Genomic DNA, 72,089 nt, shown 5'->3' on the forward strand with positions numbered 1-72,089 from the left:
CCACTCTTTTTTTTTTTTTTTTTTTTTTTGGTCATTGCCAGATGGTCTATAAATGGAATCATGCAATAAGCAAAATTTCAAGACTGGACTCTTTCAGTTAGTTTAGAGTATTTAAGATGTATCAATATTGATGTATGTATGTAGCAATAGTCCATTCCTTTCATTGCTAAGTTGTATTTCAATATATTAAGGTGCCACACTTTAACTATGCACCCACTGGAGTAAATTTCGGTTATTTCTATTTTGTTGTGATTATGAACAACGATGGTGGAAATATTCACATACAAGATTAGGTATGAATATAAACTTTTATACCTGGGAATGGGATCTCTATATTCTATCGTTAAGTGTATGTTAACATTATAAAAAAGCTGCCAAACTATTGTTTTGTACTGTGTATGTCCCAGTTTGCCTGTACAGAGTTTGAATGCACACTAGCAAGGAATTAGAGTTTCTAATTATAATGTATCTTTGTCATCATTTCGTATTATCAGATTTTATTATTTTTGCCAATTACACTAAGTGTGTAGTGCTATCTCTTTGTGGTTTTGACTTTCATTTCCCTAACAGCTAACAATATTTACTGTCTTTTCATTTGATTATTTTTCCTTCTGAATAGCTTCTTTGATGAAGTGTGTATTCAGATTTTCTAAGTAGATTCTTTATTTTCTTATTGTTGAGTTTTAAGAACTTTTTTAAAAAATGTATTCTGTATATAAGCTCTTGGCTGAATATATGATTTGCACATATTTTCTCCTAGTCTGTGAGTGGGTTGGATTCTTTTAATAGTATCGTTAGCAAAGCAAAAGCATTTAAATTTTGATGAAATCAAATTTCTTTTTTTTTCTTTGTGTGGATGTAGGTATTGTTTTTAATGAGTTTTTTTCCTGTCTCTTAGTTCAGGAAAAAGTTTTCTTTTTGTGCTTCTTTTGTAGATTTATTTGGATTTGCTGCATGGACAACCAAGTTTTAAAATTTTTAGCGAGATGTTGAACAGATGTTGACAAGTAATTGATGCACTTTTTGATTTGAAAAATTTACATACTCACCAAACTTTGTTGATGTGTCCCTCCTGTCTTCTTTTTTGTTCTTCTAAAATTTCTGTTATGTGTATCTTAAATATCTTATTTTGATTCTTTCTTAAATTTTACAACATAATAGTCATCTTTGTGTTGCCTCTGTTTTTTTGAAGTAATTTGTTGGATTAATTGCATATAAATATTATATAACTTATTACCATTTTCATTATTATCCAGTCTGGTTTTGAAAATTTTCTACAATTGTGCATTTTTTATATTACTAAAGTACTCTTTCTTTTTACTGTTTTTTAATAGCAGCTTAGCACTTTTATATTTTGTAACTTTTTCTAAGTCCAGTTACTACAATTTAATTTGCATAGAAAGCTGCATCCCTTAAAAGTATATAGTTTGATAAGTAGCCATCCTCAATCTCAAGATTAGAACATCTCCATCACTTAAAAACTCTCTTCCTATCTCTTTGTAGTGAAGGTCTTCCCTTTAGCCCCAGGGCTTGGACAATGAATGATCTGAGTTTTCTCCCTCTAGTATGGGTGCTATACTTTGGATCCTGATGTGTCCCAAAGGTCCATGAGTTAAAAGGCCTGGCATTCAGGGTGACAGTATTGGGAATTAGTAGAAATTTGAGAGGTGGGGCCTCAGTGGAGGTCTTTAAATCACCAGAGGCATGACTTCAAAGGGCATTGTGGGATCCTGGCCCTCCTTGCTCTTTGCTCCCTTGCTTCTGATGTAAGCAATTTTGTCCCTCCATGTGCTCCTATCACTATGTGCTACCTCACCAAAGATCCACAGTAACCAGGCCAAGTCATCATGAACTAGAACCTTCAAACTGTGAGTCAGTTTTTCTCTATAAACTTTTCCTCTTTATAAGTTGATCACCTCAGTTAATGCATTATAGTGACTGGACGCTGACTACACAGTGAGGTTGCCAGAATGTCATATAAAATGACTCATTGAGTATGTGGCTTTTCTCATTTTACAAGCTTCTTTCACTTTGTACAGAGCTTCAAAGATTTATCCAGAGTAGTTGCATGTTTCAGAGGTTCAACCCATTTATTGCTGAGTAGTGTTAAAACACAATTTTCCATCCATTCATAGGTTCCTGGACATCTTTCCACATCCCCTTTAGGTTTTGACTATTATGAATAAAACTACAAGAAACATTCACAAACTGATTATTCTGTAGATAAACATTTTCGTGTATCTTGGCTAAATCATTAGAGAAAGATTGCAGGGTTATGCAGCAAGTGTATATAATTAATGATATAAGAAACATTGCCATCACATTTTGCATCCTACTAGCAATATAAGTGATTTCCAATTGTTTTGCATATTTATCAGCACTTTGGATTATAACTTTTTTATCCATTTTATCCATTGCAGTGGTTGGTTACTGATATCCTATTGTGAAATCGGGATGTGACTTTCAAAATTTATTCTTTTAGAAAATGTTTGAAAAACTATTTTAAGACTTTTACATTTTAGATATACAATTTAGAAGGAAATTTCTACCCAAAGTCTCTTGCACATACTTTGTTACATTGATTCCAAAGTATTTTTCATGATGCTGTTAAAATATCATTACTATTTAAAGTTTTATTGCCAATTAACCACTGCTAAGATAGAAATATAATTTACTTTTGCAGATGGAACGTGTACCCTGTGAATTTACTAAGTTCCCTTATTATTTCTGGTAGTTGTTTTGTAGACTCTCTGAAATGGTCTACATAAACAATCCTGTTATCCATGAATAAAAACACCCATATTTCTTCTTTTCAAATCATATGGCTTTTATTCATTCATTCATTGGTTTCTCATTACTAGCTATGATTTCCAACAATATTGAATGGAATTATTGAAATCAGATACCCTTGCTGTGTGACTTAAGGGGAAAGAACTCAGTCTTTCCCCATTATGATAGGAACTATATAGATTTCAAAGATTTCTTTCTTTCAGATAGAAGAAATTCTCAGAATTTGTAATTCTGAATGAAGTTAAATTGTCTCAAATGGTTTTTTATGCATTTTTTAATAGTACATCATAACCAAGCAGTCTCAGAAAGGCAAAGTTGCCTCAACTAAAAAAAAAATCAATCATTCTAATTCACTGGATTGACAGTATAAAAGAAGAAAAAATCATATTATTATCTCAATAAAAGCAGAAAATTGTTTTTTTTTTATTAAATTCAACTTCCATTAGTAATAAAAATATACAAACTGAGAAGAAATAAGAACTTCTTCCACTTGCAAAGGGTATGTGTAAAAATAAATTGAATATGTTAATATATGGAAAAGGATATTTACCCTTCTGTTTATGAGAGAAGTTTCTATGGTTGCTTTGTTTATAAGCTCTTTGCTATTTCAGTGTCTAGGTAATGCTGCCTTGAAATAATAAACTTTTTCATACTCCTTCCTGTTTATTTTTGGAAGAAATTTATAGAATAGGTATTTTTTCTTGGACATTTGATAGAATTAATGTATGAAACCATTGTGTTATAAAATTACACTATTTTAACCATGATTTTAGTTTCTTTGATAGATGTTGGGCAATTCATGTTGTGTATTTCATCTTGAATAAATTGATGCTTGGCATAGTTCAAGAAACATTTTCCTTCCCTTAAAGTTTAAAATTTGTTGTTGTAGATACTATTATCTTATTTAGCTTTTTATGACTTGGGTCTCTGAGATAATGTCCTCTTTCTTGTGAGAGGTATTACGAATTTTATTATCTTTGCAAAGGATCATCTTTTTATTTCTTCATCTGTTAGTTTTCTGTTTTCTACTTTAACCTTTTTTATTTCCTGTTATCCTCTTGTTTTGTGTTTAATTCTTTTATCTTTTTAAAAATGGATGTATAAATAATCTATTTGAATTATTCAACTATTTTAACATAAGCAGTACTACCATATATTTTGTCCTAATAAACATTTCAGCTAAATTTTAAAAATTTTATTGTATTTTTACTTTTGTTAACAATATATTTGAATTTACATTGGTATGCTTGTCTTTTACTTATGGGTTATTTAGAAGAATGTAGCTTAATTTTTATGAACTTGGGAATTTTCCTTATAATTTCGGCTACTGAATTTTCATATATTTGAGGATTTTCTAGACATATCATGTTAATGTGATGAGACAATATATTTTCTGTGACTTTAATTGTGTTGAGATTTATTTTCTACCTTGATGACTGTTGCATATCATCCCTGGAAAGAATGTGTGTTATGCTTGAATCAGGTCTATAAATTATCAAGAGGACAATTGGTTAGTAATGTTTTTTGTTTTTCTTTGTTCTTACTGATATTTGTTATTTATGAGTTCTTTTGAGTAATTTAAACTCACATCCTTTTTCATTATAGTCATCTGTATCTCTGGTAATTTCCTAGTTCTGAAGTATACTTTGTCTGACCTGGCAATTTGGTTTTGTTTTATTTAGTATGTACATGATGCATCTTTTTCCAACCATGTATTTTTTTTTTAATTTTTAAATTTTTTTTTTTAATTTTTAAATTTTTTTTTTACTTCTTCTAATTGGTTATACACAAAAGGAGAATGAATTTTGACATATCATACATAGATGGAGTATAACTTCTCATTCTTCTGGATATATATATATATATATATATATATATATATATATATATTAATATTTATTTTTTAGTTGGACACAATATCTTTATTTATTTATTTTTATGTGGTGCTGAGGATTGAACCCAGGACCTTGCACATGCTAGGCGAGCGCTCTACCACTGAGCCACAACCCCAGCCCCTTCTGGTTGTATATTATGTAGAGTTATACTGGTCCTGTAATCATATATTCACATAGGATAATAATGTCCTATTCATTCTACTATCATTCAACCACTTAATTTTAATCTATATTTTTCTTTAGTTTTGTTTCTTTGTTTGTTTTCCTGAGCATCATCCTCAGCCCTTTTTTATATTTTATTTAGTGCCTCTATACATTGCAAAGGCTTGCTTGAAGTCACAATCCTCCTGCTTCAGCCTCCTAAATTCCTGGAATTACAAGCATACACCACCATGCCCGGTTTTCCCTTAGTTTCAAAATGGGTTTCTTGTAGACAGAAGTTAGTGCTTTTGCTCTTATATCCCATCTGAAATTCTCTTTACTCTTACTAAAATCTTTAAGGCATTTTATTTAATGCAATTAATGATATAGCTACATTTAATTCTACCATCTGTTTTCTGTTCATTCAATCACTTATTATTTCTTCTTTTGTTTTCCTACCTTAAAGTAATCATATATAATTTATAATGCCATTCAATCTTCACTTTTGGAGTATTAGCTAAGTTTTTTTTTTTTTGTTGGTGGTCATTTAAAGTTTCTTAATGTATATCTTTAACTTATCTCAGTCTAACTTCAAATAGTATTATACCATTTTATATATAGTATGGAGAGCCAACTTCCAATTTCTCTTTCCCATTCATTTTTTTAAATAAGAGTTTAGCATTTTAGTGAAATAAGAGAAAAAAACAATTACTTAGAGCAGTTTTAGATGTATAACAAAGCTGAACAAGAATTACAGAGAGTTACCATATACTTCCTCTCCCCACATAAACATGTCTCCATCAACGTTGTGCACCAGAACCCATTCATGTTTTATTATTATAATATACAGCATTTCTGTATGCATTATAATTCCCAGAATATACTGTTAATCATTTTTGCTTCAGACCATGAATTATCAATTTTATTATGTTTTAATTATACTAAGAAAAAACACTTTTAGTATAACTCTTTTATGAATTTTAAAACATGCACAGGATTTATGTACCAGCAACATCAATGGAAGAGTTCCATACACACACACACAAAGAGTCTCTCATAATCCTCCTTTGTACTTATATCATTCTCAGTACCACTGAGAACCAGAAATCTGTTTTCTGTCTCCACAGTTTTGTTTTTCAAGAATGTGATATAAATGGAACTACACATTATGTACATTTTTGAGATGGGCATCCATCACTCAGTAAAATGACTTTGAGATTTACCCAAGTTGTTGATTGTATTGAGAGCATGTTGACTTTTCCATATACTTCTAAGTATTGTTACTTATTGTAGATGTGTCCACTTGTTTATCCAGGAGTTAACTGAGGACTATGTGGTCTCATAATGAATGAAAATAACATACCTATTCATATAAACATTTTTTATGTGATTGTTTCATTTCTCTGGGGAAAATGATTAAGAGTAGAATTGCAAATCCTGTGGTGTGTACTTATTCTTGAAAGAAACTGCTAAACTATTCTGAAGTGTTCACACTCTTTTGCATTTCCATTGCAGATGTATGATAGTTCCACGTCCTCACTAATATGTTCCATTTTCAGAATAAATGCCTGTTTATTCACATATAAGGATATGTTTATGTTTTGTTTATTCACATAGAAGGACAGGAAAGATATGTCCGATTCATTCTACTGTCTTTTCTATTCCCATCTTCCCTCCCTTCCCTTCATTCCCCTTTGTCTAGTCTAGTGAACTTCTAATCTTCCCCTACCTTGTTGTGGGTTAGCATCCACATATCAGAGAGAACAATCTGCCTTTGATTTTTTGGGTCTGATTTATTTCACTTAGCATGATATTCTCCGGTTCCATCCATTTACCAGCAAATGCCATAATTTCATTCTTCTTTTTAACAAGTAGTATTCTATTGTTCATATATCCCACAGTTTCTTTATCCATTTATCTGTTGTATGGCACCTAGATTGGTTCCATAGCTTGGCTACTGTTAATTGAGCTGTTATAAACATTGAAGTAGCTGCATCACTATGGTATGCTGATTGGGATAACTGAGTCAATGGTGATTCCTTTCCAAGTTCTAAGGCATTTCCATACTGCTTTCCAGAGTGGTTGCATCAACTTGCATTTCCACCAGCGATATATGAGTGAACCTCTTTCCCCACATCCTCACCAATATTATTCTTGATAATTGCCATAATGACTGGAGTGATATGGGATCTCAGTGTAGTTTTTATTTGCATTTTTGTAATTACTAGAGATGTTATACATTTTATATATAAATGAAAATAATATAAATTTATTTTTATATATAATATATTATATATATATTATATATATATATATATATATATATATATATATAGAGAGAGAGAGAGAGAGAGAGAGAGAGAGAGAGAGAGAGAGAGAGAGCCCCTGAGCTCAATCCCCAGTATCCCATAATCTCATAGGGATACTGGGGATTGAGCTCAGGGGCACTCAACCACTGAGCCACATCCCCAGCCCTGTTTTGTATTTTAATTAGAGACAGAGTCTTGCTAAGTTACTTAGTGCCTTGCAATTGCTGCAGCCAGCTTTGAATTCTCAATCCTCCTGCCTTAGCCTCCTGAGCCACTGGGATTTCAAACGTGAACCATGCCCAGATTTTTATATATTTTTTGGCCATTTGTATTTCTTCTGTGAGTTGCCTGTTCAGTTTCTTATTCAACTTATTAACTGGGTTTTTTGTTTTTATGGTGTTAAGTTTTTAAAGTAGTTTGTATAGCCTAGAAATTAATGCTCTATTGGAGATGCTGGTGGTAAAGATTTTCCCCATTCTGTAGGCTCTCTGTTGATGTCCTTAATTGTTTCCTTTGCTGTGAAGAAGCTTTTTAGTTTGATTACATCCCATTTATTGATTCTTGATTTTACTTCTTGGGCTTTAGGAGTCTTATTGAGGAAGTTGGTTCCTAAACCAACATGGTAAAGATTTGGCCCACTTTTCCTTTTATTAGGCGCAGGGACTTTAGCCTAATGCCTAGGTCCCTCATTCATCCACTTTGAGTTTTGTGCAGGGTGAGAGATAGAAGTTCAATTTCATTCTACTACATATGGATTTCCAGGAAAACATAATTTCTAAGAATTCTATTGAATTCAAGTAAAAAAAACAGTTCTCGGTTTTTTTTTAATCGTATTATTTTCTAATTCACATTTACTTCTGTGACTTACCTTGAGTTAACTTTTTGTAATAAGTATTTAGATTACGTGCTTTTTATTTTTTGCTTGTACGTATTTACTTGTTATAACTACATTTGTTGAAAATACTATCATTTTATAGGTATTGCATCTTTGTAAAAAAATCATCTGATAGTATTTTAATATATCTATTTTGGACTCTTCTGTTTTGTTGTATTGTTCTATTTAATGATCCCATTCAAAAGTACATTACTGTCTTAGTGACAGTAAGCTTTCTTTGAATGCAGATTTCCTTTTTCTTTTGTATGATTTATTTTGTTGTTGTTGTTGAAAACTTGAAATTTGAATAAAATAATCTAGTAATTGGAAATTTGATTCTCCCCACTGCCCAGGGTTTGCTGCTCTTGATTATTGAAGCTGTTTAGCTACATTTATATCTGTTTAGCTACATTTCTGAACTGCTTCTCAAAGACTCTTTTCCTAGCAGTGTATGGTCACTAAATTAGTTTTTCCTTTCACTTGTTGTCGCTAGTGTTTTGACAGAAGTTTTCTTGAAGGTAGAAGCTAAAAAACAAAATAAAAACAAAAATCAAGCTTCTTCCAATCTTTGCAGATTGTCTTGGATCTGGATTACTACTTTAACACTTATCTCAGATATTTCTTCTTCCCAAGTAGTCTTCACTTCTTTTTTTTTTTTTTTTTAGAGGGAAAACACCACCTCTCAGGTCTACCTGCATGTGTATATTTCTCTGTCCATGTGCATGGCCTTCTAAATTTCCCAGTATACAAGGGTACTTTTGCATAACTTAACTTCCCTGAGAACCTTTCTTCCCTGCTTTTCCTCTTATCTTTAACAAGTCTCCTGTGTGTTTCAAGCATAACCTTTTGCCCAGGTGGCTGCAGGTTTTTTTATTCACCTTTCAATATTTTTGAGAAATGACTGCTACCTAACTGCCCTGATCCAGTCCCAAGTCAGGTAAAATAGAGAGAAGTGCCTGCATCAGTCCTTCAGGTAGTTCTCACACAGCATAAGACAGACATACAGGGCAATTTTGAATAAAGTCTGTATGTTCCCTCCACAACCAGGAACCAGGGCCCCACACAGGGAAATCAGCTGCCATCTTCAAGACCACTGCAGAACAGATCTGGAGAAAGAGATAGGAAACTGTTACAGAGGTTCTCTACCATTTTTAAGTTACCACTTGTTGTGTGTCTTTTTTATTTTTTAATTCAGCATTCATGTGGTTACAGTAATCTTTTGACAAAGTTTGTTCTGACAGTTTCTGCTTGGTTTTCAATATTTCTGTAGACAGACAGGCCATTGGAATTATCTACTCTGTGATTTGCTGATATCCTACCCTGAGTATTTTAACATAATGCAGCAACTTGGAAGTCTTGCTTAAATTCTATATTGAAATAGTTGATGCATACTTTAGCTGGCAATTAACCCATTTGAGTTCTGTCTACAAGTTTGTTGTAGTCTTCCTGTAGGTAGTGGATTCCAAGTCAGCTCCATATTCAACATGCATTTCTGTTTGGATCTTTTCAATGTGTGGATCCTTTAGTAGTCAGTCTGAGACTTGAGTGATCTGTTCTAGTTTCTCACTCCTTATCTCTGTGTTTCAGTGAGATGATTTCTATTATATGTATTATTTCAGAAGACATGGTTCTAGGAATCCCTTTGAAGTGGGAATCTTGGAGAAAGTATCACCTTTCTGACATTTAGTCTTAGAGGTGTACCTTTGCTGCAGAATCAATGTGCTAAAGATTGGAGGAAGAGATCAATGCTTTTCTGCCCATAGTTAAATTCTAATCTGTCCATACCTCTACTGGCTAAAGTCATATGATGTCATCTCACAAGGGAACCCCAGTGATGCAGTCATTCTCTTGGCACATAGAGAGTTGTACACAAGAGTTAAGAAATGGACGGAAGAGAAAATAGAATTACCAAAGATGCAAAATTATGTTAGCATAGTTTAATTTATAGTACTCCTATTGGTAGAGTTTGACATCCTGTTATATTTAAAAGATATGCTTATTTATTTCCTTGAGATTATTATTTGCCCAGATTTTTCTTGGTAGCCAAAACAATATTAATTTTTATTTTATAAAAAAATTGTGTAAGTTTTCCTATATAAAAGTTTCTAATTTTGTATGAAGTTTCCTAAATTCGTTACTGTAACAAATAATGACACATTTGGTGGCTTCTAAGACCCTTGAGCCATTAAATTTGATTGAAAAAAATTCTTAGTGTCACAGTTTTATTGCTAAATATAATTAGAACTGATACTTGATTTGTCCATTTTCCTTCATATCTTTTTACCTGCTGCTATTAAAATGAGAAAATTATTATACATATACTGCCTTCCGTCTTCTTTTCAATTTTCCCTCATCCCTATTTTTAATCGCATCTTTTCTAGCAAGTCAGACTTTGACATAACCATGTTCTGTTTTGTCACCATGATCTTCCCCTTTTATTTTTGTCCCCCTTCTGCATTTAAATAATGTCATACTCCAGGCCAGGCCTACTCCTGTAGTTATTCAGTCATCTTTAGTTTGGCTGATGGTTGTCCTCTAGCATAGTCTCCAAAGGAAGATTATGAAATGACATTTCTAAAGCTCATAAATATATACAACTTCATAGAGCTTTTATATTTGCATTACAGTTTCATTTGGTATAAAATACTTGGGTCAGTAATTTCATGAGGATTGTGTAGCTCTTGCTCTGCTCTATTTCTGTGAGTTTTGTATTTTTTTTTTTTGGGGGGGGGTTTGGCCTAAATATCCAAATATTCATTTTAAATGTTTCCTATAAAAAGTTTTAATTTGGGGGGGGGATAAAGGTATTAGCTCAGTAGTACAGTGTGTACTGAGTGTGTATAAGACCCTATGTTTAATTCCTAGCACCTTCCCCTCTCCCCTCAAATAAAAACTTTTTACATGTGAAGACCATATTCTTTAATTTTTTATTTGAAGATCAGTTTGTACTTTTTTTGTAGTTCACATGCACACTGATTATTTCTATTTTTGTGTCTCCAGTTCACTTAAAATCATTATTCATTTCTTTCCTGCTTTTCTAGGATTTCCCGTTTCTTTTCTATATGACCTAAGTATGTATTCTATAGCAATTTTTAAATATATTTTGTATTTGTTTTGGAAATTTCCTGCCACATATTTCCTGACTTCTCCCAGCTGGTGTTTCCCGCTCTTATATCCCACTGTTTCTTCTGTGAGCTCTTATAAATTTTATTTGTGCTTTTTCGTTATAGAAGCAGCTGACTTGTTAAAAGACTTTTTAAAAATCTGTTTTGTTTTTGTTTCCTGAAATTCATTGAGAAACATTAATTCACAATTTTCTTCTTTATGACATTCTTTCCTGGGTTGCTATCTAGTTTTCCAACTCATTAGAATATGTCCTTGCTGGTTTATTTTGGATTCCTCTTCTTTGAAGGAGAAGGGTTATTTCTGGCCCATCTATTTATAGGATTCTCTGGGGAAAGGTCTATGGCTATGTTCCAGGCTAACAGCAATTTCCCCCAAAGATGCAGGAGGCTGGTATGTGAATTATTTCAACTTTTCCTTTCCCCAATCCAACAGAGATGCAAAGTATAGATCTGTGCACATTGCAAAATCTTCTTCTCTTCTCAGGTCACAAAAATTGTCTGCTTCCAGAAAGTGTCATTGTAGTAGAAGCCCTGTTTCCCTTCTTATCAGACCAAAATGATCTAGAAAATCTTTTCCTAGTGTCATAGGTTTTACCTCAGTTTTTCCTTGGTAAGTAAGAAGTTTGTGTTCAGCTTTACAGTGGGTACTCACATTAAGAGACATTTTCAACTCTTTCTGGGTTTGGGGCTGAGGATGTTTTCTCACTTGCTCCTATACTTTGTTCCCCAAAGCTTTGATAAACCTTTTGTCAATTTTACAGTTCAGGGTTTCTGTTAAACCTATTTCCTCTAGTGATGGAGTTTGTATATCTGTATTCTGTTCTCATAATTGTTTTCAGATGATTTAAAGTAAGAGTTAAGGAACATAATAAACCCACATGGTTATTTTCAAACTTTGTATAAGTATAGTTATTTTTTTTATAGGTACAGGGACTGGAGTTGGTAGCCCTTTATCTTGCACAGGAAATTTGATCTAGGCGTCTAGCCCCCAAATTAAAAACCAAAGAATGAGAAATAACTGTACTATTTACAAATGGACACACACATGTGAGTACACACAGGCACACACATGCAGTGGGTCACTCATCATCAGAACAAAATCTGTGCAAATGCTTATTCATTTGTTTTTCAAAATTTAAACTAATGACCCATGAGCTCTATAAATTACTTTTCAGTTTGTGGACCAACAAACTGGAGTAAAAGATCTAAGCAGGAAGGAATGAAAATCTCAGACAAATGTAAATATGTATTTAAATTCAAACTATATTGATGGTTTAAAACAAGAATAATAGTAATATCTTGTGAAACATATAACATATAGAAATAAAATATATAACAACAAAAGTACAAAAGTGAAATTATATCATTGGAATTATACCAATAGAGTTGTCATAATGGAATTATATCATTGTAAAGATTTTATGATTTCTTTCTTTCTTTCTTTTTTTCTCTTTTGGTATCAGGGATTGAACTCAGTATGCTTAACCAAGAAAACACATTTGCAGCCCTTTTGATTTATTTATTTTTTTTTTGAGTGGAGGGGACAAGATCTGTCTAAATTGCTGAGGGCCCCACTAAGTTGCTGAGGCTGGCTTCAAATTTGTAGTCCTCCTGCCTCAGCCTCTGGAGCTGCTACCATATCACCATGCCCACCAGATATTATGAATTTTCTAAAAGCAATAAGGGAAGATGAATATAAAATTTGAAGATATGAGGTAAACTATTTAGTTTAACTAATGAATCATCACACAGCCTTCTTTGTCTGCAGGTACTATATCTGCAGATAGAAAATAATTTGGTAAACAATTACATCTGTTCTGAACATGTACAGACATTTTTTCTTGTCATTACTCTATAAACTATATAATATGGAAACTATTTACATAGAATTCATATTCTATTGGGTATTATAAGTAATCTAAAGATGACTTCAAGTATTCAGAAGGATGTGTGTGAGTTACATGCAAAGACTATGCCATTTCATATAAGAAACTCTCACATCTTCACATTTTTGTATCCAGTGGTCCTGGAATCCATCTTCTGCAAATACCAAGTGATGACAGTATGCATATATATTGGATGAACAAAGAATACAAAGTATAATATACTTTTCATATTAACTATTTCAATATTTAATATTAACTATTTTTCTTTTATTTTAGAAATATCTAAATAGGTATTCGCAAGGAAATAGAGGCCAACAGCATGATTAAGAGAAAGTAATACTATCTAGTGATCTTATTTCTACAAGATTTTAAGCGTAACAATAAATGAATGATAAAAGTAAAGAAAAGACAAAGGTGAGGTCAGACTCTCATCCTCTGAGAAAATTAAGCCAAGAATTTCTGGAGTTTTGTCAACACCATCCTATCAGTTTTGGGGCCCCATTTTTGCAGTCCAGATATGTCACTGTTCAATGGCTCTGAAGTGAGTCTGGCAGATGGTAGAGAAGGTGAAACCTTGTCTTAACTAAAACAGGGATTATTTTCCCCAGTGCAAGTGGCAACTGCTCATGAGAAACCACTGAAACAAGAGAAGAATTCCACAAGAGATAAAATGGTTGGGTTCCCTTGAGAAATTATTCAAGGACTGTAATTTTCAGAACCAGTTCCCATCATGACTGCTCAACCCAATGGGAAAGCCCGCTGGTGGTCCTGAATGGGTCTTAGAATTTCATGTCATCATTTCATATCATATAATACCCTTTTGACAATTGAGTTTTTTTTGAACTTGAATTATTCAATTCTGAATACTTAATTACAGCTTCCAGAATCTGTTATACACAAATTTAAATAAACTGAAAATCAAGAGTCCCCATCTCCATACAAGTGTTCCAATCCAGATTGCTCACCAAAAAAAAAAAAAAAAAATGATACCATAAAGCAGCACAGGACCAAAGTAGATCATGCCTCAAACTGCTAGGGAATGAACTGGCTAGATGGCATGAATAATATTCCACTATGATCCAGTATTCAAGTGTGCACAATCTTTATTCTGTCAAAACTCCTTAGAAATACTAGAAATATGACAGAATCAAAAGGGCAGATATTTTCAGTTCTTTGGTAGGTGAATGTATATGAGCACTTCTACTTTCTATCTTGATTCACTGTTCTAATGCAAGAGGAGACGTGAAAAGAATCTACATGACTGTTAGGAAATCATAAAAAATATACAACACCTTTAGGTATTTGCTCATTTCTTTTATCATGGTTTAAGAAAACTTCTGTAAATATTGTTTTAACAAACTAAACTTTGCTATTCTAATATAGAGAAATGAAAGGTTTATAGGAAATTGATACATCTTCTTGAAAAGGATAATGATATATCATATTTTAAAAGCTACTTAAAATTATGCTTATTTAATCACAAATACAAAAGAATACAAGTTGAATTAAAAATGTTTCAATAAGGGTAATAATAAATACAATTTTAAGAGATTACTATATATATGTGTGTGTTCATATATGTGTATATATAATGTAAGTTTATTTGAATAAGAAAAATTGTAAAATGTTACAATTGTATTCAAGACTTTTTGTACTGCTGTTTCAGAAACTTAGAAACAAAGCAAAATATCAGAGAATATGATATATTATTACAACTAATCAGACAGTGACACCGAATTCAATTTCATTTCTCTATACCATAAGTAGAGAAACTAAAACTAAAGCAATATGATTTATAATAACATTAAAAGTGAAAATTGCATAGTAATAAATATAAAAAATGTGAACTGTAATGAAAAGTATAGTTTTTCACTAAAAATGCTTAAAAACTTAAATACATGGAAAGATGTGTCATAGTCATAAATATAAGTATAAAGCAGTAGAAAATATGATTCTCCCAAATATACTTGTGCATACAATGCAATAATTTTTTTTTGCTTTCATTGTGGAACTTGGTACAGTTAATTTTTGAATCAAGTTGAAAAAGTATTAACACTAGACTTTGAAAACAGATCAAGTTAGAAAGACTTAGTCTGAAGGTATTCTGACATATTACACAGTTCTAAGTCATTTAATCATCATATAATTAAAGCAAGAATAGAAAAAAATCAAAATTTAAAAAAAAATATACCAAGGAACAGATGCATTCTTTAGTGAAACTTTGATATACAACAGGGGGCCTGGTAGAATAAAGAGAATGTGGTCATTCAAATAAATGATACTGGACAAACTACTAGCACTTAGAAAAAAATACAATTGGTCCCATACTTCAAACATATGAAATAATCAATTACAGGTACATTAAAATCTAAATGTGGAAAGAAAAATTGTAAAGAATTTAGAATATATTATAGAATTATATATTTGAAATCTTAAGGTAAGCCAAAGAGACATATGAAAACAGGAGAAAAGGAAACACTAATAAATTTGTGTGTGATAAAAATAGATTTTTAGGCCAGGGGCAGTGGCACACACCTGGAATCCCAGCAGCTTGGGCAGCTGAGGCAGGAGGATCGAGTTCAAAGACAGCCTCAGCAACTGTGAGGTGCTAAGCAACTCAGGGAGACCCTAACTCTAAATAAAATACAAAAAAAGGGGGCTGGGATGTGGCTCAGTAGTTGAGTGCCCCTAAGTTCAATCCCCAGTACTCCCCTTCCTCCAAAAAAGATTTTTGGTGAAGGACAGCAAAGCAGTACAAAAACAAGTTGTAGAATGTCAAAGAACATTTGAAATAAAGAAGAAAAATCAATATGCAAGGGCTGGGGATGTAGCTTAGTGGTTAGAGCATTTGGCTCATATGTGCAAGGCCCTGGTTTAATTTCCAGCATGGGGAAAAGAAACAGTTATTAAGGAAAAAATAAAAGAAATCAATACATCAGATTCTTTCAGATAAAATAATTTATCCTATAAATAAAAGGAAACTTTGACAAAAGTGTATATCCAAATACTAGTGAGGATATGAACAGTAGCTCTATTATTGCTCATCAGGGAAATGCAAATTAAAATCATGACATACCATACACTTATCAAGTTGAAGTGGAAATAACTTGCAATACTAAACAGTGGAAAGAGTGTGGAGCAGTCAAGAACTATACACTACTAAGAGCAATATATATTGCTGCAACAATTTTTATAAACAGTGTGTGACTTCTAATAAATTTAAAATTATGTATATTCAGAAAAAAAATATACTAGATATACATTCTAGGTACATGTACATTTGTGCTTCAGAACACAAATGTATGGAAATCCATACCTTCATTATTTATTAGACTGGGTTGCAGAAGTGAAGGTTCTCCAGAGAAACAGAACAATCAGATCTATCTGTCTATCTATGTATCCATCCATCCATCAATCCATGCATCATCTATCTGTTTCTGACTATCTAATTGCAATGGGCTTGCCCACATCATCAAGGTAATTTCCTACAAAAAAAAAAAAAAAAAAAAGACAACCAAGTGTAGATGCGAACCAGATCTACAAAACACCTTCGGAAGAATACCTGATGAGTATTTCATTAAATAATTAGCTATGATAGCCCAACCAGATTGACACATAAAACTGATCACTATTTGAGTATAGTGAGATAAATAATAAATTGTGATATATTCACATATCATGGCTGAATCTCAGAAAAATGATTTTGAGCAAGGAAATAAGGCACAAAAAGACTATATTTTCTATGAATGTAAAAATTCAAAAGCAGAGAAATCTAGACTCAACCATATACCGGTATCTAGTTATTTGATAAAGTAGTACAAAAGAGATTATGCCAATATAGGATAATAGTAATCTCTGAATATGGCAGAGGTTGTTTTATTTTCAACATATTTTAATTTTAATCGACATATAGTAATTATACATATTTAAGAGGTCAATGTGATATTTTGATACATAAATTCAATGTGTAATCATCAGAACAGGGTAATCAGCACATTATGAAGTTGGACATTTATCATTTCTTTTAGAAACATTCAAAAATCTTCTCTACCAACTATTTTGAAATATTTATTTAATTATTGTCTACCCTAAGTATCCTATGGTGCTACAAAATATTAGAGATTACTCCTCCTATCAAACTCCATCCCTGTACCCACTAATTATTCATGTTCTCTATCCCTCCCTCTTCCATACCTGAAGGGATTGTTTTCACAAAGGATTTATTCTGGAGAAGGTACAGGAGGAGGGTTTTGTTTGTTTGTTTGTATACTGTATGCATGTTTTAAACCTTATGTGCATATTTTATATTTATTTTACTGTGTGTACTATATTTAGGGAAAATAAAAACAAAATATTTTTCACAATACTGATTAAACCTATATACCACTGAAGGAAACTCCTGAAGGTGTACCAAAACCTTCATAGAGCAAAATAGGAATGTTCTCGAGGATACCAAAGAGAATCCCAGTCAGTGGAAAGCAACTTTATGTTGCTGTGTTACAATAATCAACATAGAAAAAAATTTACTGGTCCCACACTTAATCTTTAAATTCTGAGTAATTCTAAACCAAATCACAATAGGGGTTAGAATTGTTTAAGATAAGTAATAAACTGTGATTTATTCACATCATGGATGAATCTCATAAACATCATTTTGAGCAAAGAAACTATTTTTTAAAACAGTATGTGTCCCCTAATGAATTGAAAATATGCATACTCAGAAAATCTGGCCTAGGGAGATGTACACATGTCCACCAAAACGTCAGTGCACCATTGTTCCTAAGACTGGATTTTGTCAGTCAGAGTTTGCCAGAGAAACAGAACAAATGGGGCCTATCAATCAGTCTGTCTGTCTATCTACAGGGAGATTGACAAAAAGGTTTTAAATTTTATGTGTAAAAAAGAATATTCCAGAAAAAAAAGGACAAGATATATTTGGTACTGAAAATGTTACTTCAGGAAAGACTCACTTTTGTTGCTTTTAAAATGAAGTGAGGGATATTTAACTTCCTTTATAATACTTTCACTTTCTTCTAAAGACCTCTAAAGCAGGAAGATATAAAACTTCTTTTAACATCCCATTTTAACCGTTATTGACTTTCATTTTTGGAAGTTATTTCTGAGGCCTAAACTAAATCTCTTGTCCTTAAGCTTGTTTCTTATTTTGTCACTATTCTTTGTGGTATAAGACTTCACCTTCTTGAAAACAATTACTAAATTCTCATCATTTTTTTCTCCCAATGGAAAAAAAAATCCTGAAAAATAGCAGTTCCATAAATTTTCCTTTCACTGCTGTTTTCTAAAACTTACTTTCTTTTGGTTGTTTCTTTTAAAATTGATGAGGGAAGGAGGACTGCAAGAGTGGGGAGGATGAATAGGTAGGATTATAGAGGAAATTTTTGTTTTGAGGAGTGGATCCTCAGTTTATATAGCACTGAAGTGTGTCCTAATAACTAATGACTGTTTAATAAATTTGCTGCACTCCAGCCAATAGCTGATTTAGATAACACAATGTTAGAAAAACACTATGTGGCTTCCAGTATATTTTCACATACATTACATCACTTCATTCTCTCAAAATGTTCTTGAATTGTTGCTGATGTTATCATTCCTATTGAAGAGGAACCTCAAAGTTGAAATGGCTTCCAAAAGTCATTAGGGCAGAGCAGAACAAGTACTGGAGGGCTTAGCTGAACAAATTCTGAGGGCTCAGCTGTTGTTATTCTCTTTTTCATGTATTCAAGTACCCAATGGATATATAAAAACTCTAACATCATAAAATAATTTGAATAATCTCCTTGCATTTATGTAATACGTTTTCTAGGTTGCTATGTAACCGGGTTGTTTTTTTTTTCCATGTGAAAGAATATATTTCAGACTATCCCCATTAGTGATAACCAGAAAAATGACTTCCCCAAAGATATCCATATCCTAATTCCCCCAAGTCTGTGATTGTTATCTTCTATAACAAAGGGAATTAAGTTTGCAGATGGATTTATGGTAGCCAAGCAGTTGCCCTTTAGGTAAATTATGCTGGATTATTAAGGAGCCCAAATTATCCCAAGAGTTCGTTAAATATGGAGGATGGAGATAAAAGACTCAGTGTCAAAGGAATAGGGTGTGATACAGAGTCTACCAGCTATTACTGACTTTGCAGATGGAAGGGGCTATGGATCAAGGGAAGCAAGAAACCTCTAGAGATTGGATAATCTAAAAAAATTGGGGTTTCCTTGTAAGTTTTTTTCCCTTCCTTATCAAATACATAGTGTCTGATCTAAAACTAACTTTTAAATTCTTTGACACCAATGGATGTCCAACTATTCAATTGGATTCTGACATCAACTGCCTGATTAGTGTAAACCCCACAGGTTAAGTACTCAGTGCCAATGGAATATCCAGGCTACCTGCATTTTTACTGGCCAGCTACAAATTTGGTGTTCCAATGACCTAATGACCCTATCCCAGGTTTGGTAATTCACTGTAAGGACTCACCCAATTCATCTAAACACTTTACTATTATTAGTTTGTTTTAAAGGATGTTACTTAAAATAGCCAAATGGAAAGGATGCACAGGATGATATGTTGATGGAAGCTATTGAATGGAACTTCCTTGACCTCTGTAAGCACACTGCCCTCTCTGCACCTCTGTGTTCACCAACACAGAAGTTCTCTGAACCCTATCATTTAAAAGCTTTCATGAAGGTTTTGTTCCATAGGCATGATTGATAAATCATTTGCCATTGATGATTAAATTCAATCTCCAGTGGCTCTTCCCTGACAAGAAGTTGGGGCTGAAAGTCCCAGCACTCTTAAACAAAGCAGATTCTTTCTGGTGACCAGATTTCATTCTGAAGCTGGGACTTATCTAAGAGTCACTCATTAGCCCACTAAGAAAAAGCCTATCCAGTGGGACAATTCCAAGGGTTGGAGGAGCTCTGTGCCAGAAGCCAGGTACAAAGACCAAATATATATACATCTCAATCGTACTGCCCTAGAACATCTAGAAACTAATACTCTGCCAGTGCTTTAATATTAGCCCAGGGAGACCCATTTTTGACTTGTGACCTCCAGACCTTTAAGACAATAAATCTGTTTTGCTTAGTGCCTTAAGCACTAAATTTGTGCCTCTTTGTTAAAGCAGCACTGGGAGATTAATACATTTTTAGAAACAGGTTATTGTAATCTTAATCTTAGAGGCAGGCAGAATTTCAGATATTAAAAACATAGGCACAGTTTTGACTCCTGTTTGTTTTGTTATTGTTATTTACAAAAGAAAGATTTTATTTTTTGAAGTAATTTTCCTCTTGTATAGTGCTTATATCAATGCAATGCAAAGTGACAGGAGACCGACATTTGAAGGAAAATACACTATTTTCAGATCAGATATCAGCTGTCAACTTGGATAGAGTGTATTGCTTCTGATATTTTACAGCCCAGTTCACAAAAATTTTACATGCTTAAAATGCACTTCTGGTGTGAAATATTTGTTGAAATATGTTGCATATGGAGTTCACAGTATGAACTCTGTGGACAGCGTGTATAGATTATGTTTGGTCTGAACATGAATAGACACATGTAAATGTGAAATAAAAATTAGAGACTGAAAAAAATACTCATTAAAGCAATTGAAATATGGGAATAATTTATATAAATAAACATCCTCAAACACAAAATTGAATAACTATTTGATATTTTTTATTCATAATTCAGCATTCAGTGCATATCTTTAGCTGGTGTTGAATTTATATACTAGTCAAAAATCATAAAACTAAATGTTTATTAATTAAAGTTTATATTCTGTTGATTGAGTTAGAAAACTATGACAATCCAAAAATTGGTATTCTATAAATTATAGAAAGGTGGGGAAAATTTTCTCAACATAATTATATATTTACAAACTGATCCTCATCTCTATTAGAGTTCATTAAATTATATGTTACTTGCAATGTGAAAAAGACATGAAAATGCAAAATATTGACAACTGATTTTTTGATGAGGGGATATGGATACGTTAGAACTTTCTTTTCACTTTTAGGTAGAGATACGGATAACTTGAGTAAATACAACAAGTTGATGATTTGTAATTATTTTTCTAAAAATAAATTACAATTAATAAAATTAGAATCTAAATCTGATCTATAGAATCATGGTTTTTGAAAGTGAAATTTAATTATGCTTAACTTATAATCACTTTCCAAAAACAGAGAGCATTGAATCATTTTTTGTTTCCCTCTTTATTTCTATATTTATTGATAGTACTACTATTGTATATTGATTCAAAATAATTAGCCATAAATTATTAAAACTGCAAAACTAAATAAATAGACAAAACTGTATAATTCATAATAATATTATGAATTATACATTATATAACTATATATGTAACTATACATATAACTGTCTCAACTTCATGGATAATAATAATATATTATTATGCATAATAACAATTAAAACTTCAAAAGCTAACATTTTTAAGCATTTTAGGGTTCACGTGTTTTTACCTATGACTTTGCTTGAGTTTTACAGCTATTATTTAAGCTTATAAATAGCTTGATTTTTTTTAAACATTTGTTTTTATACTAGGAAATAAACATTTGACCTTCTTGACCATGATTTTGTTTTGCAGTGCTAGATATATTGAGTGATCCCAAGAAATGATATTGGGACTCACTTTCACTTTATAATTTCTATGTGTTTTTTGTAGTAAGTCAAAATGGCCCCTATTATCTAATTAACAGATTCAAATTATGTTGAAAATTAAACTATTCAGAACTAGTCCCAATTTCATACCTCTTTTGATAGATGCTTATCAGGTCCTCTGCATGTGATTGGCATTTTGTGCCCCACACACATATTCCCATGTTGGGGGAAGAGGAGCTGCTATCAAGCCCAGCTTGTCTTCACAAACATCCAGGAGGCCAAGCTGCCTTCTCGTAATTCATCCTTTCGCAAGGAGTGTCTTTTTGCAACTCATTAAAGACAGTCACATCCTAAGTGCCCTCATTGAGGGAAACAAAACTTTCTTTTTAATTTTTTGGACCTTCTTTATCTCATGATATACCTTCTAGATTTCCCTATTGACTACACTGAAAATGTTGTATGTATGTAATTTAATAGCTACATTAAGTATAATTATTTTCTTTTAGTTGTGAAAAAAATAGTAGTAGTGTTTTAAATTTTAGAATGTTCTTGGCTGAGAAATTTTCTTTCTAAACAATTTGGCTTAAAGATCATGTCTTTCCATCATGACCCTGGCATAGATAAAGAAGACCTGAGGAGATCAAGATGAACAGACACCCATCAAGTTTCCTTCCCCGAATGTGATAAAATATAAATAAGCCCACAAACTGGCATCTGGAAGGGAAAAAAATTTAGTGGCTCATATAACTATCTCAACTTCATGGATGAAAAGTCAGTTTATTGAACCAAAGAAACCAAAAGTAATACTTCCCCATTCAATAGTGTACCTCCAAACTTCCTTTCTAAGGTAGATCATTTAGGCTCAAATCATCTGTACTACTTTTGATCTTAATTATCCTATTGATTTTTGGATTTATGTACACTCAAATGGTTCTTATTAAAGGCTAAACACTTTTTAAATTGCTTTATAAAGATTAATTTATTTAATCTCATTAAAATATTATATGTACCATTATTATTCCCATTTTTTAAGTAAGTTTTTCAAGGTACTACACCTAGTAAGGGATTAAAATCAGGACGAAAATGGTTAGTCTAGAGCTGGGGACTCAGTGGTAAACATTTGCCTAACATGTATGAAACCCTGAGTTCAATTCCTAGTATTAAGCAAACAAAAAACAAATAAAACACCAAAAGCAACTGGTTGGTCCAGGTTCAGGTCCTCGCTATTAACAACCTTTACTTGTGTTTCCTAGAGTCTTTCCACTCCATCTCTCTCCTTCCCCTTGCAATTCCCCTCATGGACCACACCAGTCAATCTCTATAATGACCACTGGACAACATATTTATTAAATACATTCTTGCAACATGCCCTCTTTTCTGTCTTGCCCATGTGCCAGTCACCAATTTCTCAGTGATACTATGATAGACAACTTGTCATTGCTGTGACAAAAATTCCTGAGATAAACAATTTATAAACAGGAAAGATTTATTTTGGTTCATGGTTTCAGAGGTTTCATGCCGCAGTTGGCTGACTCCACTTCTTTTGGATCCATGGCATGGCAGAATATCATGGCAGGGAAAGCATGGTGGAGCAAAGTTGATCTCTTAAGGTGGCAAGGAATCAAAAAGAGAGAGGAAGGGGAAGGTTTTTCTAATATCCTCTTAAAGGACACACCCCTAATGACAACTTCCTTCCACTAGGCTCCACCTCCTAAAGGATCTACCACCTTCCAATAGCTCCATTTGCTGGTAAACAGATCTTTAGGGGGATATTTAAGATCCAAATCATAACACATATCCTCCCCATCTTCCAGAACCTAAACACCAGTTGGTGGAGGAGATTGACATCTTGATAAATGGGAGCAGGCATGTTAAGTATTTGATGCTCCAGGATCCTATTATTCTGTCTTCCTTCAGATTCTTGTCTCATGGCATACACATTAAAGGTTGGCAACAGAAATGAAAAATGAGATATTATTTTATTAATCTGGACAAGCCTTTCTCAACCCCAAAGACATAGGGAGCTCTGCAAACTATATTGCAGTAAGAATAAAGTCCTGAAGCACCCATGATATAGATTTCATCCACTCCAGAATAAAGCATACTCTGCAAATGACACAACTGATTCTAGGTGACCATAGTTCTACAAGTGCCAAAGGCCTGTTTCCAATACCTGGAACAGAACCCTGAGGAAGGAAGTGGATACACCTCATCTCCCACTGTGTTCACTACTGAAATGGAGCTCAATGCATTTCAGATTCTAACTCGGAAAGTCAACCAAGCCTTCATGGGAAGCACCTGGAGAAGGTCACTGAGTCTGTCCATGCACTCAAGGTCTCCTCCTTTCTGGGCATGGGAGGAGAAGGAACATGGGAACAAGAGAGCAAAGCCCACAGTCCCCAAGGTGTATGGAATGTAAAATCACTAAGCTACAAGAGGGCTGACTTTTAAACTACATTTTGACATTAAATTTAATAAACATAAATGTTTACCAAGAAGATCAAAGAAAAGAAACATATCTGGCATAAAGAAGGGCAAGAGAAAGCTATTAATGAGGCTCAAAAAATGGCACTCCAATATATGACATCTTGGCATTTGAGAAAAGAACAGAAACAGGAAGGTCACCCTCACCTCTCCTTCTTCTCCCCTGAAGCATATTATGAACCCTAGGATGATATTTTTAACTTCCCCTGAAGCAGGTCAAAAGACCTTTTCACAAGCACCACCCATTCTGTAATCCAAGGGAGAGCATCCTTATCTCTGAAGATACAGAAACACAGAGAAGACTCTAAAGAAATAGGCCTTGCTAAGTTCCCCCTGGTTTGTTACATTACATCACACCACCCCTGTCCAGTCACACTTCTCTATGAATATATGTTTCATTGAACCTGGCATCAAAGTATACATATGTGCCTGTTTGGGTCTTCATTTCCTTGCGAAGTCTCCCATGTCACATAAAACTGAAGTAGAGTGCATTTATATGCTTTCCTTTTGTTAATAATCTTCTTATAAGAAGTCTCAGCTACTAAACAAAGATGGAAAAGAAAGATATTTGTTTTCCTCTACACTAAACAAGTGGAAAATAATATTAAGGGTCCAAGAAAATTCCACTACTGGACAGGCCTTGTGCACACAGGACATATGACCAACTTGATGCCAGGGGTCAGAATAAAAATGACCTGAAAAGTAGGTGAAAAGTCTGGACTTAATTCAATAGGTTGCTTTCAAAATATGTACCACATGGGACTGGGGATGTGAGCAATTTCCTGGAATGCACAAAGCCTTGGGTTTCATCTCCAGCACCACCTCAACCAACCAATTGAACAAGCAAAGTATCAAAATGTCTACCACAAATTCCTGGAGTTCTGAGAAGAATTTTGAAGTTCATCAGACACTTTATTTAGATACCATATAAACTGCATTTTTAACTAGTTTTTTTTTAAATCTGTGACCAAAGATGACATAAAAATAAAGCATAAATAAATTTTAACCTCCTGAGGATCATCAATAGAGTAACTACAACCATGTTATCTCATTATGGAGTATAGATTTGGCTCTTTTTGCATAATTATTGGAATTTATAATGAAAAAACCATTGATTAGAAAGTTTACAGCACAGTACTGATCATTTTTAAAAATTCCATGCTAAACATGTCTACTCATTTTCAAGAAATGCTAAAAATGTTAAAGCTATTTATACAACTCATGGTAAGATATGACTTTATTGTGTACAAATTTTATATTTATTAATGCCAAACTTTTATGTTCTGTGAGATAAAATAATTACTATTAAAACTGGATATTTACTTTTTAAAGGAAACTGATAATCTGTCTTAGAAGATGGACTAATTTCAAGAAGAAATGATAAATCAAAGTTTGCTATTACTTGAGAATTTTAACTAGCTTGGGCTATAATAACAATACAAACTAAAATCAGTTTTTGTCAATTAGTCATTGACAGTCTAAAATGCTATGATCCTTTAAATTTTTCCTTCATGTTTTTCTTTAAATGCAATAAAATAAGCTCAACTCCATTTTTTATGCATTAAATTTTGTAAAAGTGTTTCCATGGTTTTTGCTAAGTGATGACATCATTTTCATATATATATATATATATATATATATATATATATATATATATATATATTAAAAATAAAGCAAAAACTTAATAACTTAATATTAGAAAATATTAGAAATATTAGAAAATTATTATAATTTTAGGAAATTATAAAAGCTATTATCAGGAAGGAGCTTATTAAACTTTTGGCTAATTAAGTTGGAAAAACATTATATGAATCATCTACTAGAAAATGCAATCTGCTAATTCCAACAACACAGGAACATCTATTGTTTCTGTTTTATGCAATATTTAGTGAGACACTTAACACACATTCAACTAGAGAAAAAAACCAAAATATAAAACTTGTCTTGGAATTCATCAGATCTAGCTTGATAAAGATTGATGATATTTCCATAGAGAATAAAGTAAAATAAAATAATGTCTTAGTAAAAAAGACATCTTTTGTATATGTGATTTCAATCCAATAAATTAAAGTAGTTCTTAATTCCCTAACTTTATAAATGATCACACTAGCTAGAAGTCATGAATTACCAAGTCAGTCTATGATAATCTTCAAACCAATTGTTGTCTATATCACAGGTAACATGGTAGAGTAAATAAAATAAACATCATTTCCTAAATATGTCCACATGGTTCTACTTTTAACAAGTAATAATAATTAAGAAGATATTTTTAATAAGAGCATTGGTTAATGTCACATAATTGGATAATTTTGTTAAGCCTTGGTTTTCAAATTATTTGTGATAATTGCTGTGACTTACAGAATTTCAATAAGTCTGAAAATAACTGGTTGTCTTGAATAAAAGATATTAATATGACAATGAAAATAAAAGTTAATCACGGTTTTCTATGAAGAAAATAAGTTTCCATTAAAGGAGATAATTATCTATAAGCCTACATACTGAAATATACAAACAGTAAAATTGTTCTAAAATGATTTTTTAAATAGTCCTTTTTTAAAACTCATAATGATAATTGAAAATAATTTTCTGGGATGTAGATTAAAAATTCTGAAATCATTTTATAAATATACTGAGACTGAACAAATAAAAATGGATACTGTACGATAGGAGCCAGATGTCTGACTATTGAAGAGGGAATTTTAAGTGGGAAATGCTAGAATGAACTATAAGAAATTATAAGTTTCTTCATTAGATTCAGAGACACCAGTATGAACTCATCTTTAGCATAATACAGATGCAGAGAGAGAGAAACAGAAAAAAAATGAGATATGCATGTGTACATGGCCAGTGGACATTTCTTACCTCTTACCATGAGAGTCTGGAAACAATCAAATTCTTCAAGTAACAGGAACACCTAGTGCCTAGTTCTTGGTTTCTAATATGGGTTTCCAATTAAAAAAAAAAATCAGAACTCCTTGGAAAAACAGCTAATTCTAGAACTGGGGCAGCAAACATACAGCATGATCCTGAAGCATCTCAATATACCAGACAGTATAGGAGTACTCAAAGATCCCCCCAAAATGTGGCATATTGTGGAAACACAGGGCCAACTGGAAAGTACTCAGGCTGGACAAACTTGAATTTTCAAATAGAAGAGGCTTACTAAATGCCAGTTAAATTTCAGCCTGTTACTGGAGTCCTGCCCAGAGTCTTGACTCTGGGAATCTCAGCAGATCAGGTTCAGCCACCTGTCACCTTGAAAGTTCAATAAGGGAGGAACAGATGAGTGACAGTAAATCAGGGAAAGTTTATTTTGGTGTGGCTGTCCTAGGAAGACAGTAGGTCTAGTGATCACCCAAGAAATCTGTCTTTCCCATACTGGCAATAGCTCCAGGATTATATAGGGGAAGGCAGAAAGCAGAGTTGGGTGAGGCAGAGATACACAGCATTCTGTTCCATTTACTTCTGAGGGGTCTTGCTGTCACCAAAGAAACTTTTATTGGTTGACGGACAGTTTTGGTTCTTAGCATGAGATAGTTGCCTACATGACTTGCTATTCCTGGAATCTGAGATAAGATGGAAAGGAGAAATAATTTAAAATGAGAGCACAGGTTAGAGGAACAAAATGGGATCAGTTGAGACAAGGACTGGGATTTTCTTCCTGGGAGCAAGGGACAACTTCAACGGAGCACCTCTTGGGAGCGGAAGATGCCGAATTTCGTCTTAATTCAGCAGAATACCCAACTACAAAAATAATGAGAAAAATCTTACAAGTTTTTCGAGAGAGTAAGAGAGGACTAACAAAAGAAAACAATTAGACTTCCAGCAGATTTCTCATCTGGGATGCTAGAAATCAGAAGTTAGAGTTTGTGAAATGGGACCGTGTCCTTGGAAATTTATTCCTGGTTAAAAATTTATAAACATGCATGGAAAAAGCACAGCCACATTCTGATATTTCAGGATCCATAAGCATATCACCTATCACAGCTGAGAATTTTTGAGGGGGAGCGAATGTCCTAGGGACAGAGTGAGAAGCCAAAATATTCTACCAAATGAATAATATTAAATGTTAATAAGAATATATAGAAGACAAGAATGGGTAAAAGGTTCTGTGACAACTTGAGTCAGAATAAATTTTGAAAATGTGTATAAAAACTATAAAAGTTTCTGTCAAATACAAAGTTTGAAACTGTCCAACAGATTCAGCTAGTGATTCCCACTAGAACACAGAAAAAAATCAAACAATTGAAAAATAAACATAATTTATCAGTGTTCCTTCCAAGCTTTCAGTTCAATTAAATTACTTAAACCAGGAGATTATAATGCAATATTAGAAGGACCTATCCTCATTCATGACTACTCATCTTTGTGAATCAGTATTGCCTCTATTCCATTAGAACAAAACAAAGTCCGTAATTACTTCCATGCTGAGACTGATGCAGAACTTCACTATGATTTCTAGCTGTCAATTGAAAATTATTATAAAACATTAAAATAACAATATTCATTAACATTCTCTTTATTGTTGTGTTCTTGCTTCCTAAAATGTTGTAATGTTGAATATATGAAGTTAGTTAAAACTACTAAAATGGTGCTTTTGTACTCATTCTATATGTAGATTTTTTTAAAAAAAGAAATATTTACTAAGAAATATTAGAAAACTGTAGCTTCTGACAAATGGTTTTGAGTAGGGAAACCACATTAATGATAGTTAAAAAAATAATTCTGGTAGGAGCATGATAAATACCTTCAAATGGCGAGAAAAAAATATAAGACATAATGCAAAACATACCATGTCCTATTTTTTTTTTTTTTATATTGGAACACAGGCGATTAGGAGATGCCACCCTGAAAGCTGATTGTAGGAGATATGAACATGTCTAAAACATACCTTTGTGGTATAAGGATTATTGTGAGGTGGTTATTTTGAGAAAAAAAATGCAGTCTAGAAGCTCAGGAAACAAAAGAAGTCACCCTTTTGTAAAGGAAATTTACATCTATATTAGAAAACTCCATTTGTAATGGTGTCTCCCTCCCAGTGTCAAGAAGAGAAGTTTAACTCTAAATCACTAGAGGCTCTCTTGTCAATGGAGAAAGACACCAACCTGAAGCCTTTATTGGTCACCTCCCCATTTCTGAACTTTAAGCATCAATTACAAGCTATCTATTATTTTTCTGGGTATCTCTCATATAAGTAGAAGGTATACATGTTACTGAATTTGTTTTTCCCTTATCCATCTGTCTTTTGTTACAGGAGTCTATCACAACTATGAAGCTTAGGTAGAGAGAAAATGATTTTTTTCTCCTCCCTTATGGAGCTACAATTTGTTGAACACTCACTGTGTGCCTGAGATGGACATGATCTATCTTTTCTCATTCTCACATGCAATTGGCCAGGGTGGAAGAATGAGTCCAGTCATTTAATGACTTGTCCAAAGTGAAGTCACTACCCAAGTCCTGGGAGTGGCTCTTTAGGTTTCATAGCATGGAATCATTTACCAATAATTTTACAATCCTGGGTCAGATTTTAAAAAGAATAGATTGCAATTCCTTCAGAGATAAAGAGGTCATTTATGAAGTTACTATAACATTTAATGAAAGGAAGCAGTAGGTAATTACCACACATTCCTGGATAGATGAAAGAATAAATAAAGATAATCAAATCTCCCCAAACTGCCCTGGCATTTTGGTTATTTAGAACAATACTATATGAAAAATATGAAATGATTAATGTGTTTGCTTTCCTAATATATTTTCTTTTTGACAATGGTTTGAAATCTGATTCCAATTGTGTTGAAAAATCCACAATTCACGTTTCAGTAGAACCACCCCTCTCTGTATTTTCATATACAGCTGCACTTTCTTCTCAGTAAACCTGAAGCTTCAGAAACAAGTTTTGGATTGAAATTTTATCTTACTTGTTTGAAGATAGTAAAAGTGAAACAGATGCACACATTTGAATGCAGGAAGCCTTAAGCCTTTTCTCTTTTCCTCTCCCCTCCCCCCCAGAGTCTTCCTGTGAAGCATCAGAATAAATGTCCCCCGTCTTGGCCTTGTTTGAACCAAATCACCCACTGTGCGTAACTGATATCATCCGCACAAAAACTTACACCTTACAACCAGAGCTCTCACACCTTATCAGAACCTTCTCATCATCGAAAGGGGAGGATGCTGGAACCCAGGCTTGTTTCATGTGGTCATATCAATGAGGGGTGAGGAGGAAAAAAGTGCCTGGGGGAAGGCAGACTTATTCAGGTTTGTTTGGGCTGCTAGCTGTAGTCTATTAAGGTCTAATTTCTTATGTGTTTTACCTGATGGTGAGCAAAGCTGCTGAACCCTGTATTTCTTTGTGAGGCTGACATTTCCTTTGCACAATTTAAAATTAAACCTTTTATTAGTCCGGGAAAGGCTGAGGCAGGAAACAATAGCAGCTCAGGGAGAGTAATTATTTCTGTTCTATTGTGTAGGACGTTTGAGCTTTTGATTAGTTGCACTGTACAGTACTTAACAGCTAACCAATCTTACCATGATTAACAATACACGAGAAGTGTTTTTTTTTTTTTGTCCTAGCTGCACACACCCCCAAATGTTGGTTTTATGTATTTATTGGTGACTTAAATCTTGTTTTAAAAAATACTTCTCATTTTCCAGGGGGTGTTTGAAAGCCACCGTGCTATCAACAGCATGGACTAGTGAGCAGCAGGCAAGGCAAGAGGGGATCACTAAGAAATGGATGCAAAAAAGCTGTGGGTTGTACACCATTAAGTGTTCCCAGTGTGACTCTAATGAGCTTATGATGGCCTCACAGAATTACTGTTTCTACTCCAGCCCACTAAATTACAGTATGCCCAAATTAAATCAGTGCGACTCAGTAGAAGCCGGTCTTCATCAAGCTCCACATTTGTAAGAATTTAAAAAATCATACTTCATCATATTTAATCACATTCGTTATCTCAAGAGTACTAGGCTTACTTTCTTCCCCCAAATATTTGAGTGATATGTATGTGTGTGTATATACATATATACATATTCACACACACCCATACATTTTTATTAAGCTTAAGTGTAGCACTTTTACTTTATTTCCTGTTTGACCCAAGTACAGTTCCTATTCCACTTTTGATCAGTCCAAACCACTTGCAGTGTGAAGGCTGAAGATGAATTCCAGTTCAATAATCATTATTAAGTAGTAAGATTATCATTATCACATCTGTATATATACATTTGTTACCGAATATGTGTAGCTTTTGCTTTGATTTTAAAGTGTGCTAAAAGCTGGGATTTGGTAAATTACATATTATTAGAGAGCAATAATTTATGTGAGTTGGGCTAAAAATATACTTTAAAAGCCTCGAGGAGTGACTTCAAAATGTGTCATCCACTGTGTGAATGAACAGCCACCTTGTATAGATAAACAAGCCACACCACACAGATTGGTTTTCAAGAATAAAAAAGCTTTAAATTGAAGAAATAAAATTTACAGAAAAGGGGATAATCACTACTTTTTCTTATCTCACTTACCTATTATGTCAGGCAATTAATGCTTGTAACACTTCTTGTCTGAGACTTAAAGAAATATTGCAAACATTAACCACATTGGATTCCGTGTCTTTCAGTAATACTCAGTACTATACAAGCACTTGGTTTTGATAACACAGACAAGAAAAAAAAAGTGTTCAGAAAACTATTTGTGTAGAATTGACTCTTACTTTCCATTTTATAAAACCAGACTGCAAAGCCCCTGTCCATTAATATAGTAATTGGTTATCATGTTACTGGGAGGGTCAAATTAGACTATTTAATTTATAGTAGAAAATAAAATTGCTTTTTCCCACAGGCCCTCTTCCTGGCCTGCCTCTCTCTACCTGGCTCACACCACTCTCTGCCTTTCAAAGACAGCTGTTTAAAAACAGGACTTTATACCTTTTAAATAAATAATCCAGGTTCTCATTCCTAAAATGGAACCAGCACAGAGCTGGTTTAGAAGTTGGCATCTTGTGTCCTGCGTATGTGAAACATCAGCGTTGATTAGTAGGGACAGGAGATCAGAAAACCGTGAAGCACTTTTGAAACCTTGATAGGAAGTGACTCTCTCTGGATGCAGATTTATTGATACTGACAACATTGTTGGGTTTTTTTCCCTCAATTTTTTAAAAAGTGAAAGTACCTTGAATTTGGAAAAATACAGACACCAAATGAATAATGAAAAAAACAAAAAACAAAAAACAAAACAAAACAAAAAAAAACAGCTCAGTAGAACTGAATGTCCCAGCTTCAGGAACCTGCCTATGTTGTTGGGGAGGGAAGGAGGAAAGGTAAGGAGAGTGAAAAACAGAGTGCTTTCAACAGGATTTTTAAAAAAATCAATATCCTATATGATTTTTAAGTGTTTGCAAAAATGCAGTTCTTGGTTTATTTATTTCTTTAACGGGGAAACCTCTGTTCCATAGCAAAATTAACCAGAAACCTGGCATCTTTTGTGAAGCAGCATCTCATAGTGATTTTATATATCTATACTGGCCAAGAAAGGATAATGATTTTAAAGTGAATGGAGGAGGAGGAGGAGGAGGAGGAGGAGGAGGAGGAGGAGGAGGAGGAGGCCTTAAAACATAGCACATAGTAATCTTTCCAAAGGCCAAAATTTTTTTGTTGTTGTTCGTGTTGTTGCTGTTATTAAGAAAAAAAAAAAAAAGAAAGGTTTTACCAAGCCTTTCCAAATTTATTTGCAGTTAAGTAAAAAACTGAGTCACTGGATAGCTAAGTTACCAGAAAATCCCAGTCCAGTAATTCAATCTTCCCACTATGGTCAAACACTCCATTTACTGACACCACAAAGAACATAGCTAGAAATCACACTCAGCTTTAGGAGGGAGCAGACCTCTGCTGTTTAACCCAGGGCCCAGGGCTGTCAGCTCCCATCTGGGTGCTGTGCTTCTTCCTGGAGGAGTCTCATCTTTGGGTACAAGATGGCCATGCGCCTCAGCAAGTCTACAAATGTTCTTGTGGAGCTCACACCACAGCTTTCAGCTCCTTGAATAGGCTTTCTGTGCCAAAGACAAGATTTCTTTCTTCATGACTCTTCTGTCACACTTAACAGACCTGAACAAGCAGACCTTCAACTGCATCCTTCCACGGGGAACAACTCCCCAATTAACCCTATACTTAACCTGTGCAATGCACAAATATAGATACCTGAACGAACGAGGCACTGACTTAGAACCAACATGTTGAATATAATGCACAGAGCCAATATCAGGGCAAGGTCAAGGGCCTCTCATGCACTGTAGAAAAGATGATTGACACCAGTGGTGAGAGGCTTTCACCCAAGTATGGCCATAGTAATCTACATAGCCCACCCTCAAGGACAAAGATATCGCAGCTTATAAAAATATGAATATTAAAAGATATGACAGATGTAATGTAGTAGCCTACAAAGGGTGACTCCTTTCCTGCTCATTATAAAACATCATGACTGACACCCCTATAACAAGACAGATTAACAAGAGAAAATCCTCATAAATTAATTTGATCAGAGTTTTATATGATCATAGTTCTGTAGTCTTAGATTTATCATAGTTTTGTGGGAGACTTCAGATTAAAGATTCAGATTCCAAGGGTGAACTATCCACCTTCATGTGTACATTTGGTGAAGCTTAGACAGTGATGTACAAACTTTGTTGGATAGGAAAGGTATGTTATAAGTAATAGAGGGAAAGCTTGGTGAGGCTTTTCTGTTTTAATTCTTGGCTTCTCTGGGAAATATTTCTTCCTTCTGGGCGTGGGGCAGGATGCTTTCTGGAATGGGGGTCTTATGACTTACAATCAATCAAGGCTGGTCAAAGAATTTCTTATACCCAACACATTTCTTTTTTGCATTACATCATATGTCTATTTTTTGTGTGTCAAGAATATGTAAGACTGTAAGTGATTTTCAGGTGTACAATACATTATTATTTACTGTAGGCATCACATCGAATGATCATTTCATTTTTTACTATGTCATTTATTAGTACATTAAAGTTATATATAATACTGGGGTTCATGGTGACATATTCCTATGTGCCCAGAAAGATAGCAGAAATAGTAATGATTTTAGCTTTGGGTGGCTGGCTTTGGAGAAAAAAGATTTTTGTTTCAATGATCTGCTGTGGGAAAGAGAAATTCCACTGTCTGTAGCTTTCCTTGGAGAAAGTGAAGAATGAGAAACAAGGAGGCAAAATATCAAAGAGAAACTTAGGTTCAGAGAGAAACTTGGGTTCTGAGGATTTCACTTTGGGGTTTGTTCTAATGTTTGGATATTAAATGTCCCCAAAGGCCTGAGCATTAAGGATTTGTCCCTAGGGTAGTGTTGTTGCAAAGTAGTGGAAACAGTTTAGGAAGTGAGGCCTGGAAATCTGAAGGTCATTGGAGTTGTGTTCTCAAAAGAGATAAGTACATTCTAGTCCCTTCTTCTTTTTCTTTTTAATTTCTTGGCCATAGGGTGAGCAGTTTTGCCCTGCAGCATGCTTCCACCGTGATGCACTGCCTTATCATGGGCTTAGATGCAATGGGACCAACTGATCCTGGACTGGAACTTACAAAACAGTGAGCCAAAATAAACCTTTTCTCCTTATAAGTTCATTACCTCAGGCACTTCATTACAATGATGGAAAGCTGACAAACAGTATTATATTCTGGGCCCCAACACAACTATTTCAACTTACTTTCCTCAACATATGTGAAATTTCCTGTGGACTTTCTCATGGGCATAAGTTGATTTCCCTGCCGAATGGTGAACATATAATAACTCCAGGTGATCTGTGACCTCTCATGGTATGTGAGGTTACCAATGGTAGGAAGTATTACAATTTTTTAATCTTCAGGTGATTAAAAAATATTATTTGTGAAGTTGGCAAAGAAAATTGGGATAGTTTGAGAATGTGAAAATAGACATAAGAAGTATCTTCTAAAAATTCAACACTCACTACAGTAACAACAGGAGTTAGTAGTTGCTACTAAAGAAATAAAGAAAGAAGTGATATGAGACTTTTTAAGCTATACCATTTTAAAATAAATTTTTATTTGACATGGTGTTGTCATAACTTTTATTTTAAAGTTATAGGGAATTATTTGATCCAAAGGACCTAGGTAAGGATAGAGACTGTATCTTACATAATTTAGTATATAGAGTACCCAGTAAAATATTACCAGAAATGGATGAATAAGCAAGCTGGTGAGCATCTGAACATGAGGGTGAAGGGATTTGTTCTCACCACTCCATCTTGATTGCTCCTGAGCTCACTTCTAAGGTCAACATTCTTGTTAGATGTTCAGCCTTCTAGGAGACTGAGAACCAGCTCTGCCTTTGTTCTTGAGACTGGAATTTTTTCTTGAGACTGGAATATTTGATTTCCTCCAAATCTTGAAGTACAAATACAGAGCATTCACAGACTTCATGGGGACAGCAATTTAGAGGACACAGTGATGTGCACCACCTCTTGAGGAGCCTGGATCATATAATAATGCTAGGGGCCAAGACGAGATCTTTTATAAAGGGGTCCACAAATAATCCCGTGATGCCTGTCTGTCTCAACCTTCAACCTTCCATGAGGTTCCTAAAATATGTCAGGATCTAATAGGCTTTGAAATCTGAAGGAAATTACTGTGTGTTCTGATCTATAAAACCTGTGAGAATGCCTGTGTCAGGTAGATAGTTAAACAATTTAATGAGATAAAAGTACACAAATATCCTATTGCAATGCAGAATCAGAGTGATGTTCAACAAAGTAATTTGCCTGTCTTTCTCACCCTGCAGTAGAACTCTAATTTAGGAAAAGAAAAGAAAAGATAAAAAAAAAAAAACCTTGCTTTCAATTCAGAACAAGGCTCTGGCACTTCTTCAGAAAATGAATTTGGAAAGTGTGATTTTTTTTAACCTACTGGATACCCATATAAATTGATAAAAGATAAGAAAAGCTCAGTGCCACCAGGGGCAATTTAATACTCAATTTCAAAGACAACATGAGTTTGGAACTTTGAAGAAGAGAAACTGGTGATACATAATTTAATCTAGTTCTCAAGTGCTTACATTTTAATTTGGACTGTTTAAACACCACTCATGAGACAACAGGGACTTTAAACCACATCACAAATCACAGAATGAAGCACTTTATTTTTCAGGCAAGTTTATTAAGCCCAGGCAGTTGAATGACAAATAACTAGAGTAATCATGAAAACATTTTTTAGTGATTAAGATGGATGGTGGCAGTACTCCTGCTTAAACACTGCAGTTAGAGAGGCAGGTTATACTTTCTACAAAGATGTCATCACTGGAATGTTCTTCCCTCTGCAGATAAGATTCTGGTTTCTGATTATGAGAGAACATTTAACTCAACCCTATTGTGTGTTTTGGTGGTTGAAAAATAAAACTTTAGATATATCTTAAGAACTGTCTAAGATAAATTCTTAGTAAGGTAATTTCTTAAGAGAATAAACAAACATGTCTTGTTCCATCTTTTGTTACTATAACAGAATATCTGAAACTGAGTAATATATAAAGAAAACATATCTGTTTCTTACAGTTCTAGGGGATGGCAAGTGGATAGTTGAGGGGTTGCATGTGGTGAGGGTTTACTTGTTGGTGGGAACTCTGCAGAGCCCTGAGGTGGGGCAGAGCATCACACGGCCAGAGAGTTCATAAGAGGTGGCTAAATTGGCTTTTCTAATAGACCCACTTTTATAATACCCAGCTCAATCCCTCAAGAGCCCATGCATCTATTAGTCTATGAATGGATAAATTCAATTATAAGAATCACCCTCAGTTCCATTAATATATGGTCTGGGGATTAAGTATCACTTGAATTTTGTTGAGGACAAATATTCAAACCATACCACACCTAAGGGAAAATTTTGTTCCCAGTTAGAAGTATCTCAGAAAGGAGCTAGTTCAATTAATTCAGATTGAACAATCACAGTGTGGTTTCATTTATGTAGAAAGACACAAACACATGGTACAAAACTTTTAAATTCTATGCATACATTAATCTATAAATGTTATGAAAATAAAGATTTTGAGAGAAACAAATCAAACTCTGGTGCCTTTGGAAGGCACTTTTGGTATTGAAGGAAAAAAATGAGTGGAGTAGAATGAAAGAATGTCTGGGTTCAACTATAATGAAGAAGCTAAGACTCAGAACAATCACTTTCCTTGAGTTCTAAATAAAAGACAAACAAATGGGCCCCCACATCTCAAAAATCTAGGCAGAGGAGTTGATAAGAATTCATTTTAGGAGTCAGAATTATATATGAAACTGGACAGAACAGAATCAGTATTCCTTGTGTGCTGATATTTAATTAGAATAATGGCATTATTCATATTACTGCAAAATATGAATAGTCCAATGACTTAATGTACTTTTGTTTTGTGGTGCTGAGGATTGAACCCAGGGCTTTGTGCATGCTAGGAAACCTCCAACCCCAGCCAATTCAATAGTATATGATGGATAAGAATATCAATAAAGTAGTATTTATAAGATACTGATGGTTTGTGACAAAGTTTATTTCTAATTTTCAATGAAATAAAACAGTATTGGGAATGTTGTGATATTTTCATATTTTTTTATTAAAGGGCTGCTCTTTATTTTCAGAATATGTCCTTTCTATTTGGAGGTTTCAGTCCATTCCATAGTCACTTGGCTTCTTTGTTTCTGGGCTTGTGGTGACACAATACAGTAAGGTGGGGGAAAGCGGTTAACCCCACTGAAGCCAGGAAGCAGAAACAGAGGTGGGTGGAAAAAAAAAAAAAAGATATGTTCTTTGAAGTCATGATCAAGTGACCTACTTCCTCCAACTAGGCATCACATCCTCAAGTTTTCACCATCTCCCAATGGCTCCATAAACTGGTGGCCAAGTCTTTAGCACATGGCCAAACCATAAGAGTGTTTTATAAGTGCATTATAAAATGAATGATGAACTATGACAATCTATTTTTCTCCTAATGTCCTTGTTTGGTAAAATATAAACTATACTTCTTGCTAGTGTATATCTTTTATTTTTTGAAATGTTAGCAGGTGTTTCAATCTAGGAATGTGAGAATAGTCTTAAAGAGTATAAATGAAAAAAAAAAGTTATTGTTTTCAAAAGTAAAGTTTTTCTTTTTGTTGATTTTCTTATATTTTTGCTTTTTCCCCTAATATCTTAAAATAGATGTTTAGCTTCCTGAATTTCAACCTTTATTCTAATAAATTCATATAAGCCTATATTTTTTCCTTCAAGAAGGGATTTATCTTCCTCCTACATGATACAATATTTTGTCCTTTGTTGTTTTTTTTTCCAAAATATATACTGAATTCTGCTTTGTTATATTTTACCACCTGTAATTTAGAAGAAGATTGCTTACTTTTAAACTTTTGAAAATTTGTGATGCAGCTTATGATCAATTTTGGTAACTGCCTCATTTGTTCTTGGAAAGAAGGATATCTCTCAGTATTTTCCATAGATCAGTGGGCTGAGAGTTAGGTGTAAAGTTCAGATCTCCTGCATCATTGCTGATGTTCTCAGTCTGCATATTCTGTAAATGATTGAGTGAGATGAGTTGCAGTCTTTCTCTCATGTGGATTACTCTGTATCTCCCTTTAGTTCTGGTAGTTTGGAGTTTGTATAAGTTAGGACTGTGCCGTTAGCTGTATAAGAATTCAGAATTATTGTTCATCCTGGTAGATACTTTATCATCATCTCTCTTCATCTCTATAAATGATGTTAGCTTAACCACCTACTTTGTAAGATCAGGAGGGTTTTCCTAGCTTGCTTATAAATAGTGGTTAGCTTGGTACATCTTTTTAAGTTGTATATCTAATAAGCACCATATACTTGGATTTTTTAGCCACTCTAACAGTGTCTTGTAATTAGAGCATTAATTATACTAACGACTGATCTAATGGACTGTTTTGTTGATCTTTAGATCCAATATGATTTATAGTTCTCCATCTTAATTCTTTTCCCTTCCCTTTCTTGTCATCTTTTAGAAATATCAAGAATATTTTGATCCATTGTTCCATATTAACTGTTGATTATGTTTTATTTATTTATTTATTTATTTAACTTTAGGGACCCTAGAGATCAGAACATTCATCCTTGACTTTAAAGAGTACTATAATACTTTTAAATCCCTCCAGATAATGGAATATTTTTGAATAGGTTTTTAATACATTCACCTTCTCACACTTTATGTGCTACTATTTCCATATAGTTTACTTCATCTATTGGCTATAGCTTGGCTTCCCTCACAAATGAATCCTGAGATGAACCAGAGTTCCAAGAGTTTAGTTGGAAAGTAATCTCAGAAAGGTGACCAATGGAGAAGGAAGAAAATACAACAGATTATCTTAATGACCTGGTAACATGTTTGGGGTATTGCATAATGTGTTGAACGAGGGCACCCAAGAAGTTGTGTCCTCATCCTTACCGCAGGACCCTGGTAGTCAACTTCTTTGGAAAAAGGATCTTTATAGTGAGAATTAGTTTAAAATTCTGAGATCATCTTGGATTAGGGAAGACTCTCAGTTCAATGATAAGTCCTTTAAAATACAGAAGAACAAGAGGCAAAAATCCAGGGGGAGAAGGCCACGTGAAGTTGGAGGCAGAGGTTGGAATATTGGAACCACAAATCTAGCAGTACCTGGAGATGTCAGAAGATAAAATAGGCAAGAAAGGATTCTCTCAGAGAGCATTCAAAGGGATCATGGCCAGATTGGCACCTTGATTCCAAGTTTATACCTTCTAGAACTATGAGAGAATGAATTTCTGTTGTCTTAAGTCACTAAATTCACAGTAATTTGTTATAGCAACCCCTGGAAACTAAAATAGGGCTCCTCTGTAGAGATATCACAGACTCTCTCCACAGATGCTAAGGACACCAGGGAATCTATCTACCAACTTGATTTTGATATATATCCAGGATTGTCCCAGAGCATTACCACTCTGAACTCTTGGGCAGATGTGTGCATAGCTGAATAGGCTGTATTTCACTGATGCTGGAGAGAGGCCTCAGGCAGAGAGGAGAGTAGGCATTGAAGGCCAGAAGACTATTAGTGTGAGGGAGTTGTCAACAACTGCATGGAAAATCAGGTGGGATATCAACCACGGTCTATTCCACACACTAACATTTCATGATGCATTAGTGTTATTGTGTCATACAACCAGGATTCATTTAAATTTGTCAGTATATTAATTTTGTTTCATAAATTTGTATTCCTTCTTGTATTTCCATAAATTTATCTGGTATCCTTTTCCTTCTTCATAAAAGCCCATCCTACATTTTTATTTGGTCAGCTGGCAAAACAACCTTTCTTTTCGTTTGTATGAAAATTCATTCGCTTCATATGGTTTGAGACCATTTTGCCTAGATACAGATTCCTAGGTTGCCGTTATTTTCTCTCACTGTTTTGAGATGACATTAAATTTTCTTCTGGCTTTCATCCTTGGTTTGAAATGTTAGCAGACAATCTTACTTGTGCTTCTTTCATGGGAATTACTTTTCTTCTGGGTGTTTTTACGTTTGGCTCTTTGTGTTTGGTCTTGGCATTTTTTAAATGTCTAAGTGTATTTTTTCTTTATCCAGCTTGAGTTTCATTGTACTTCTTGAATTTGTAGCTTGATATCTTCCTTCAGTTTGGAAACTTCTCAGCCATTATTTCTTCAGTTATTGCTTATAGTCTATTCTCTCTGCTCTCTATTTAGAATTCCATTTATATATGCATCAGACTTTGTCGCATGTGGTTTTGATTTACTTTTTCATATTTTTTATTTTTTTTTCTTTCACTGTGTTTCTCTCAGGATTATTTTCTACTCATCTATCTCCCAGTTCACAAACCCTGTGCCTATTCTGCTATTTAAACCATTTATTGCATTCTCAATTTTAATAAGTTGATTTTTCAGTACTGTAATGTGTAGTTGATCTCACAAAAGTTAATCTCTGTTTTCTGGTAAAATTCAGATGACAAGATACAGCATTTTGCCAGAGAATTGTCATTTATAAAACTCTTATATCCAAGTCTGTTTCTGCCATTCCCAATATCTGGAATTGTATCAATCTGTTTCTCTTTTTCATTTTTCCTCTTTATTTTCAGTCATTTGGTCTTGGCAGTAGAAGAAGAGTAGACGATGATATCTTTCCAAAAGAATTTCCTGGTTTTCTGAAAAGGAGTAGGAATAAATACTCATCTCCTTAGTGCAGTCAAGGTTTCAGCATCTGCAAGGGCACAAACCCTGTGCTCTGATTCATGAGTGTTACTCTAAGTACTCACCTTCTTCAATTCCCCATGGGCTTCAATTCCCCACTTTTTTTCCTCTTCACCAGGCAGCTAAAAGTTACTGACATTTTAAAGTTGTCAGGAATTGGAAGCTACCTGAAGGGAAAAAAGAAGCTGAGCATGTGGGGTGGACTTTCAACTTGTTCCACATTCTCTGGAATCTTGGCCTCTTAAAACCTGGCTCCATAAAATTGTTTTTCGACTCATAAAACAGTGATTTGCTTGTTTGTGCTTTGCCAGTATTTATTTGTTTGTTTTGGGTGACTCACTGGTCTAACACATGTTACTCTTTTACAGCCCAAAGACAATTATTGTTTTAAGGTGAAATTCTAATTGAGTGTAGGTCTGTAGCAATCATACCAGCTGGAAATGTGAAGACATTTATCTTTGAGAGTCCCTGGAGATTTTGTATCCTCATAATCATTAATGCTTCGAGAGCAAATATCACACTTTTTATGAAGGTGGAAATAATACAAGAGGAAAAGGTCTAGACACCTCAAGAGATTATTGATATATTATCCATTTTTTTTTCAATCTCTCAAAACACTAAAGAATCACAGGCAGTTGGTATTTTTTATTAATTAATTCAATTAAAGCTTAAGTTTTTAAGTAAATAGTAATTTCTTGTCATGGTGTGCCCAGAGATATTTTAAGCACTGGGAGCTGATGATTGGGAAAGAGAGCAATAAGAAAAATAAGAGTCATAATGAATAGTTCCTCTTCCCAGAGAATTGACAATCAAGTTGATGAGAAAAGAGTGGGAAGTATAAGAAATCAGAGAACAATAGTGTGAGTTATATCATACTGATTATCAGTGTAAAAAGAATGATACTATGATGAACCATTCACAGGGCAAAGAACACTATCCAAGGAGGTGTGAGAGCTATTGTTGTGATAAAGTTATTTGTTTATTTGCCACCAAAATTTCTCCAAAGATTAGTCAGTCTCATATATTTTATGATGTCCTCAGGGGAAAAGTGCTCATTTATTCAATGTTTTTATTCATCTAATACATCATAATCATCATTACAAGTCCCAGAATGAGAAACTCAATGCACATGTCCACAAAGAGATATTCCAGTCAATGAATGTGCTCTGGGAGCAAATTGTCTTTTTATGAGGTTACCATTCTCAAACAAATAGCAGATCAGGAACACTCACAATTGCAAATATTTGTATTTTTATGTAAGTATGAAATAAAATGTGCTTCGTTAATGGTAATTTTCAAAAAGAATCTGGACCCTTTCTTCTTTTGATGTTCTAGTTTTGTTGTTTTAGCCAAAAGTATTAAAGGACTCATTATCTTAAGTCATTTTGAAGATTACAATACTTTCCATTTTCATATTTATTCATAATCTTACTCTGAAGCAAACCAGCAATAATAATACATCAATGAAATGCTTTATTTTAAATAACATGGGGTTTAAGTGGTAGACGCTTTGTAAAAAATAACATATTTTTATGATACAACCATTATTTTAAATGTGAAATTTCAGTTCATTCTGGAGCATAACTAGGTAGAAAAGCATTGTAAATATCATTTTTAAATGTCTGCATTGATGTATCATTATGCTAAATTCTATAGCAAAAAAGTAAGATGAAATCTCTCTATATATGAAAATATATATATGTACACATATTACAAAAATGCCAGTGCTTTAAGAACTATAATAAAATATATTGAATACCAAAAGTCTATTTGATGCAAGTAACAGTGAGTTATAAAATATGATGGGAGAAAAAAGCATCAATGATAGCAACAAAATAGCTGAAGTACCGAAGATAAGCTAACAAGAAACGGGCACCAGCTAATGACACAACAGGTATTTTTTTCAAACGGAAAGTTCTGATCTGTTGTTTGTGTTGTTGTTATTATTATTTGGTGGTTCTGAGGATTGAACCAAGGTTTCCATATGCCAGGCAAGCCCTCTACCAATGAACTACGTCTCTAGCCTAGTTTTGCTATATTCTTGAATAGAAAAACCCAACAATATAAGAAAGCCAGCTCTTCCAATATTAATCTTATTAATTGGTTGGCAAAATATATGTAATAATTCTAGAAACAAATAAATAGGACTACCTTTCATAAATTATTGAACCACATTTTAGAGCTAACAATATTATAACAGAGTAGGGCATGCTTATAATTAAATAGAACAGAATAGAAAATTCAGAAAGCCATCTAACACCATAAGGCTATTTTTTCCATGTAAAAAAAAAGCATTTCAATTTAAGTAAGAAAATATGGATTATTAGTTATCAAATGAAGGAAGGAACATGTTAGCCATTAGCAAAAAATAAATTAATTTTAATTTTTGTCTCACACACAATAAATTCAAGATGGTTTAAGGAATGATTGGTGAAAAACCAACCATGAAGTGTTAGGGTAAAACAAAAAAAATGCAAAATACTTTCATAATTTAAGAACAATGAAGGCCATCTAAGTATGGCACAAAATTTTAGGACCTTATAAGAATATATTTATAAATTCAACTATATTAAAATATGACATATCTGCTTAAAGAAAAAAAATAAGTTCCTATATAAGCAATAAATTGTAGAAGCATTTCTAAATATGTTAATATCTCTAATGTGTAAACATTTCTATCACTAAAAAATATTAGAAAACCTATAAAAATTGGGAAGTATATCAAAAGTCCATTTGTAAAAAATGAAATACAAAAGTTTCTTAAACATTAAAATATGATACTTAACTATCCATAATAAAATAAAGGCAAAATTAAAATGACAAAAATATGTAGTTTTTCCTTATGCATATCAGCAAATATCACAGTTCAATAACACACAGGCCTTTTATACATACTGCTAAAAGTATGAATTGCTACAACTTTATGGAAGACAAATTATCACTAGTTAGAAAAAATTTTAAGTACTTTTAACTTTTCCCTTATCTATATTCCATTATTGAGAATATATCTGACATAAATATCAACATATATGCAGAATGGCCTTTCCATAATATTCTGTAATATTGTTAAACCTTTTAAAGGAGACTTGTTTTCATCAAGTAAATGGTTAAGAATATTCAACACATCTATTTTTTAGAAAATTTTTATTATTTCTTTTTAGATGTACATGACATATACATATATAGGTTATAACTTATTCCACATTTAAATATTAAAGTATGTAGTTGTTAAAAAGAATTGGGCAGAACTTTGTGTATCTTAAAAGATCTTAAATATCTAAGACATATTTTGAAGGAAAAAAACAAAATGAGAAAAGCGTTTTTGGCAAACTACCTGCTTTACTCTGAATTATGTCCCTCCTGAACTTCACATGCTGAATTCCTAATCCCAAAGCTTCAGATTATGAGTGTATGTGAAGATAAGGCCATGAAAGAGGTAATTAAAGAAAAATTAAGTCAGATGGATGTATGCTAATCCAATGAATGATGCTCTTATTTGAAGAGGACAATGCATACAAACTGGACGGGGTGACCATGTGACAATGTAACATTAAGGTGATCTACTGAAAGCCAAAGAGGGAGGCCTCAAAGAAATATGCATGCTTGCACCTAATCTTGGACTTTCAACCTCCAGAACTGTGAGGAATAAATTTCCATTGTTTCAGCCCTCTAGTCTGTGATATGTTGTAATGGCAACTCTAGTGGACTGATATAACACTATTTGTGTAGAAACAATAAATATGTACATAGAGATGTATTTGCCTATGTGTGTATAGAAAACCTGTTGCAGGAGAGATAGACAAGTTTAAGTGCTTTCTCTGTGGAACATGATTGTGTTTCTGAAAAGAGGAACAGAGAGACTTCTGGAAAGAGGGATATCCTTCAAACCAGTGGAAGGGTTTGAATAGAAGCCCTGGTCCATTTATTAACTAGTTGCCTAGAGGAACATCTCTATAGCCATAGAGCACCTCAACAAGATATCTAGGATACACTTTGAGCACTAAATTACTTCCCAGTATCTTCAAATGAACACATAAAATGAATATTAAATCATTTGAAAAGGTTGGTGACAACCAATATAAATATGAGAACATATGTCATCTAACAAAGATTAATATTGTGTCATAAAGACTAAAGTTTGGAAGAAGCTGAGGATAAGAACATGTTTTTAGTTCTGTCCTGTGCAAGGTAAAAAAACCAAGCAGTAATCCTATTGATTATGAGAAGATGGTATAAAGTTAGCAAACAAGAAAGAGAGGAAATAGGAATCTCCTATTTTATTTCTGTCTTCCCTGTCAAAGAGAATGATCTTCAGACTGGAAAGAGTAGAAAATATATTGGGTATGGGGAATTGAAACTGAAAGATAAGTGAAGAGATTGTAAAAGAGCACCCAGCTACTCAAAATGAATCCAATTTTCTGGACCCAGATGAATTGTTCTAAGGTACTGCAAGAACTTGTGGCTGAGAGCCCTTGGCTACCATCAGTAATCATTAAGGGGATGTGAGAGAAGAATAAATGTTATCCTGATTTCAAAAAAGTTTCGAAAGGTTCCTTCCGCAAACCACAGATGTGTAATCTTTTTCCTTTTATTCTTTTATTTCTCAGAATTGTTAAGTTAGTATAGAATTAAGGCAGTGCTCTGGAGCAAATGGTTAATTGACTGGGATGTAAGCTTTTGGAAAGAAAATTAGTAATTAGTGGGAATGAGATTAGGTTCACAGGCAATAGATCATGGCAGACCAACCACAGTAATGTGTCCCCTCCTTTGTTCTTGAAGATCTCTTTGCCCCATATCTCTATTATGGACCTGTGGTGTTATAAGGAAGGTTTTTGACTTATATACATATCTCCTTAAATGAAATGAATTTCACAGGATGTGGATGACTCTCTACTTTAGATTCTGAGCTTTTAATAGTCTATCAGTTTTATTTTTAGTTGAAATGTAATAATTTAACATATCTGTAGAGTTAAAATATGATATTCTAATATATGTATATCACGTGCAGAAATCAAATCAGAGTATTTAACATATCCATTACCTCAAATACTTATCCTTTTGTAGTGATGAGAACATTTGAAATCCTCCCATCTAGTTGTTTTGGGATGTATAATGCAGCATTAACTACATTCACCCTTTTGTGCAACAAAATAGCAGAACTTATTTCCCCTAACTATAATTTTGTTTTCTTTTTTCTTTCTTTATTACCAGGGATTGAACTCAGAGGACTTGTCCACTGAACCACCTCCACAGCCCTTTTTTGTATTTTATTTAGAGACATGTTCTCCCTGAGTTGCTTGGTACCTCGTTTTTTGCTGCGGCTGTCTTTGAACTCATGATCCACCTCCCTCAGCATCCTGAGCCACTGGGATTACAGGCGTATGACACCATGCCTGGCTATCATTTTCCACCTATCCCTAAAAGGTTAGGAGACTGAACATACAGAAGCAATAGTTGGCTGTAGACAAAGTCTGGGGAATCTGTGTGTCATCTGACAACATTTCTCTTGATGGACCACACAGTCACAATGAAGAAAAGCTCTACAATTAGGATTTATAGCTTGTTGAATTGTATTACTCAAAGGACATTGTTTAATGGATACTAATTTAGAGGGCAATCTCTATTTGCTCACTATAAACTCTTATCTTAGTCCACCCTTGTTTGAAATAATAAAGGCCATAGATATACTCAGAAAATATATGAATCAGATACTATTGATTGATCATTGTGTCAAGCTTTGTTAGGGACAGAACAGTGGACATTTGCAGCCTGTCAACAGCCACATATAAAAACATTTCAATAAACCTGAGAAAATAATTAGTGTCTGCTCCATCATTTCCTCATAGGATGAGTTTAATGTCAGTAATCTGGTGAAGGTGTGCCTTTGGGACTTGTCCTGAAGCTGTCTTTGCCCAGCAAGGAGATTGGTTTCACTTAACTCTGTGTTTACTCAGAGTGTGGGGTATTCTGGAAGATTATGAAATGTGGGCTAATGCTAAGCTTCTAGACAGAGTGAACTATGACAGAGAGTGCAGGGCTGGCACAGTGAGGTTCTAATCGAGTTGCCATCCACCAGCCTTATGTTTTAGCTTAGTGGAACTAATGTTTACCTAAGCCATTAAGTTAAGTGAGAGGAACAGGTGGGGAACAACAAACAAACATAAAAGGAGTGTTGCAGGGGGAAGGAATAGTACCTGCCAAATTCTAGAAGTAAAATCAGCGTCCCTAAGAAGATCTCGAAATGAACTCCAACTAGATCACAGACTGAGAATGAGGACTATAATCTGATGAGCAGGTAGGGAATGGCCATAAGCAGCTGTGTGATTGCAAAGTCCAGTCGGTACTTCATCCTTTAGTAATGGACGCAAATACAGAATTTTTGTTCTAGAGTGTAATGTAATCAGTTTCTGTTTTTAGCAAGACTTTTTAGGCTTGAGAACTGATGGGAGAGGCTCCATCTGGAGGCAGGAAGCCCACTCAGCTGTCACAGTGGCAGGAGATAATGGTGGGCTTCCGAGTGGGCATGCAGGAGGGAAGTGGTATGTGAAACATTTTTATGGTAGTTTTGATAAAAATTGTGATCTGTTACATGGGAAGAATGATAAAGAGGAGTCATGTTATATTTCTAAGTTCCAGCAATTTCTAAGTTTCTGGATATATCATAAAGGTGCCACCCTCTGAGCAAAAGCACTACAGAGATAGGCAGTTTGGGTTCTGCAGAGTAGATGAGGAACTCAGTGTGGCAGATGATATTCAGGAGGAAGACTACAATGAAGACATGTATATACCAAATGATAGTACATAGATCAGTCTTTTGTTGTTGTTGTTCATGCTTGCCTTTAAAATCCTGATGTTATAGAACCAAATTAAAATATTCATGACAATGGTTATGAATCCCTGAATCTCCTCTGTGAATTTGTAGATTGAGGAGCTCTCTAGGAAAACGAACAGAAGCATCTCAATAGTAGTGTGGAGATTGAGAATAGAAGAAAGTTTAGCACAGTGCCCTGTGCAATAATAGAAATAGAGAATAATGACCCTATAAGATGACTAAGGTAGAGAAGTCAATGCTAGTTCAGACGTAAAAAACAGTTGAGTCATGAAAACCATTGAAAAAATATTTTAAGTATGTGGAACTCTATGGCACTGTAAAATAAAGAGTGACAGCTAATACACTGAATAAGAAAATAAGAACATGCACATATTTCAAGTAGTTAAAATGATATAGCAAATTCCAAGGAGAAACTTGATATTATTGAATATAAAATCCTACACTTATGTCCAAATGGTAAACTGAAAAATTATTGGATGGTACAGTTTTGATTTAACCAAAATACATGAAATTGAAGCTGGGGCTGGGGCTCAGTGGTAGTGTACTTGCCTGGCATGTATGAGGCACTGGGTTCAATTCTCAGTACCACATATAAATAAATACATAAAGGTTTATCAACAACTTAAAAAATATTTAAAAAATAAATACATGAAATTGTTAGGGTTGATATGGATCAACAGAATGATGTCTTTCTATAATTATGAACAGAGAATGGGTAGAAAATACAGTATTTCCTTTCCTAGATCAGTAACTTAAAATGTTTAAGATCTGTCCTTGTGAAAACAGTTTAGAAAATATCTGTGACTAAGAAAATAGAGGTTGAACCAATTTTAATTCAGTAATAATAATAATAATAATAATAATAATGAATTTATTAAGTAATTTAGAGAAAAATTTTCTCAAAAGTTCATGCCTGGAAATGACTGCTCTTAAATTAGCATGTTCCTCAATAACAAGGAAGGAGTTAAAGCAGAGGATAGATAGTGGATGCCTGCAATTTTAAAAGACTAGTAAGGCAGTAATTAGCAATTGGAGTTGGGTGACCTGAACATTTTATACTTATTTTACTAGTCTATGATTTGAAGAATTTCTATTAAAAAATTAAAATAAAAGCTTCAGTAAATACAGAAGAAACTATATATGTTTCCCCAATCATTTTAGGATTATTTATTTGTATAATCTAAGATTAGTCTTTCCCATGCTCTGGTCATTTTATAAACCAAACACACTTTTTAAAAGCTATAATATGGTCATTGAAGTGTTGAAATTAATGATAGATAAGTAGGTAGGCAAATGGATGACAAATAGATGACAAATATAGATGTATACCTATAAAGAAAAATAGATATATTTTAAGCTTAGATACTATGAAATCAAATTTAAAATAGGTGCTAAAGCAACTGTTAATAATAACACAAATTAAATAATAAATAGATCATGTTTTTAGCAGAATAAATGGCACCAGAAAGGCATTGATTAAGGTGATATTTAAGAATAAATGTCTTTTTACTTTTAAAATTATATAATACAATTGGTTTTCATCAAGCTCACGATACTTTAACTTGATTGTTATCTTGAAATCTTAAAGAAAACAGAGATAGAGTTCTTTCAGGTTATTAAGAAAAAGATAAGTTTTGATGAAAGTTTAGGCAAAAAACTTATTAAAAATAATAATAAAACCAAGAAAATTTTCCTGTATTCCAGACAATTTTATAACGCTACTGAGAAAGAACTGCTGAAAAATAAAAAGAAACAAACCTCTAGTCAAAAGACAAAATTCATACAAAGCGATCTGTCGCTTATGTATGCTGTTATTCATAGATGGTCATCGATGAAATATTCCAGCTTCCTCTCTTTTCCCCAAGTCCTGGAGAAAGGAAGGCTGTATCTATACTGGAACTTGCCTCACAACATCTACCCACAAAATTTTATTCCAGCCAGACTCCTAGTGCCTTATGACTTTGCCAAGGAACAGAAAAGAAAAAAAAAGCCTAAGGCAAATAATGTTTCAACACAGCGAAAAGAAGGGAAGGCTGTATATTTTCTATGGCCCTGTGTAACTCAGGCCCAGAATGACTCATTCCTCTTAAGCAAGGATAAGCTTTAAAAATTAGCCCATTTTCCTCTCCTTCAGCCTTTAGTGTCCACAATAGCCAAACTAAGCAAAGAGTTCACATTAAAAGAAACCCAACAGCAGACAGCAAAGCCTGGCCACAGATGACCCACTTGTGAAAAGATTATCACCACAGTGGCTTCTGGTTAGTTAGATACCTGATAATATGGGACAGTATGAATTCATAGGTGTCATGGTTCTTTTAAATACAACTTTCTGAAGTTTAACCATATGAAAATTGATACTTTATCTCATACCAAAAACAAAAAGAAAATGTACAGAACATCTTCAAGTAAATTCATTTATATATGTGAGAAAGTGGTTAAATATAAATACCATTAATTATAATTAATATCAGATCACCAAAAAAAAAACCCATTACTGTTGTGATATATAGACAAAGGCACTGGCTACATCTAGCTAAAGAACAAGGTTTCTAATACTCTCCAGAGCTCCACCAACCAATGGATGGTTCCAGGCCTGGAACCATCAGATGCCTTTTGATGTCAGAAAGCAAAAAGATACTTACAATTGATATGGGGCAAATCACAAAGCCAAAGGAGTCAGGATAAAGGGGCTCCCATTAGCCAATCAGGACAATTTGAGCATCATAATAACAGAGAATTGTGAAGAATTAAAAACCATGGTAAGAAAGAACAATTTATTAGTCCTTGCCGATAATAAATAGATGATTGATGAATAATTGAGAGAGAGATAAATCGATAAATGGATAGGTAGGTAGGTAGGTAGGTAGGTAGGTAGACAGATAGACAGATATGAGGGAGGCTCAGATGTTAAATGTGGAAGATATGGTAGGGTTTGAAAATCATGATTTTGCAACCATTGTGGTAAAAATTGGATTCAGCTAGAATTATAAATGGATATTTAATCTAGGAAAAAATTTACATGATGGATGTTATACTTGCATGTCCATAAAAAATATATCCGCAGATTACTGGTTGGTAATAATTCAATGCAGAAATTAGACAATATATTGACTGAATGATCAAAATGAACATCATCAATGAATATCATGTGGCTCCAGATAGGAAACCCTGGGAATGACACAATACCACTTATGTACAATCCCAGCCATGATCACGAGTAAACATCAGATACAATCAAAATGAGAAACTTTCTATATAAAAGGATGGAACTTTCTTCTTCAAAATGTGTATGTAAAAAAACGACAAATGTTTAAGATGGAAGAAAACTGAAACATAATACAAAAACTAATACTAAAGTGGATTCTATAAGGGAAGATACACTATTAAGACAATATTGGTTCCACAGGCAAAATCAGAGTACAAAATATTCTATGAAATTGGTAACTCTCTACCGTGGTTCATAGCATAATACCACATCGTTATGAAATATGCTTTGAAGTTTTTAAGAATAAAGAGTTTCAATGTATGTATGAAACCTACTTTGATTTTTTGAGAGTACTAGGGTTTGAATCCAGAAGTGCTCTACCATTGAGCTATATCACCAGGCCTTATTTTACTTGTTCTTTTTAGATATACATGACAGTAAAGTATATTTGTATATATTATATATACATGCATTATATCCCATTCTTGTGGTTGTACATGCTGTAGAAGTTTACTGTGGTATAGTCATATATAAACATAGGAAAGTTATTTTTGATTTTGAGACAGGGTCTCACTACTATTGTTGCTTAGGCTGGCCTCAAACTTGTGATTCTCTTGCCTCAGTCTTTCAGGTAACTGGGATTATACCAGTTACTACCACATTCAGCATGAAACTTATTTTCAAATGATTCAGAAAGAAAACACAGGTGTACACACACACACACACACACACACACACACACATGGTAAATTGTAAACAATATCTTGGGCAAAAGGTGTGTGAGTGTTCTTTGTACTATTGTTATTTTCATGCCTTTTTACTACTCTTGTTTTTATCAAATTTTCTCTCAGTATAAAATTATTTATAAATAAAAAGATTTTTTTTAAATTCCTATGCTGGATACTTAAGGGTTTTCTGTGTATTGTACAGAAATAACATCAAGGGGTTATGGCTGTGGCTCAGTGATAGAGCACTTGCCTGGCACATGTGAGGCATTGGGTTCCATCCTTAGCACCACATAAAAATAAAATAGAGGTATTGTGTCCACCTACAAATATATAAATATAAAGAATCACACAATTTCAAAATAATTTTAATAAAATATTTAGTATTTTTTGCCTTTTAAAATACAAACTGGTTTTTGTGCTCTAAGACTTGAAAATAAAATAGATAATTAACAATGGTAGCTGAAATTAGAGCCTTTCCATTACATGGTTTTATAGTTGATTCAACTGAGCCTGACGTTAAAAATGCTTTAAAAAACAGAAATCAGAAAAATACTTCCCTTGTCAATGATGATCTCGAGTGTTCCTAATGTATATTTCATTTTTAACAATTATGTGAGAGGATAAATGTAGAAAATTCCAAACTATTTTTTCACCAGAGCCAACCATTACTAAATGATGGAGGATGAGAGAGCAGAAATTAACTCATGTATTCAGTTGTAAGGATGAACTTCAACACACATTCAGCAGCAATACCTTCTTTCTGAAGAATTTCATGTTACTATGGAAACATGAAATGGCTATAGTCCACATGTGCAAGACAACAATAATGAATTCGTGACTTATAGTAGGAGAGCATTGAAAACACACACACACACACACAAAATTGTGTATCATCTGCTACAACTTTGAGAAACACGTTGAAAACAAGTAGTCCTACACACAAAGATCTCAGGCCTGATATACTTATGGAGTATAAGGTATAAGGAACCAACGTTAACCAGAAAATCTACAGATTATTGTGACCTTGTTTGTATTTAGAGAAAGGCCTCATTCAGGCATTCCGGGCACTCAGATGGCAGAACTGGAGGTGATAAGAGTGACAGTTTGTGTCTTGAGGGCCCCACCCAGTCTTGCCAGGCCCTGAAGCTGCCTGTCTCTCTCCCTGAGACATTGGATATTTATTTATTGGATATTTATTTGACTTCATCCACTCCCCTTCCCCAAAGTATTAAAATTTCCTTTAGAGCAAATTATTGTCCATCACATTGTATAGTCTGGATGGAATGGTAAACACACTCCATTGGGTCAGCTACAGAGATTTTTGTTAGCCTCTTTCTGGAAAAATCTCCCTTCTCATCATCCCCAATAATTAGCTACAAGTTGTGTCCTAATCTAGGCCAACCAGATGCTTCTTCTGCCAGTGTTCCACCTCAAGTAAAGCTTAAGTATAAGCAAGGCTGTAAGAAAATAAAGAAAAATTTAAAAGCATGTTAGGTTTAATCACCCAGCCAGCACTGATGATACCAGACTATTTTATGAAAATATATTCTTTTCCCAAGCCCATTGCTCCTGTCTCCCCAGCAAGAACCCTTATCAGTGAGTCTTCTGGCTTAAGTCAGTCAGTCTTGTTTCTGGTGTTTACAATTAAAACTATGCCAAAGTTAATCAATCTCTCTCTCTCTCTCTCTCTCTCTCTCTCTCTCTCTCTCTCTCTCCCCCTCTCCCTCTCCTTTCCTCCCTCCTTCCCTCCCTCCCTCTCCCCAAACACACACAAACACCTCTTTACATGAACATGCACAATTTATATATATATACACACATATATATACACATACACACACGTGTTGATCTAGAGTTTTACTTAGATTAACATGTAAATTAATACATAGTTTCATTAGAAATGTATATTCAATATATTACATATATATGGTATATAATATATGACAACATATTAATACGTGATTCTAGAATAACAAAACTCCATGAAAAATGTGCTGCTATTATGCCTGTTTGTATAGACTCTGGGGCACAGAGAGATGAAGTCATTTCCTGAACTCTTGGATCTGGATTGAGTGAGGTCATCTGGTTCCAGAGCCTGGTTCTGGTGCTTGATTTCTGGTTTGTTTGCCTTTGTTTTTGTGGTGCTGGGGATCCAGTCCAGGACTTGCTACCTACTAGGCAAGCTCTTCCACTGAGCTACATCTTCAGCCTTGCTATCTGGCTTTCTCTTTCAACTACAATCCCACAGTCCAATTTTAAAATTACCTTTTAAATCCCTTCAACTCCTGTGTACCTCTCTTCTTCCAAAACTCTTTAGAGAAAAAATATACAATTACAGTGCCTGCTTTCATTTTTAATTTTTAAACACAGAGGCCAGGTGAGTCCTTAGTACTTCTCTGAAGTCTGCTGTGGTTCTCTGATCAACTGACTGTCCCATTTGCCAAATACCACTTTCTTAATATCTCCTCCCTTATTCCCTATTCACTATCTTCTTTTCACGGAAGAAATACATATATAATTAAGAGAGGACTAAGTGACATGAAATGTGATGATGTTTTTGCATCAGCCTTCCATATGATTCCTCTGGGTATCCTCATATTGATCTCCATCTAAAGTGAAACTTTCAGATGCCTAGGACCCCATAACCACTTGAAGACTGTACTCTAGCATAATTCCTTCTCACTTCTTCACTAATAAATGTGTCCTCTCTACTTCTACCTAATCATTCCAATCCTACATTTGCAGCCCTTTCCCAATTTACCTGTGTGCATGTACCTTGCTATTGAATCATGCTGGGTTGTGCACATTTCCAACCTTAAAACACTAGAATCCATGTCATAACATAGGTCCTTTTCATCTAAATGCATTATAAGAATTCTTCGAAAGATTTTTCTAAATTTGTTGTGTTCTCAATTGTCTTCATGTTTTTTTCTTGAAACAATTCACTTAGATCTCTGTTTTATTTTTTCCTTTTTTTTCCACTCCACTGAAACCACTGGTAAGGTTATCAAACATCATTGAATTTCCAAATCCAATCATCAGTCCCAGTTTACCAACATTTGATACAATTAGTTTTTTCTTCTTCTAATACTTTATGCACTTGGCTTCCAGAACACCATATTCTCCTGGTTCCCTACTTAATTCAATGGCCTCTTCTTCTTAGTGTACTGTTCTTCTCTTCCTGTTTGTGATTTCTAAATTTTGAAGCACCCAACGTCTCAGTCCCACACACTTTTCTTCATTCTTCGTGGTATATGCTGATGCCTTCAAAATTATGCCTTCAGCCAAGACTTTCCCCTGAATTCCATATTCATATCTGACACCCACCTCTACTCATATTTCTCATAGATATTTCATGCTGTCAGAAAATAAATATTTTTATCTTAACACTCCAAAAAATTGCTTTCCCTCCCTTATTTTCTTCCTCAGTAAATGGTATATCATTCACACAGTTTCATGGTAAAAGCCTCAATGCCTTGCTCTTTACCTACCCCTAATCCATTCCATTTTAGCACTTCTTCATAGTTCCACAATTACCACCAGAGCTCAGCCACCATCATCTCTCAGTTTGGCTCCTAACTGATCTCCCCACTTTTGTCCCCACCTGCCACTGATCTTCTGCCCAACATCCATGATAATCTTCCTAAGTACAAATAGGATTGAAAAACTCTCCCATTCGAAATTCTCTTAACAGTGTCCTGTCAAGTGCAGAATAAAATCCAAAACCTAATGAGGGCCTACAGGGCTCTTTGTCACCCTGCCCCTTTCTCCTCTCTGCCTTACCCTCTCACAATCATGCCCCAGGTCAGCATTCTAGCTGTGCCACTATCTTCATTTTCTTGGGCTTTTCCCTTCTTCTGTTCCCTGTCTAGAAGACTCTTTTCCCAGGCTTTGCCATCTCAGCCCTCTTTTCATTAAGTCACCACTAAAATGCTGACTTCTTAGAGTCCTTTGTTTATCCAGTTTAAAGACCTTTCTCTGTCATTCCATAATGTCCACCCTGCTACATAAACTTTTCTTAGTAACTATTAGCATACCTTGACACTACTTCATATACTTTATGGTTTGTTATGTGTCTCTGACACTAAATGATTAAGTCACAATGGCAGGAAGTTTGGCATAACTTTTTACTGTGCATTCTCAAAACCCCAAAATCCTATAAATATTGTTGAATAAAGAACAATAGCTCTGTGCAATGACATTTTATTAAGAGAAATTATAATTTTTGAGTGGGTAAGAGGGGTGGATATAAATTCATCATCAAAATCATTTTAATATGTATTGCATGTAAAAAATTAAATATTGAGGTAACAAATACAGTAGATACAGTAAAGCAGAAAATATTCACTATCTGGTAGTAAGTGCTAGGGATTTTAAAATTTATAAACACTGTTCTTTATCATGAAGGATTTCAAAGAAATTAATACTATTATTTACAAGTAGCTTCTACTACTCCCCATACAAGATTGTCATTGTATTAAGAGATTAAAACAAATTATTACATTTATTCCTTATGACTCTCCTTTAAGATAGGTATTTTTATCACCAATTTAAAAATTTAAAATGGAGACTCAAAGAATAATTAATAGTCAGGCATGTTGGTGCATACCTATAATCCCTACAATTCAAGAGCCTGAGTCAGGAGGATTGCAAGTTCAAAGCCAGTCTTAGCAACTTAGTGTAACCCTGTCTCAATATTAAAATAAAACTTTTTAAAAGGGCTAGGGATCAGAGGTAGAGCATACCTGTATTCCTTCCCCAGTATCAAAGAAGAAGAAGGAGAAGGATAATAATAATAAGAAGAAGAAGAAGAAGAAGAAGACACTTAAAGACACCATATCTGGTTCATTACCATGTTCTGTAGAACCTCTTCCATTCCCACAATTTTATCCTTTAACACAGAAAAAAAATCTCAGCAATACATGAGACTAGCAAAAATGTTGCATATCTTGAATAGGGATTGAGTGTGAATGATATAGCCTGAATCTCAGAACACCAATTTCTGGCCCTGTGAAAAGATTAGTGGAACAAATTTTCAAGGTCAGCTTTGAAATAAACAGTTTGAAAAAGAGACTGCACATAAGCAAGACCACTAGTGCATATTTGTGATATGGTGAGTGGAACCTTTGCCTCCTGCTCATTCAATAGCAAAATTGAGACTAGGAGAACAAATGAGTCAAAATCTTCTTGACCTTAAAGCACAAGCCCAGGAAGTTTACACATTGTGAAATGGGAAATATATGAACTAGTTTTTCTGTAACAAATAACCTTTAAATTTCAGTGACTTGCAAAAGCAAGTATAGATTCTCATGGTTACAAGATTGCTAGTAGGCTGTGTCCCTGCCAATCTTGGGCAAGCTTGGCTGGGCCACGCTGGGTTGTGGGTTTCTGCATGAAATTCAAGTGTGCTTCACATATCATTATTCTGGGGCTCAGCCTGAAGGTGCAGTTGTTACCAGGAACATGCTATTCTCATGGTGGATCACAGGGACATAGGACTACATCGGTATGTGATACCCATGAAGGGGTCAGCTCAGAACTGACTTCCACATTCTCCCTTCTGCCTTAGTAATAATCTGTTGCTAAAACTGGTCAACAGAGAAGTTCAGAAACCCACAGGGGGAGGCACTACAGACTTCCATTGCAAACAAGTAAGGAGTAATGAACTAGAAAAACAATCCAACCCACTATAGGTGATATACAATATTTTAAGGTTTGTAAGATCACTGGAAAAATTAATCACAGGAAAGGACAGATGTGGATTTAGAAAAAGAGACTAGAATCCAAGAGATGTACAGAATTTATTATAGCAATAATGAAGTGGGTGATAAGATCTTTGGCTAATGCAGCTTTAGTGGTGAAATGAAAGAAATTAGAAGAAAAATATATAGTACAAGTATGAAGGAAGATCCAACAGAACTAGGTGACAGCCTGGATGGAAGGAAGGAAAAAATAAGCTCAAGATGACACCAAAGATCTGTTGGCAGAATGTTTTAGAGAAGAAATAGACATGGAGGAAAGATGATGGGTTGGGAGTTGGGTTGTGTGTTCTGTAATGACTGCTGGTCTCCTTTTAGGATTAGGTACCTACTCCCTTCTTATGGCAAAACCCATGCTGTTGCAACATGCTTCAGCGTGACTTCCAGAGACAGTGGGCATGAAGTAAGTGGCGAGTGGACAGTACTCCTCTGTCCTCCCACAGCCCGTGTGCCTCTGTTTCCTCATGGTTGCCCCTCTCTGTGCCCTTTAGTAGCACATTCACAAGTTCCCCTCCACATCCCAACACTATTTCTTTGTTCAGTTTCTATCTCCAGTGGCTTCCAAGGAGGCTAGAATTTTAAGATGTATTTTTCCAGCTTCTTCCATAGAGGCAAGAGAGAAAGGCAATTATAATGGGTGTTGAATGAACTAAATATTGTACTTGCCCCATTTAATCTCAGTCAATACAGTTTACTGCTAAGAATGTGAAGCTCTCAATCTATTTTGTTGTTTTTTTTTTTTTAACTTTTAAGTGAGCATTCTGAGAAAAATGGCTGGGCATGTGGGAAAAAAATACAAAAATTGAAAATCAAATATTTAATATTTAAAATGGGAAAAAAGTCATGTCTAGAGATAGCACTGTAAACAATGAAAATACTTTTCAAAGACAGTGAAAGAAATCTGCCTGTATGGCTCCCAATCACCAGGAGAAAGAAGAGAGTCTGCAAAGAGGATGGGAAAGATGGGAAAGCAACAAGAGAGCTAGGTTTATTTTTAGTGTGTCTTTTCTACAGAAGGAAATGAGGACATTTTTTATAACAAAGGCCATTTTATAAGAGATTGGATTGTGTCCTTTCTAAAGCTATAGAATCACTTGAGAAAATAAAGTGTTGGAAGTCACGAAGAAAGTATAACATTCAGTGAAGATTTCTAAAATAAAATGTGGAAAAAAAAGCAAAGATACATACATTAAAGTTTCTTTGAAAAATGCTCTAAGGAAAGACAATTTAAGTTACCATTACATATAGCATTAGTGCTTATGTATGCGGAGCTTAGAATATCATCTTAAAACTATCTTAAAATTGAGCACAAGAGGACAAATATATATTTTCAAAATATATTAGAATATTTTAGAATATGTTTAGAGACTTTCTTAAATTACCCACTTTTTTTTACATTTGCATGTTTATGCTAGTCAAAACTATAATTATTTACTATAATTAATATTTACTTTCTTAATTTAGTAATTAATTTTTAATATCTTCTGAGGTATCTTTATCATTGAAGTTTTTATAATTTTTTTCTTAATCTATCTTGTATTTTTAACTAATAGTGGGAATGAGATGATTTCATGTGTATATAAAATAGAAGAGAATTAAGGCTCTTTATTTCTAATATTTGTCTTCACCTTAAAGCTATGCTTTAAGTTGTTACTATTGGAAATGCACATAAAATACATATAATATGCATATAAAGTGTATATAAAAACCTATCTAATCATGACTAAGTTGATATACTGTCATAACTGAAAGGAGAATAATAAACATGGCTAATTTTACAATGACTATGAGACTAATTAGATTGGATTTTCTGCTTAGACAAAGATTTGCAGGACACACAGAACTCAACAATTGAAGTGTCAGCTAAAAGATTTTGAGGAGGAAATTTTGTCTCCAAAACACTGAAATCTGAAGACATCCCATTTTCTTATCTGGATCCGTGCTTAATAGCATTTGGATTTCTGCCATATGATCACAATAATGTTGCTATCACTGTTTGAAGTTTTGGCACCTCACCCAAAGACTCAGAACTTTTTTTCCAGATTATTGTTTTTCCAATTTGCTGCTAATGGTGACCAGGCAAGCTTTCCAAATGTTAGCATGTGTATATGTCCAAAGATGGCAAAACTAAGGATAAAAACCATGAGCAATTCTGATTCCACAGATATGAGACAGGACATTTCCCCAGCAATTAATAAAATGTTGTAGTTATTTTTTAAATTTTTTTTGTTATATGTTTCTTTTAAATAAACATAAATAGGCATAAGTAATTCAAACAAGATCAACTATAAATAAACATAAAACGTTACATGCATGGTACTCGTGCTTATTATTTGATTTATAAAACTTTGGCTAGACTGGTTTAAACCAGTTTATTAGAGTCTCAGTGCCCAAAGCACATGAATAATGCTTTTACTCATGGTTCATTGAGAATTTGAAAGTCATAAGTGACCATGGTATGTTTCTTACTGTGATTTTCAAGCAGTCTATCACTTCCTTTGGAGCTTACTTGAATGAACTATTCCTTGCGAAGAGAAACTTACTTATGGAGCAAAATCTTCCTTTAGAAAGTACTATATCATAGAAATCTAAAACCCAAGTAGCAGACAAATCTGATTTCAAAGCCTAACTCTACCTACTACCCATGTTTTCTTTAAAAAGGAAATCTATCACTTTGAATTTCAGTTTTCTTATTTATAAAATTGAGATAATTACACCTCTTAAAGTTTGTTGCCTAATTTGATTTTCTTATCCAACGTACCTACCATATTGTAGGTAATCAATAATCAATAATATTATTCTTTCTTTTCTTTTGTGTTCTTATGAAAAAATGCCCTTCTAAAAATTAGGCTGCCCTTCTGACTATGTCTCCAGTAAAATCATCAGTTTAATAGTGAGTAAATAATCACAAAACTTGATGCTTATGTGGGTCACATTTACTTTTGTGTCTGGAAAATGCACTTAAAAATGATTATTATAACATTTGCCCCAAAACATACATAATTTAAATAATTCACAGTAAAATTCGGATCTGGAATGTCCCCCAAAAGCTAATGTGCTAGACAAGGAGATAATGTTCAGAGATGGAAAAGATCAGATTATGTGGCTGTTGTGGTTTAGATATGAAGTTTCCCCCTAAAGTTCATGCATGAGACAATGCAAGACAGTTCAGAGGTGAAATGATTGGGTTATGAGAGCCTAAACCTAACCAGCACATTAATCCACTGATAGAGATTAAGCAGTAACTGAGCAGTAAGTGTAGGTATGCAGGGTGTGGCTGGAGGAGGTATAGGGACAAGCCTTTGAGGTATATATATATTGTCCTTGGTGAGCACAACCCCCACTTTGCTCCCTGGTGTCATGTCCTAAGCTTCATTCCTCTACCACACCTTTCTTCCATGATGTTCTGCTTCACCTCAGGCCCAGAGCAGCTGAGACCTCTGAAACCATGAACTCCAAATAAACCTCTCCTCCTCTAAAATTGTTCTTGTCAAGTCTTCTGGTCACAATGTTGAAATAGTAACACAGAGGTCAATAACTTCATTACTGGATTAAGAATTTGGATTGACTACTGGTGGCAATGGTAGGCAGGTGGAGCATAGCTGGAAGAAGTTGTTCTCTTGGGATTCATCCTTAGATATTGTATCTCATCACAGGCTCCTACTCCTCTCTAGCTTTTTGCTTCCCACCTGCCATAAGCTGAGCTGCTTTCCTGTGCCATACCCTTCTATGATGATACATCTACCTTGGAACTGGTTAACCATGGAGTATGTCCTCTGAAACTAGGAGACAAACCTTTCTTCCCCTAGGTTGTTCTTGTTAGATATTGTGGTCAGAGCTGACCAATGAAAAGCTGATGACTACAATTCAATATCTTGGTGATAAAAATGTTTCATTCCCCAGTCCAGTGCAAAACTCTAGTCCAAGTAGATCATCTTCCCTCATGTGTTTTTAGAAAGACAAAAGTAGACAAACATTGGTGAATTTGGAGAAAAAAAAAATCTTAAGCCCTATATATCTTTTTTTCCTCAACTGTAAAACAGTTAAAATACTACCTGTCTTCTAAGTGTGGTGAGGATTAAGTAAGATAGTGAATGTCAAGTGCTGCCACAATCTACACTGATTTTCTTTTTGTCATTGTTCTCATCATCTTCCAACTTGTGTAAGAATCCATATTTTTTTTTACTTAGGAAAAATTATCATAATCCTCTGAATATTCAATTTCTTATCTCCAAAATGTGAGGAATAATTGAACCACAGGCCTGCAAAGCGCTTAGCATTGTACATGGAATGTAGTAAGGATTCAAAACTATTAGTTCTATTATTATAGCATTTGAAACACATGGACTTACATCTACATTTAAACATTTAATGGAATATATTCCAGAAAGTAGTTTCATGTTGGCTTAGTTTCTCTTGTGAGTAAATTTCTTTATGCTCCAGTTCTTCCCCATCAGTTCATTCTCTAATTAAACTGTTGCTTTGTTATTTTCCATCTTATTTGGAGTTCTTCCAGTTTACCCACATTTTATATCGTCTTCTACTCCCTCCCTACCTGTGATCACCAAGCCCTTAAATCCAAAACTATACCATCTCTAAAACTCTCCCCACCTTTACACAATCTCAGCCACCCACAAGGAACCAGACCATAGCACCACTCTCAGATTTCCCATAGTTTTCCTGTGTTCATTAGAGAGGATTTACACATCCTTTGTCAAATCTTTTCCTAGTATTTTCTATACTATTCAGTTTATGTATTTCTTCTCGAATGGGCTTTAGTAGTTTTATGTCTTTCAAGGAATTCATTCATGTGAACATATTGAATTTATTGGAGTCACTTTTTTATTTCTTACTCATTTTTTTAAAGAGAGGGGGGGAGAGAGAGAGAGAATTTTTTTTTAATATTTATTTTTTAGTTTTTGGTGGACACAACATCTTTGTTTGTATGTGGTGCTGAGGATTGAACCCTGGCCACACGCATGCCAGGCGAGCGCACTAACACTTGAGCCACATCCCCAGCCCTTCTTACTCATTTTTTAATTGATTTTATTTTTTAAATACATGACAGCAGAATGCATTACAATTCTTATATAGAGCACAATTTTTCATTCTTTGTATATAAAGTATGTTCACTCCAATTCATATCTTTATATATGGACTTTGTTTTTTTGTTTGTTTTTTGCATAACAATTCTTATTATACATATATACCATAATTTTTCATGTCTCTGTATTTAAAGTAGGTTGACACACCCATTTCATGTCTTTTCATACATGTACTTTGGATAATGATGTCCATCACATTCCTTATTGTTTTTTCATTGCCTACAAAAACTATGGTGATCTCTTCTTCCTGTTGTTTATAATTTCTGTCTACTCTACTTTTCCTCTTGATCCATCTGACTTGCAGTTTGTTAATATTACAGATACTCTGAAATAAACAGCTTTTGGTGTCCTTGATCTGTTTTGATGTTTTCCTCTTTTCTATGCCACTGACTATAGATCTAATCTTTACTATTTCTTTATTCTACATTCATTTTCCTAGTTGCTTAAAATATAAGCTTAAATAAAGTATTTGAAAGGTTTTTTTTTCTAATAGACATTTAGATTTAATGTGATAAATTTTCCCTAAAATTATTTTTTTAGTTATCTATGTTTTTAATTTCATTACATCAAAATATTTTTCAATATACCTTTGATATTTTCCTTCAACATTTCTGTTATGTAGAACTGTGTTATCGTGTTTACACATATTTGGTATCTAGCCAAAGACATTTCTGGTATAATTTTTGGATTGATCTGTATCTCCTGACATTTGTATCAGCTTTTGATTTTGTTTTTAACGTACTATTCAATGCATAAGTAATATGTGAAATCTACTTTGTCAAACGTTATGATAATGTCCCATTATTTTTCAGTTAGTTAGTTTTAGCAGGTAGGATTTTTTCCATGCTTTTATTCCCTTCAAACCTGTTTGTGTTTTTATTATTGTAATATGTTTCTTGTAGAGAGCATAGCATTTTTGATCTTACTTTAAAAAAAAAATAATAGTTTGACAACTCTGCCTTTTGCTATTTAGGTGATTTGTGTTTAGTTTGATTGTTACTATGGTTAGCTTTAAATCTATCATTTCACTCTTCATTGTCTGTTTTTCCTATCTACTCTTCATTTCCCATTTGCAGTTTTTTTTTGTCCATCTCTTCTTTCATTTTCTTATTCTTTTAATTATTTTATTTCTTTTTTGGTCTTCTTTTGGAATAATTTACCATAGTTTATGACTGTATATTTCACTCCAGTGAAATAGAGCCAATGGGATGCATCCGTGTATATGTATAGATTTGTATTATATATAGTTCACACATACTCAGGTGAACTCCCACCCTAAAATACCCAGAAAGAGAGGTGCAGACAGACTAGAGATGCAGGGAAGAGTTTATGTTGCTGTTTAAATCTAAAGGGAGTCTGTTCAGAATTCTTTCTTTCTTGGGGAAATAAATCTTTCATTTATTATGGCCTTTAGCTGAGTAGATGAGGCCAGCTCACATTATGAAGGGCAATCTGCTTACTCAGTCTTCTAATTTAAATGTTAGTGATATCAAAAATATGCCTTTATAGGAATAAGAATAATGTTTGATCCTAACACTGTGTCTTAGCCAAGTTGAAACATAAAATTAACATCAAAGATACTATTTTAATTCTTTTATTTACTTCTTAGGAACAACATATTATTTTGTTATTTTAGTGAATGCCTCAGGATTCATGAAAAAGTATCTAAATGTTTGACAATCTAACTTCAAGTAATAGTATGTCATTTTACTTATTTTATTAGACATTTACAACAGTGTCTATCTATGACTCCCCTCTTGACCTTTGTGCTATTATTGTCATATATTTTATTTTTAAATATTTTACTTTTAAATTTGATACTATTATTTTTTTATAATTGAACAGTCAATGATCTTTTTAAAAAGTTTAAATAATAAGAAAATAATCTTATATAGTTACTAAGCTCAATGTTCTTCATTCCTCTTGGTAGATTCAGATTTCCAGCTAGCAATATTTTCTTCTTTATACAAGACTCTCTCCAGTATTTTCTGTAGTGTTCATCTTCCAGTGATGAAGTCTTTCATCATTGTAAGTCTGGAAAAGACATTCACCTTTATTTTGGAAAGGTATTATTATTATTATTATTATTATTATTATTATTATTATTGCTGGCTATATAATTCTAAGTTGGCAATTTATTTATTTATTTATTTTACTTTAAATCAGTTTCTTCAGTGTCCTCTTATTTGCATTGTTTCCAATGAGAAATATGCTGTCATTCTGAGTGGGATATGCCTTATAATCTGCATGTTTATATGATGTTTTTCTTTTCACTTGCTTTTGAGCATTTCTCTTATAATCTTGGTGTGGTTTTTGTTTTTTTGTTTTTTTGTTCGAGAGTAAATTAAAATTTTATCAGTGGGTTTATTGTTTCTGTCAAACCTGTAAACTTCTGACTACTATTTCTTTTTTAAAAGAATATTAATTTTTTGTTTTTTTTTAAGGTGGACACAATATCTCTATTTTCTTATTTTTATGTGGTGCTGAGAATCGAACCCAGTGCCTCACGCATGCTAGGTTAGTGCACTACCACTTGAGCCACATCCCCAGCCCCAGACTACAATTTCTTTAAGAAGTTTTTTCCTCCCTCCTGTGGTGATTCCAGCTACACCTAATTAGGACATTACGATTTGGAGGGTCTTTCATAAGACACTAATGCTCTGTTCATTTCCCTTTCTTCTCAGTGTTTTACTTTGGAATATCCTATTTTATGTTTTCCAGTTTATTAATTTTCATTCTGTAATATCTAACTGGCCTCAATCCTATTCAGTATATTTCCATCTCAAATATTATAGCTTTCATCTATGGAAGTTTAATCTGTAACTTTAAAAAAAATCTTGTATATTTCTACCTACCTTTTGAACATATGGAAAGCAGTTTTATTGCAATGTTCTCACCTACTAATTCTAACATTGGTCTTGGTTCTATGCCTGTTTTGGTTGATCAACTCTTCTCCTTGTTTTATATTTTCTTGCTTCTCTATATTTGATTAATGAAACTTAAGAATTTTACCTTGTTGGATGCAAGATATTTTTGTATTTTTATAAGTATTCTTGAACTTTCTTTTGGGATACTGCTGAGTTACATGGAAACCATTTGATGATATTTGATGTTGCTATTAAGATTTGTCAGTCAGACCTGGAATAGTCTCAGCATTGGGATAATTATTCTCAATACTGAGACAAAATCCTTCTGAGTAATCTATTCAATGTACTATGAATCAGAAGACTTTCCCAGTTTGGCTAGAAAATTATGTCTCCATTTTTTTAAACTCATTCATTTAATTTAATTTATATTTCACTTCTAGTTTTGGAAATGGAGAAATAAACCTCAATCTACTTGTGTAAGACAAACCTACAAACCTAATTGCCTGAAGGTTCCCAGGAGATCATCAGTTGGATATCATAACAGTAAAGTATGGAAATAGAATTAAGATTGCTTTCTAGAAAAGTCAGATAATAATGCAACTTTTTTACACAGTATCATGTGAATCTTCAGCATGACTTTTTCTTTTAATTTTTTATTAACATAATATTACACATACTTATGGATTACAATATTATGTTTTGATACATTGTCTCTATAAATGTTAGAAAAAAAACTTAAATTATTTCTGATATCCTTCAACCAAATTCATAGATTGCATTTCTTCTTTGTAATAAGGTACTGTTTTAAGAAATTGGTTACAATCTGTTTCATTTTTTTCCCTAAAGTTATATAGTATATTTTTCCTAGCTGCTCCATAATTTTCCCAGCATATCTTTTGATTCATTGTATCAATTACCTTTTCCATAGCAGCTTAAGAGAACTAACATTTATTATTTCACCATCTCTATGGTTCAGAAATTCACATTTAGCTTAGGGATGCCTCTGAACCCAGAGTCCTTCCAAGTCTGCAGTAATGGTGTTGACAGGGACTGCAGTCACCTCAGGGCTTATCTGGAGAGCAGAGTCTTCCAAGCCTCAGCAGACCCAGGTCTCATGTGACTATTGGCAGATCTCAATTCTTCACTGGCTATATTGGTTCTCTGTAGAATTAGCCTCTATATAAGACCATTCATGACATAGAAGCTTATTTTTCCCATAGTTGGTGGGAGAGGAGTGGAGGGGAGAAGAGAGAAAAGAAAATGTAAGTCTCATTATTTTGGTAAAGTCATCTTGGAAGCTGTCTTCCATTTATTGGAAGGGACATACTAGATCCAGTCAACACTCAAGCAGAGAGGAAAACGTAAGGACATGAGCACAAGGAAATGGGGGGCCACTGGAGCCTATGTAGGCTACTTATCATAGACACTTTGTTGATTTTTCTAGGAAATATGATAGGCTCTTTCAATATGTAGTTCCAGTGATCTTTCCCTTCAGGAAAGTTCTTAAATGTCAACTTGTTAGTTTTTCAGAATTTTTTCTCATCAATTACTTCCTTTTTTTGTTTTATGTTGGAAGAATATAACAGTATATGAAAAAATGGAGAGAGGTTGGGAAATATCTGCTTGGAGTTAAATATGTAAAATCTACACTTATATTAGTTCTTTTAACTTCAAAAGGAGAGATTTTGACATAAGATAGGGAAGATGAGACTGGTTTCATAATGGAATATTCACAATACATGCAGATAGAAGCTTTATAAGCGGGATGGCTAGCAGGTATGTCTATCTTTTCTCTATTTTTGATAAATTTTTTTGAATTTCTGAGTGAGTTTTTGCAAAGTACATTACTCTTAAAATAGCAATGAAGCAATCTGAGCTAAATGTAGTCATAATGTATTCTTCGGGAAAATATTGATACTGGATGATAAAGAATGAGATATTGGGATATTGGGGATGTAATAAATGGCAAAAAATGATGTTAAATTTCTATTTTGCCATAATTTTCAAAGCTTACATTAAATCTCCGAGCAGTATAAATGCTCTCCTTCAATCTAAGAAAAATTTATTGAGAATATTCTGAACATTTAAATAAAACAGGTTAAAATTATGTGAATAGTTTTTTTCCTGTTTATTTTATCACCAGGCTACTTCAGCACTATAAGTCAAAAATTTATTTTCTTTCTTTTCTCTATGGCAATATAGACTCATGTCTAAAGGCCATTCTATGACACTAAAAAATGTAATAAAGTTTTATATAGACCTGATTACCTTTCATCCAGAAAATATAGCTCCAAGTACTGCCAACACTGTCCTGGAAATATCAATTAATGAGGTAGAAAGTCAAGTTGGTTCTAGAATCTTCAACCTGAGAAGTGGTTACCCTAAGCACTAGATCCTAAGGCACAAATGTTCTACCTAAGAAAATTCTAATTTTATAAATGAAGTAATAACTTCTTTATGCAAGCAGAAAGCCTTATGTATGATCAAACATAATGGTACCATATTAAATTATGTCCATGTTATTTTTTAAAGACCATATTATAAAGCCTACAAATATATTTTTCCCTATCCTTATTTTGTTTAATAGGAGAAGGCATATCATTAAAGCTGACTTTAAGGATGAAGACAGGATAGGAGGTCATCTGTATTTTCTTTTCAATTCAATCACTGTAGATAGTAGGTAATAGAGACAAACCTGCTCTGTACAGAATATATATTCATCCCCTGCCCAACTTTCTGCTCCCTCAGCCCTTGTTAGAGTGTGTGCCAAGTACTTCTCTGATTGCCTAGAACATAACTAAGTAACAGGAATGCCTTCACATTTCCCCTCCCAATTTCACCTCCACCCCTCTACTCATTAGAAACAAAACCAAGCAAACAGAGAAAAAAAAAAAAAAAAAAAACGTGCTTTGACTCCTATGTTTGATTCTCCTCTCATACAAACCTGGTCCTCAGTTAATTCATTCAGGTGGAAAACGACGTGCTTGATTCATCCTACAGACCTGACTTAAATGGTTTGACTTAATGAATTTTTCACTTTTCAATACTGTGAAAGTGATAGAATTCAGCAAAAATCATACTTGGGAATCAGACTTTTTATTTTTTTCTAGGGCTACTGATATGCTGTATACTATTTTGCAATGATGGGTAGTGGCAACAAGCCACAGCTCCTACAGAGCCCCAATATCACAACGAGAAACAACCCATGCTCCAGAGTGCACTGTGTTGATAAACTGACATTTCATGATTAGGTGCATTAAATGCATTTGCGACTTAACAGTGGTTGTGTCAGGATGTAACCCTATTGTAAATCTAGGGGCACCTATAATTTTCTGGGAATGTTAAGTCATTAGTTTTTCAGCTTTGCAGTTCTAATAAATGTAATAATTATATGAGATACATCGGTTGGGCCTTTTAAAACACTCAATGCACTTAAGCAATTTTTAAAAAGTCATTTATTCTGTTTGGAATGTGGTAGCTAGTAAATTCATCAACAGTTGCATCCCACTTTCTTTTTTGGTAGAGAGTTTAATTTCTCTTTGACAGCAAATCATAAATTGCTTTTGGTTTAATAATCATGATTTTACATAATGTCTTCTAATTTTGTTAACTGGATTTTGTCCATATAACAAAATTACGCTTTATAAATTCATAATTTTTTTTCCTGGAGCTATTGCAAAACTCTAATAAAAATAGAACTCTTAATTGCAGCCCAAGTAATTTTAGGTTTTTTTTTTATCTTTTGTTGAAAAACAGCAATGTTGGTTTCTTGAATTTTTGGTTAAAGATGATATCATAATCAGTGCACAGAATAAAGGCAGACTTCTCTAATCCCCGTCTTCCAGAAGACATATGTATGTAACTATCTGTTACAGTGTCACATGATGATCATAAGATAATTATAACACTGAGTCTGTACTCAGGATGTTATTCTTTCTTGATGGTGTTTTAAGTAACAAAGGCTAACATTCAGTTCTCAAAAACTGGAATGAAAAGTTGGAAAGCTTTTCAAAACTAAGTTTGCTACTTTTCTGTTATAGTACATGTGTAACATAAGAATACCACCGTTTACATGTACTTCATGCAAAGTCTATTTTATGTTCAAAATCCGGTGATTTATGATAAACTCACCTTGAATATTTATAGCAAGCCTTGTTCTCCATGCTTGGCTAGTTGCCTTATATCTTTTTCCTCCTAGTGTTTTATGAACTGTGGCAATTATTAAAATTGCATTACAGTAATTCTAGTTTCAGGTTAAATAGCAAAAGAAAGTTGATCTGTTTAATAACCACCAAATATTTTAACATAAAAAGCACCCAAAACATGCCATTGTAGCATTTAAATGTGTGTATGTGTGTGGGGGGTGGTGACAGAGGGAGGAATAGGGAGATCTGGGAAGTTATGAATCCATCCGACCTTGAACACTTAAAGAGCAGAAGTAGAAGAAACTACCCAAGATAATGTCATGGACCTGGGACAACTTCTTAGAGCCACACTTAGAGGGAGTTCCACCTTCTGTGCAAAACAACAAGCAACACTAATAAACAAACTCCACATTTCTGTAACAATCCCTTAAAGACAAAACAAAAAAAATATTCTTGAGAAGATGAGTGACAACTAAAAATATAGGAGGTTCTTTTAAGACATAGATAATGTGGAGTTTTAGATTGGAAAAAAATATATAATCTTCCTGAAGAGATAAATCAGGAATCATGTTCCGAGCTCTGAGAGATGGGCTGAATTCCAAATCTTGTCCACTCTGCTTCCTCTCAGGTTCCATTTCAGACTGTAGGCTCTGTTGTCCTTGTCCCAGTCCTTCCAAGCTCCCTCCTTTCCTCCATGTTATCTGAGAAAAGCAAATTCAGGACACTCATTTGTTTCTTGAGCTTCCTTTATATGAACTTGGACTTACCTGAATGACTTCTGCTCAGTTATGTTGGCACTAGATAAAAGCAAGTACAGTCAGCTTCCATGTCCCCAGGGTCCCATCAACCTAGGATCAAAAGTATTTTTTTTAAATTGTGTCTGTACTAAACAGGTCATTATTCTTTAAGTAATAGAGTATAAAATCTATGTATATGGCTTTTATATTTTATTAGGCATTATAAGTGATCTAGAGATGATTTGAAGTATAGGGGAAGATTGTAAAGATTATATGCAAATACTATGTCATTTGATGCAAGCATCTAAGCATCTGCAGATTTGGATATCTGTAGGGATTCCTGGAATAAACCCCTTATGGATGCTGACTTTAATCACAAAATTTAATTTCAATCTTTGACCCTGTTACTTATTAGCTATAGGATCAAGAGTAAATTCCTTCCCTTCTCTGAATTTTGATGTATTTATCCCTAAACTGGGGATACTATTATTTACTTTCTACATCAATTATGAAAATTAAATAAGAATATGTGTAAATGGCTTAGCTCAGTATGTGACACATGGCAGATAATTAATAAACAATATGTATCCCTATTATTACCTAAGCACTAAGAAAACTTACCTTTTGGCACCCTTTATTTCAGGTGCCTTAAATAGCCAGAGTTTCTTACCCAATGTCTTTTACTCATCATTTGCCCATGAGCATTGGCACTCAGACCAGTCCTGAGTTTCCTGACATTCCAACCATTATTTGTCATTTTCAAATTTTTTTTGAAAAAAATTTGACAGCCCATGTTTTTTAGTTAATGGCCTTGGTTCCTGTATTAGTCAGTTCCCCATCACTATGTCAGAATATCTTGGAAAAACAACTTAAAGAGAGATGGATTCATTTTGGCTCACAGTTTCCCACTGGCTAGGTTGCTTTGGGACCCACGACAACACAGAATTCCACACCATGGCATGGCAGGGAACAGCCCACTGTAGAATAATGTTGCTCACCCATGGTACAAAAAAGAATAAAGAAGAGAAGAAGGGGCTGGGGTCCCAAAGTCTCCTTCATGAGCACCCCAATCCCCAGTGACCTAACTTCCTTCCACTAGCTCTCACCTCCTAAAAAGTCTGTCACCTCCCAGTAATGTCATAGGTTGGGAACCAAGACTTTAGCATGTGGGCCTTTGAGGCACATGTAAGATGGAAACCGTTGACAGCATTTTTCCTAAATTTCTATCCATGAGATGGAATCTTCCGACCATCTGGCCCACTTCCCGTGCAACTCTGAAATCTGCTCTGCATTTTGAAAGCTGTATCCCAGAGTGCCCTTCTGGATTGAGACTCCCCTGGACTGTATCTG

Source organism: Spermophilus citellus, assembly GCF_964194105.1.
Source record: "Spermophilus citellus genome assembly, chromosome: 14".
In the NCBI taxonomy this organism is placed as follows: domain Eukaryota; kingdom Metazoa; phylum Chordata; class Mammalia; order Rodentia; family Sciuridae; genus Spermophilus; species Spermophilus citellus.